At 43.7% G+C, this 72,089-nt stretch overlaps 2 protein-coding genes across 2 annotated transcripts in view; both read left to right on the top strand.

Annotated features, from left to right (window-relative positions):
• The first annotated feature begins 10,138 nt into the window (after window positions 1-10,138).
• On the top strand, window positions 10,139-35,299 carry RAB39A (RAB39A, member RAS oncogene family). The gene is made up of 2 exons (XM_035008852.1): window positions 10,139-10,489; window positions 34,808-35,299. The coding sequence occupies exons 1-2, from the start codon at window positions 10,263-10,265 to the stop codon at window positions 35,232-35,234; spliced, it is 654 nt and encodes a 217-aa protein (XP_034864743.1). The 5' UTR covers window positions 10,139-10,262; the 3' UTR covers window positions 35,235-35,299.
• A 24,639-nt stretch (window positions 35,300-59,938) lies between these two features.
• The window catches only part of CUL5 (cullin 5), an 88,952-nt gene continuing 76,801 nt past the window's right edge, over window positions 59,939-72,089 (top strand). The window contains exon 1 of the mRNA XM_035008851.1: window positions 59,939-60,302. Within this exon, the coding sequence (XP_034864742.1) occupies window positions 60,279-60,302 (24 nt within the window). The 5' untranslated portion in view covers window positions 59,939-60,278. The remainder of the gene's footprint in view (window positions 60,303-72,089) is intronic.

Raw genomic sequence — 72,089 nt, forward strand, 5'->3', positions numbered from 1 at the left:
CATTAAGAACAGCTGTCTATCAACACCACCACCAGCACCATTTCAATCTATCCTCCCAAGTTTTCTTGTCTTCGCATTCTTCCTTATCCACCTTAGGTACCATGGCCTAAATTTATGATCACACATGTAATTTATTTTTTTTTAAGATTTTACTTATTTATTTGACAGAGAGAGCGAGAGAACACAAGGAGGGCGAGCAGTAGAAGGAGAGGGAGAAGCAGGCCTCCTGCAGAGCAGGGATCCCGATGCAGGGCTCGATCCCAGGACCCCGGGATCATGCACTGAGCCGATGGCAGATGCTTAACCATCTGAGCCACCCAGGCGCCCCTACACATGTAATTTAAAAATGCAAGGGCATGGGTGTCTGTGTGGCTCAGTCGGTTAAGCGTCTGACTCTTGATTTCAGCCCAGGTCATGATCTCAGGGTCCTAGAAACCAGCGCTGTATCTGGCTCTACACCCAGTGGGGAGTCTGCTTGAGCATTTCTCTCTCTCCCTCTGCCCCTTCCCCGCTCATGTGCATGTGCTCTCTCTCTCTCTGAAATAAATAAATCATAAAAAAATAAAAATAGGGCGCCTGGATGGCTCAGATGGTTAAGCGTCTGCCTTCGGCTCAGGTCATGATCCCAGGGTCCTGGGATCAAGTCCCACATCGGGCTCCCTGCTCCTTGGGAGCCTGCTTCTCCCTCTGCCTCTCTCTCTCTCTCTGTCTCTCATGCATAAATAAATAAAATCTTTTAAAAAAATAAAAAATAAAAATAAAAATCCAAGGGTATCTCTTGCTTTAGCTACAGCTTGATGCTGGGGAGCAGACGAGGTCAAAAGAACTCAGTTTCTTTTCTGGGTTTAAGAGCTGTGCTTCCTCTATGTGGGTTCCACCCTCAGGCAGGCAGTCTCCTCGTGAGAGCAAGGAGGTTGTATTCACTGGCCTCAAAACTCTAAATCCAACTGAAAGAGAGTTTCTCTCTTTAAGCAACTTTCACTAGAGTTTTGAGATTCACTAAGAATCACTGGGAGGAGGAGCCTTTCACACCTCCTTCTTCCAGCTTGCGATAATGTGAATATGATGCTGGTGCTTTCGTGGTGGTTTTAGAGGTAAAAACCATACGCGGAGCACGGCAGAAAGACAGTATAGTTTCCGTCTGGGTCTCTACCTTCGTAAAGCTGCCCTGTTGGTCCATGGCATTTCAGGAGCTCCCTATAGTATAATAATGTAAAAGCAAATAGAAAGTAGAAGGTGAAGGAAAATCCAACTGTAACAAAGCATATTTTTTTGCCATCCTCCTAGGTTTCAATGTTATTCTTTAAGCACTGTGTACATGTATAGACATGGGGTATTTGAAATAGTTTGAGCTGGGGTAATATGATTAGATTTTTCTATATGTTAGAAAGATTCTTGAAGATCTTTTGGAGTTAGACAAAACCAGAGGAATTGAGCTTGTAACAACTTTGGTAAGAGAGGAGGAGGGTTGAAATCAGGGTAACAGTGTTGGGGAAGGCAAAGCGTAGACAGATTTGAAAGATCTATACAACCTGAATGACTTCTGAAGCAATAAAACAAATAGGCACTGTTACAAGACTACAACCAACTGGGGTACCTGGGTGGCACAGTCAGGTGAGGGGCGGACTTCTGTTTAGGCTCAGGTCATGATCTCAGGGTCCTGGGATCCAGTGCACATTGGGCTCCTTGCCTGGCGGAAAGCCTGCTTCTCCCTCTGCTCCCCGCCTCTTGCTTGCTCCCTCAAGCTCTCTCTCTCTCGCAAAAATAAATAAAATCTTAAAAAAAAAAAATCACTCTTACATACAGTTATCATTTGGGTCAGTCCTTCCTCTTTTAGCAGGCAAGATTATCTTCAGTCTAGCTTCAGGCATGCATATGAACTGTTAATTCTTCTTTCTACAATTCAGCTTTGTCTTTATTTTGAGTCTCCATTCCACTTAATGACATAATGTAGTAATTTAGGATTCCCCACTCCCACCCCCTGGCCATTGCAGGTTTAAACTCTGTCCATTCAGGATTTTTTTTCTCCCTCCCCATATTTCTTCAGGTCATTTAAAGTCCCGGATGTTTATAGGAGCTCACTGTATTGAGGACTGAGAATAGAATTGCGCATTGGTCCAACTGAAAAATGGCAAAAGCCTTTACTGATGCAATGGCCGCAGAATCATGTCTTTTAAGTACAGAGGAGTAAATAGAGGAAATTCTACCATTCACATGTCCCTCGCAGGGCAAATATAACAAAATAAAAATAATGCCTATACACGTTAGAAAATTATTATTATATTTTTAAAGCATAAATTGACTTCTGATTCACTTTGGATTGAACTGCCCTATTCAGAAAAGAATTGTGACGATTGTACTTTTTTAGAGTATTGAGAATGGCATGAACACACACTTCAAACTGACTTCTATTTTTATGCAATTATTTCAGTCCGCCCTATTCATAAACTTGGAAAAATTCGATTTGTCTCAAGCAGTCTCAGTAGACAGTTCAATGAGACTACCTAACAAGTTCAAATCACAACGTTGGTTCCAGTATAATCAGCCCCTGATTTTGAGGAGCAGGGATTGAGGGTACTGAGGATGTTGATCACTCCATACAGAGCCCTCAGTCATCTGCATCATGACTCCCTGGTAGAACCACTAGGAAAATAGCTAGCTTTGACATCAAATTTATTATCAAAATTAATTCTTGGTAGGAAAAGATTATGCAACACTCAATTTATAAACACAAAATTGTAACTGATAACACCCTGTGTCTATTCTCCATACCCAGAAATATTTTTCTTTAATTCCCATCCAAAGTCTTCAGTCTTCATGTCTGAAATCAAATGTCACTATCTTTTCAATTTAAAGATCCCTTACCAGGGGCTCCTGGCTGGCTCAGTCAGTAGAGCAGGCAACTCTTGATCTCAGGGTTGTAAGTTCGAGCCCCATGTTGGGTGTAGAGATTACTTAAAAATACAATCTTGAAAAAGAAAATAAAGATCCTTTATAAGTTCCTTTGATTTTGTCTTCTAGAGGGAAACTTATGGGACCATTAATTTTATTTATTTATTTATTTGACACAGAGAGAGAGACAGAGAGAGAGGGAACACAAGCGGGGAGAGTAGGAGAGGGAAAAGCAGGCCTCCCGCCGAGCAGGGAGCCCAATGTGGGGCTCGATCCCAGGACCCTGAGATCATGACCTGAGCCGAAGGCAGATGCTTAACCAACTGAGCCACCCAGGTGCCCCGGGACCGTTAAATTTATCCAACAAATATTTATCGACTGTGTATTATAATCCAAGTACTGTGCTAAGCACTGGGATGTAACCGGCACTGTGAATAAAACAGTCCAAAACAAAAATCCCTACCCTTATGGAGCTTACATTCTCTTGGGGGAGGCAGACAATAAACAAAATAAATAAGCAAAATGCATATCATGCTATGTGGTGATAAGTGCTATGGAGAAGGGGGTTGGGGTTCAGTTTTGCATATAATAGAGAAGGAAAACCTCATGAAGACATTCAGGTGGAGCTTGGATGAGGTGAGAGAACAGCCCGTGCAAAGACAAAAGGAAAGAGCCCTCCCGGAGAGAATGGCAGGTACAAAGACGCTGAGGTGGCAGCCTGCCTCTCATGTTTGAGAAACATCAAGGAAGCCAGTATTGCTGAGAAGGTATTGAAGGGAAGGTAGAAGATGAAGCCCAGGAGGTAATGAGAGACCCAGGAATGTGACTTTCCCTGTGAGATAAGAAGCCAGTAGCAGTTCCTGATCATGGAAGCGACAAGATCTGACTTACATCTTTCAGGATCATTGTAGCTGCTGGGTGGAACATAGTAATGGTACTAGCCGGGCAAGACCTAACTAGAGACAATTAAAGTAATCCAGACCAGAGGTGATGGCAACTCAGATCATGGTGGCAGAGGGGGAAGTGGGGAGAAATGTTTAGAATCAATATATTTTGAATATACAGCCTGTGGAATTTGCTGATGGAATACTTATGGGGGAAATGACAAAGAGTGGAATCAAGAATAAGATGTTTGTCCCAAGAAGACATCCAGATGGCCAATGGACACATGAAAAGATGCTCAACATCACTCACCAGTGAAATGCAAATCAAAACCACAATGAGATTCTACACCTGTCAGAATGGTTAAAAATTAACAACACAGGAAACGATGGGTGTTGGCAAGGATGCGGAGAAAGGGAAACCCTCCTACACTGTTGGGAATGCAAGCTGGTGCAGCCACTTGGAAAACAGTATGGAGGTTCCTCAGGAAGTTAAAAATAGAGCTACCCTATGACCCAGCAATCGCACTACTAGGTATTTACCCAAAGGTTACAAAAATACTGATTCGAAGGGGCACATGCACCCCAATGTTTATAGCAGCATTATCAACAATAGCCAAACGATGAGAGAGCCCAAATGCCCATTGATTGATGAGTGGATAAAGATGAGGTATACACACACACACACATACACACACACACACTGACTTACATACACATATATTACTGAAAAGTCTCATGAAACAAACATCTTTTTTTTAAGATTTTATTTATCTGAGAGAGAGAGCATGGGGTGGGGGACAGAGGAAGAGGGAGAAGCGGGCTCCCCACTGAGCAGGAAGCCCCATGTGGGGCTCAATCCCAGGACCCTGAGATCATGACCTGAGCTAAAGGCAGGCGCTTAACTGACTGAGCCACCCAGGCGCCCAAAACAAACATCTTTATTACGTGTGATGTTCTCTGATGTTTTGTTTTGTTTTTAATTCTGGCAGTTACCCACGAAATTGATTTTATAACCCCCGGTTTGAAAAACACTGATGTAGATCAGCTTTTTTAGTTTTCAGATGAGGAAACAGGGAACCAGAGAGTAATTTTAAAAAGTCCCTAAAGTTAGTGACAACACAAGGAGCTGAACACAGTTCTCTTTACTCCTGATCAATAAACAACAGAAAGAGGCTAGATCCTCCTTTCTGGCACTTCCCATATTTTCACTTTGTTTTAAAATATATACATATTAAAGCCGAATGTCCTGAGTAACAGGTTAAGTAGCTTTCTTAAATTAAATATGCCCTACCTATGTGCCTTATTTTCTAAGCTAAAACCTATATAAACACTTCTCATTAAAATATTATTTGCACTCAGCATAATCCAAATATGCTTAAAATTGTAATTGTTCATGGGTTATTCAAAGGCAAATCTTAGGGGTCATAAAATTATTTAATTTTTGTTCATCATGAAGCTCGTCGGGTTATGTGCAGACTACACATATATAGAAGTTCGGGGTCGTAGAGAAATATGGTTATCAGTTCACTTCCACTCAGTGAGCATTTACAGAGCACCACTATTATGGTGTGTGCTGGGGAAATAACAATGAATTAATAATTGCCGTGAGGAACTTACAATCTAGCCAGACCGTCAAACCAAGAGCAATAATTCAATATGAGATATATTATAGAAGATAGGAGATATCATAGACGTGCAGAGTACTCTTTGCTTAACTGCTGTAGGAACACAGATGAGTGAACAATCCATTCTCCTTGGGGATATAAGTGGTTTAGAAAGATTACAAAGGGGAGATAATATTTGTTCTGGGCCTTGAAAGATGAATAGAAATTTGCTGACCAGATGAAGGTTGAAAAGGACAGAAGGACAGGACACAATAGCATGGGGGAAAAAAGTCTAGCATGCATAGAGGGGTCACTGACTAGATCACAGAGGCCACATTAGGCTTGGACATGTATTACACGATTAGGTATTCAGACCTTATCCTAGGGTGAATGAGTCATCAAAGGTGCTCAGTATCATAATTCTAGAAGCAATGTCGAACTAAATGGGAGGCTGTCAGATTGAATTATATCCCTCAAAAAAGATACAAAGAAGTCCTAACCTCTAGAACTTCAGAACGTGCCTTATTTGGAATCAGTCTTCACAGATGCTCAAGCTAAAATGAGGTCATTATGATGGGCCCTAACCCAATATGACTGGTGTCCTCATAGAAAGGGGGAAATTTGGACACAGACATGCACAGACAGAAGACTTTGTGAAGAGACAGGAAAAATGCCATGTCACAGTGGAGGACTGGAATGGTACACCTACACGCCGAGGAAGGCCAAAGATTGCCCAGGAAGCCACCAGGAGCTGGGAAAGGGCCGGGAACAGATTCTCCCTCACAGCCCAGAGAAGGAATCAAGTCTGGAACACCTTGGACTTCTAGCCTCTGAGACAGTACATTTCTGTTCCTCTAAGCCATTCCGCTAGCAATACTTTGTTTCAACAGCCCTGGGAAACTAATACAGAGGTTATTGAGCAATAAGGTCTGAAGTGGGTAAGAGACAATGGGCAAGTGGGCAAGAGACAACAAAGACAATGACAGTGGGAAGTTCAGGAAAGGTCCTAAATCTGAAAGATATTGCTGAGGTAATAGTACTCAGATCTAATGATTGGCTGAATATGCCAAAGGAGAGAGAGGAGATAGATGAAGCTCTTATTCCATCATAATCAACCGAATGTAGTGTCTAAACTACCTTAGACCTTAGATCCTTGTTAGATCTCTCCTGAGGCCAGGGACCTTACAGAAAGCCCCCATGCCTCTTCCTCTGGCTAATGGTATCTAACTATGCTTCTGACCTCCCACTCTGGTTTCCCCAGTTTCCATTCAGTTGACTTGAAGCTATGGTCTGCTCTATCCACCTAGTCCCTGTAAACGAAGCTTCATTTGACCTGCTATTTTCCTTTCCATTTTAGTTTTGTCCAGGATACTACATATTAGATTATCCTTAGCTCTACATTCTGCTGCCTTTAGACCAATTCCATCCCTCCCTTATCCACAGCACTAACCCCTGGCCCCTAGATTCAGCACCACAAGCTCTCACTTGTCTAGGGAGCTAGAATGGCCACTAAAGACATCGACCCACCTGTGAAGTATAGGAAAAGAAAACATAGCAAGAAATATGATTTCAGGGGCGCCTGGGAGGCTTAAGCATCTGCCTTCGGCTCAAGTCATGATCCCAGGGTCCTGCAATGGGCTCCCTGCTCGGCGGGGAGCCTGCTTCTCCCTCTCCCTCTGCCTGCAGCTCCCCCTGCTTGTCTCTGTCAAATAAATAAATAAAATATTTTTTAAAAAAAGAAATATGATTTCACTTTTGGACATTATAGAGAATATATTTTTGGCACAAAGGGAAGCCACTGACCAATCCTTTCTCCAGAACCGCTAATACCCCATAGACCCCATCCAAAGGGATTGGCGTTGTACATGCTCCTGTGTCCCTGGCCGTATATCTTGGTATAAACACCTGTTCCAAAGCGGGCTAACTAGATTATCTCTGGAGAAAAATGGAAATCGGTCTCTGTATGTGTCTAGGTATCTAACATGGAACTTGCAGCAACTATAGCTTTCCATATGGACTAAGCAGGAGACAGAGCTGGTTTGCAGAGAGGTAAGAAGAAAGCAGATGTTAGAAGGAAGTAAATTGGAGAGAGACAGAGACCCACGCTGCCTGTGTTCCTTACAGCTTTCCCTTTCCTTGTTCCAATCCCTTTATGACACCATCTGCATTCCTGCCCGTGGATTCTGTAAAAATACCTCTGTATCCTTATAAGTCCATTTGTCTTTTTATATTACCCAAACTGGAGTTTGTTTCAAAGAATCCTAACCAACACAGATGTGTTGAGTCTGAAATGTGTATCCAACACCTAAGGGGAGAGATTGTTGGAAGACAGAGCAGAGGTTGAGGGGAGGACACATGGTTTGGATAAGGGAGTTACTGAAGTCACTGGAGTTCACGAGGTCATCAGAAACAGCTCAAAGTAATGGAAAAAAAGGAGGAGAGGGTAAAGAGAAGAAAAATGGGTCTCTTAAGAACATTAATATTTAAGAAACGAATGACAGAAAGAGGTCAGTAAGTAAGGTTTAAAAATACAGGAGACTAGGAGAGAATGCTTTTGTAAAAGGCAAGAAATAAAAGTATCCAGATTATCCTTACAGAAAATCCAACCATCAGGGGCTTTAACAGGGATTGACTTATTTGTCTCAAACAAGATGTTCAGAGCTCATACAACAGATCCACGATTCCATGAAGGACTCAAGCTCTTGCTCTCTCTCTCCTACCACCATCTTTAGCATCTAGCCTTCATCTTGATGGTCACAAGATGGTTGTTAAACCTTCCAGGTAGGAAGGAAAAGCAAAAGAGAAAGAGAGAAGAGAGTATGGCTGCTGGACCCTTATCAGAAAAGCAAAAGCTTTACCAAAAGCCCTACTTAAGCCTCATTGGTCAGAACTCTGTCACCTGGCCATCCTTACCTGGAGGACTAGAGGAGGACTCTGGGTAGGAGCTGGGTCACCCAATCAGCTTTTTTTTTTTTTTTTTAATTTTAGATTTTATTTACTTATTTGTCAGAGAGAGAGCACAAGCAGGGGGAGTGGCAGGCAGAGGGAGAAGCAGGCTCCCCATTGAGCAAGGAGCCCGATGGGGGGACTCGATCCCAGGACCCTAGGACATGACCTGAGCCAAATGCAGACACTTAACGGACTGAGCCACTCAGGCATTCCCCCAAGCAGCTTTTTACAAAATATTATAATCAACAAAAGCTACAAGGAGGTGAAGAAGAATGACAACTAAAGATAGATGGGGGAAGCAGAGATTTGATAGAAAGTCCCTGACAACCTATCAAAAGCAGTTTCAGAGGGGCACCTGGCTGGCTCAGTCAGTGGAACATGGGACTCTTGATCTCCAGGCTGTGAGTTCAAGCCTCAGGTTGGATGTAGAGATTACTTAAAAATAAAATCTTTTTTTTAAAAAGCAATTTCATTAGGTATGGCGAAGGCTGCTGAAGACTAACTGGGTTGGTGGGAAATAAGTTCTTTCCCAATGTTTGAAAAGGAGAAAAATGGAGGGAGCAAAAATCTAAAGCATAAGGTAGAGAGGCTTTGTCTGGCTTTAGGATTGTGACTACTTGAGCATGTTTATAGGCTGAGGAGTCCAAGCAATTGGAAAGGAGATCAGAGCTATAAATAGCATGACCAAAAGATCAACTATCGGAAAAAAAAGTGCAAAATTCTTCTGGTGACAGGGGATTAAATGAGATATGGGAAGAGATACCTTTGTCTCCAAAACAAGAAAGGAAGTTATTGGATGAATAACAATAGTGCAGGTTTGATGTGGGCATGAACAAAGTGGAATTGTCGACTACTCTTATTTTTGCAAAAATACACTTTAAAACTGTTGGAAGTTTTAAAAGCCAGACCTTGAATTCACTATTGCCCAATTCTAAGAGAGGGCAGTAAGATCGCATCAGAATTCAGGTGTGCTTTATTCATATTTGGCTCCCCGACCTGACTCGGCGAGATAGGGACCCCGTTAGGATTTTTCCGATTTACAGAACGGAGACCCAGGAGACTGCGAGCTTCCGCGAGCATCTCAACATTTCGCTCTTCCCCCCTCCTCTCCTCCGGGTTGGAAGGCCCCCAGAGGATGGCGTAATCCCCGGCATTCTTCTCACTCTTCTGCGGCACTGAAAGCAGTGAGGAAGATACCCGGTGGCGGCAGGAGCAATGGCCAAAGCGCTTGCTAGAAGCATCCAGAACTTGCTCTGCAAATTTACTTCGATTCTGTTCTTCGCTCCTTCACCTTGAGCGCGTCGGAGGCGGCGCTGGGCAAGGCTAGACAGCAGGACGCCGTCAGCTGCAACCTGCAGCAGTCCGGGAAGGGGCAGAGCCCCCAGAGCCGCTCCCGTCCACGGAGGAACACGCAACAGCACCGACCCCCGTTACGGCCTCCGCGACTCGCAGGATCCCACCCAGACTCCGACGAGCCCGCCCTCACGCCTGCAAGAAAACGATTCTCACTTTTCATTGGCTGACCCTGGCGGAGTGAGCCCTTGCTTCGCTTTCATTGGCTGCCGCGGCCGTCACGTCCTCTCGCCACACCCACCCGCCCGGCGGCGCCCAGTGAGCGCTGGGGGGGAGAGATTTACTGAGGGCGGGGGCCGCAGTCGCGCCGTACCCCCTCCCCACCCACCCCGAGCCGCGGCCCCGCCCCGCCCCGCCCCCGAGGCCCCGCCCCCGGCCCGAGGCCCCGCCCCCGGCCCTGCCGGGCCCCGCCCCTCCCGCCAGAGAGGGCGGGGACCAGGCGGCGGCCGCAGTCGCAGGAATATGCTGGAAGCCGGCGGGCGGATGCCCGGGCGGTGCTGAAGGGACAGTTCCCGCCGCCAAACTTGCCCCGCGGCGGGAGGGCGGGCGGAGGGCCCCCGAGCCCGCGGGCACGTGAGCGATGGAGACCATCTGGATCTACCAGTTCCGCCTCATCGTGATCGGGGACTCCACGGTGGGCAAGTCGTGCCTCCTGCACCGCTTCACCCAGGGCCGCTTCCCCGGGCTGCGCTCCCCCGCCTGCGACCCCACGGTCGGCGTGGACTTCTTCTCCCGCCTGCTGGAGATCGAGCCGGGCAAGCGGATCAAGCTGCAGCTGTGGGACACGGCGGGGCAGGAGCGCTTCAGGTAGGGCCGCCGGGGCCCCGGGGCACCCTGGGGGCCGCCCCCTCCCCCGCGGCCGGCCGCCCCGCCCGGCTCGGAGGAGGCTCCGGCCCTTCCCTCTCGAAAGTGCGAACACTCCATCCTCGCGTCCCTTCGCCCCTCCTCTTCCAGGGACGACTTCCTCCTCCGCAATTTCTCAGTTGCTGCTTTGGCGCCCATTTCCTGCGCCTTTCCTTTCCCGCCTGAACCCGGGCCCCCCAGTCGCGGACCCCTCTTGCCCCGCGCTCTCTGCCCCTGCGGGTGTTGGGATCCCCAACCCTCCGGCACCCCTCGCCCTGCTCCCCCCCAAACTCGGCGCCCCTCACTGCGCACACCCTGACCTGGCCCCCCTCCAACGAGCTCCCTTCCTGCACCCCACTGCGTGCGGCCCGGGAGAACTGCAAAGTGGGGTTCCCTCCGGCTTGAGGGCGAGCGCCGCTCCGGCCCGGCCTGCTGCATGAGCTCACTGGGCACCGTTCAGAGAGGGAGGGGGATGCGGTAATGGTTGGAACACCTCACAGCACCGAATGTGGTCCTCAGAAATGCTGGGCCGTGTGACCCTTGGGAACGTGTCTTAGGGAGCAGACACAGGCACAGCGGGCGGGGGTGGGGTCCTCGCTTTGTTTAGTAAGGGCTGAGTTGTCTTTAGAAGTTTGTCCTCATTGGTGGTTTGGAAGAGAGAGACACACTGAGATTTTGTCACGAACTTTTTCCTTTATGGTATTTATAATGGGTGCTTAACGTTCCAGGGTGCTAATACATCAGAAAGTGCGTTCTGAATGGAGAAGGAGGGATCCAAATGAAGAGTCTCGTTCTAAATGTTCACTGAGACCAGGAAGGATTTTGCAAAGACAGCTCATGTTATGCAAATAAAAATTAAATGTAATTTGTACGCATTTCCTGGATGTTTTAAGACTGAACCGCATAATAAAGCATATTTTAAAGTTGTAGGATTTGAGGACACTTTTTTTTAGAGGAAGGTAGGAAATCTGATACACTGTAATGTTTTGGGTTGTGGGTTTTTGTTTTTGTTCTTGGGGTTTTTTTTTTTTTTTGAGATTGCATTGTCACCTGAAACTCACTTAAGCAAGCATTTTGCAATCTTCATCAAGTACTCTGCTTGTGAAACGCAGTAGTCCATGAGGGGGACTTCCCAAACATGGCTTCCCCTCACCAGCTCTAGCCAGCTTCCCTTCCCAATGAGATCAGCCTCCTCCTGTGAGTGAGGATTTTCCAACTTTTAAAGTTTTGGCTTCCATTCCCAGCTACACCCGGATTCAGACAGATGATAAGTGAACTGCTTAGCTTGCTCATACCTTAGTTTTCAACTATGTATGAAGTGGAAAGATAAGGCCAGCCCCTCAGAGATAAAGCTTTCCTGTTAACGTTTTGAGTTGTACAAGACCTAGAATTCCATGAAGAATTTTGTTTTTCCATTTCGAGAAGCCTCTTTTAGTTAAAATAGGGTTTCAAACTTCTGATTCCTCATCTATAAAACGGGGTCATTATGATCTCTTAAGATTCCTTCTAGTTTTACCATTGTAAGATTGATTTCAAATTCCTTCCCTTGTCATCTCAGTCAGAGTTGAATCTTTAGGTATTTTGTGGTCCAAAAAGAAAAGCATTTACTAGTAGCTCTTGCTCTACCCCCTGAAATGAACACAATAAAAACATATTCTTTATGCCTTAAACTTCTAAAAACTAGCGAATTGCAACTACAAGAAACATAAGTAGTAAAATTTTATTGTATCTAATTATTTCCCAAAAAGTTGCCTCTGAACTTATTGACAAGATAGTTAAGGATAATTAATTTGTTAGATTTTAAAGTCCTTTCTGCTAAATAGATCATTGTGTTTTGTTTTGTTTTGTTTTGTTTTAAAGATTTATTTATTTATTTGAGAGAGCGTACATGAGAGGGGGGAGGGTCAGAGGGAGAAGCAGGCTCCTCGCTGAGCAGGGAGCCCGATGCGGGACTCGATCCCCGGACTCCAGGATCATGACCTGAGCCGAAGGCAGTCGCTTAACCAACTGAGCCACCCAGGCGCCCTAGATCATTGTTTTTTAATGCCTTTGAGCACATGTAAATAATAATTCGTTGTATATACATTATTAAAGCCAGACAGTACCTCTCCCATAATAATACAAGGACATTTAGGGAATGTTTACTGACAATGAGTCATGCTTTATTTTGTCTGGCTCTTTACCAAAGATATATTCATAAATACATACATATTTCAGTAGCTACCTCCAAATACTTGCTTTTCTGTTTAGCAGAATTTTTCACCATAAAATTGGATTTGAAAGTCATTGTTAAATCATTCTGTATCTTTAAGAAAATAGATACAATTTAAGTAATAGATATCCTTACACATTTTATTTCATAGAAAGGTACTGTAGTTCATGAAGAGAATAGCCATATAATATCATTAGGAATTCATGGGAAATTTTATATTTCAAGGTTTAATATTGATTGGATATAAATTAGCAAAAAGGAATCTACTTTAGATAACTCAGGGTGTAGCTTGAAAGTATTAAGAAAACAGAACAAAATAATGAGCTGATAATTATGACCATACTTAACCTTAGTTTTCTGCCCCCCCTGCCCGAGCTTGAGATATAATTGACACATAAGTCCTTAATTTTCAGTGTTCAGATTAACAAATGCTAGAAGACAATAATTACTTGCAAAAAGTAAGAAGGAACACAAACTGAAAAGGCTTACAAAAATAGTGTATATGTGAGCATACCATAAATTGGAATGTTTTTATTAACACTGTGTTAATGAGGATGTCAAATTACTGTATTAAAGAGTCAAAATTACAGTCCCTTCGTTAAAGATGAAAATTTATTTCTCTGTGTGTAATAGTCTCAAGGTAATTGGTCTGAGTTGGTGGAGGGACTCTGCTCTGAGCCATCATTCGGGTACCTTCCTTTTTAATTTTCTGCCATCCCTAAGATATTATCATCATCTTTGTGAACACTGTGTTCCTGCACAGGAGAAGGAAAAAGAAAAGCTCTAAATCAAGCAATGTTCCTTTTTTTTTTTTTTTAAAGTAGGCTCCATGCCTAATATGGGGCTTGAATTCACAACCCCAAGATCAAGAGTTGCATGCTCCACCGACTGGGCCAGCCACCCAGGCGTCCCAGCAATGTTCCTTTTAAGCAAGTGAGACCACTGTGGTACAGATCACTTCAGCTCTAAGTTCACTGAGAAGAAATTAGCTACAAGGCCACAGTTAGGCTGGGCTACCATGTGCCCATGAAGAAGGGAAGGTGGATCTGGCATTGTGAGTTTTGCAGGGAAACCAGCAAACACCACTTTCAAATTTTAATCATCACAGTGGACAAAGTTCAGCAGAAATGGAAGCAAGAATATTGTATAACACAGCGTTAATAAGGATAAATATTAGAAGGTTCTAGAAGTATGGAGAGCATCAAATATAGGAATATAAATTTTGAACTTCCTACAGAAAGCGCTTGAAGCAATATGAAGATAAAACGAGATAAAGAAATAGCAGTGTTGGCTGTAGGGATAGGTAAATTCAAGGCTTCAAACCAGATTTTGCCTTTTATTTCTGGTTGTCTGATCTTTGGGGTGTTATAGTTACAGCGAGTGATTATAAAGCTCAGCTATAAAGAGAATAGGATCCTCCTGGTACAGTGTTTCTCAGAGTGTGTCCTGTGTAACAGTTATACCCCTTGTGATTCTTTTTAAAAATGAATTCTGTGACCGGGTAAATTTGGGAATCCCTATACTCCATGTACCACTCTCTTAGAAATTGATATCAAAGGCTCTCAGAAGTCTTGCAGCAAGGAAGCCTGTTTAACTTTGATTAAACCATCATGTCTCAAATTTTATTTTTAAAATGTAAAAATCTGGGCTAACTCATGTTTGAAGGAATATAACCTGAGAGAAGTTCCACTGATAGAGTTGTTCTAGTCACATCCTCGGAGCAGAATCCCTGAACTTTTGAGGTGTAGAGCAGTGCAAGACCTTCTAAAGCTCCTTACAAAGGGCAGTTAATATTAATATAATTAATATTATATTAATAGTATAATATTATTATATTAACCCCAACATCTGAAGGTGGCCTCTAACACACTGAACATTCTGGGCCTCTCCCTAACCCTCCATCTGCCTTGTCATCTCTTTTTCTTTAGCATCTCTTCTACTGTGACTCTTTCTCTTCCTCTTGTGTCCTGCGTCTCCTTCAGCTGCTTATTTTTATTTTTCCGGTACCCCTCTCCTTTGTCTGTCCCTCTTCCGTTTCCTCCCACCCTCCATCTTTTTCCGCTCCTTCCTTCTCATCTCAGTGTGTCTCTTACTCTCTCATTTGGTTTTATCTATCCCCTGGCTCCCTTGTGTCTCTGCTTCCTCCTGGCCCTTCAAAACATTCATATGAAGTTAATGTTTAAAAGTGGCTTAATTTGCCTCTGAAGCCGATAATACACCATATGTTAATTAATTGAATTTAAATTTTAAAAAGATGGAACAAAATAAAAGTGGCTTAACTTATGTTCTTTGTTTTTAATTTTAAAAGCAAATAAGATGAACATTCTCTATTTCTCCTTAAGAGAACGTTTTATTTATTTATTTTGAAGATTTATTTATTTATTTTAGAGAGAGAGAGAGAGAGCATGCCCCGGAGTGGGGGGAGGGGCAGAGGAAGAGGGAGAGAGGGAGTCCTCAAGCAGACTCCCTGCTGAGTGAGGAGCCTGATACGGGGCTTGATCCCATGATCAATGAGATCATGACCTGAGCCAAAACCAAGAGTCAGATGCTTAACCGACTGAGCCACCCCAGGTGCCCCTTAAGAGAATGTTTTAAATGCCTAAACTAAATTGTTTTTTTGTGTGTGTTTTTTATTCCTACCCTTTGACTGCAGTTCATAGTCTTCAATAGAAAAAGATTTTCTGATCCTGGATCAGTGGGTTCATAACTGCATACATCACAGAGTGGAAATTGTCCGCAATTAAGTGCCATAATCATCGCAGTCTCCTGTGGTTCCAGGTTTTTAGAAACAGTAAAAGTGATGCTCTGTTTGTGTTGAGTCATCAGATAAAATAATGTTTTGGTTAAAATTATTTGTGTTGTAGGGGGCGCCTAGTGGCTCAGTGGGTTAAGTGTCTGCCTTCATCTCAGGTCATGATCCCAGGGTACTGGGATCGAGCCCCACGTCGGGCTCCCTGCTCAGGGGGAAGCCTGCTTCTCCCTCTGCCCCTCCCCCTGCTTGTGTGCATTCTCTCTCTTTCTCTCTCTTTGTCAAATAAATAAATAAAATCTTTAAAAAAATTATTTGTGTTGTAAGTAACAGAAATCTAACCAAATTAGTTTAGGTATTAGGGGATAAATTATAAAGGATCCAGATCTCATGAGTGGCAGAAGCTCATGGCACATGCAGGTATCTGGAAGTATGCAAACCCCAGCGAGAGTCTGTGGGTTTGCCCTGTGGTGCTTCTCCAACTCTGTCAGCTCCCAGTTCTCTTGGGGGTCTCAGCCTCTTACTCAGATTCTGGGAAGTAAATAATCTCCTGGACTATTTGACAATTTCATCTGCTGCTCATGGACTACCAGTGAATCAGCTTCCCCACAGTCAAATTGCAAGATACATATACATATAATACAGATATAAATACATATATATCAGATATATGTATACATATAATATATAATATATATTATACATGTAATACAGATACAAATACACAAGGTATGTATTTATGGGTCACACAACCCAAATGTATCTGTAAGGGTCTACTTTTTGGAAAAGAGAAAGTCACAGAAGGAAGTGAGCAGTCATCCCCCAAAGTATCTATTTCGTGGTATTTCAGGGTAACATAGTATGTAAAAATGAGCCAGCATCATTTCTCCCAAGTGTAGCAGGATGTGAAGAGATGACACATGTAGCCAGACATATTTTTATTCTGTAAGGATTATTGTCCTTGTCCCCTCAGGGCATTCAGCCCATTTTGAGTGACTGTGTAGTCAACACAGTCAAGAAACTAGCTAGTAATTTGAAAAATCTGTAATTGTCTTTCTTAATTTCTTTTTTCTTCAATAATTCAACTGATTCGGCCACAACCTCAACGCCCTGTTGGTATAAGAAGGTGATTATACCTCCTAAAGTAAACTAAATATTGTTCCCCAAATGTCTCAGGGCCCTGGGCCAAATTACAAATAGGCAAAGCTCATTCTTGGGGACTCTTTGGGGCTTTCCCAGTTTTCTTTCCTTCTGTGTTTTAGCCACCGAGACCTTGACCTATTCTCTTCCGTTCTCCCTCACATCCCTTAATAGTCCATCTTCACTTCAGAGACCAACACACAATTATTAATGGTTGAAAACAACTTAATAAGGGTCTTGCTAGGAGTATTTAGATTCTAAAAGAGGATGACCACTTAGCGAGGGAATGCTGCCTCATCCTGATGCCTCCCTGGAGGATAGATAGATAGAAAATGTGGCTGTTGGTGGTGGAATGTCCTCGTGTTGCTACACTGAGGACCAGCTTTTCCGACACAGTGGCCCCACATTTAGCTTTCAAAGCAAGGTTAGGGAAAAAAAAGTTAGAGATGACATTGTGAGTACATAGATTACCACAGTAAAGTTTTCGCTTGAAGGAAGGTGCTGTGCTCAGTCTGTGAGAGAGAGAGAGGAAATTTCTAGCCATCGTTAGTCGGTTTGACTGGCGGATAAAGATTTCTGATTTACCTTTCACAGCCATGTTACTTAAAAGTTTAAAGAGGACTTCTTGGAATGGCCAAAGACTGTTTACTATGTTGGTTATCCTTATCCTGGCTGACTTAGAGGGAATCTTTTGTCTTCCAATCTGGTCTATCGGGACGTGGAAAAGGTGAGCCACCCAAGTGACCAGGGAACATCAGATACTGCTTTAATAAGATACTTTAATTCGGGCGCCTGGGTGGCTTAGTTTGTTGGGCGACTGCCTTCGGCTCAGGTCATGATCCCAGGGTCCTGGGATCAAGCCCCCCATCGGGCTCCCGGCTCGGCAGGAAGCCTGCTTCTCCCTCTCCCACTCCCCCTGCTTGTGTTCCTGCTCTTGCTATCTCTCTCTCTGTCAAATAAATAAATAAAATCTTTAAAAAATAAAAAATAAAAAAAAAAGATACTTTAATTCTTTCTGAAGCCAAGTACCTGCAAAGCCTCTACTTTATGATTTTAATAAATCTCTAAATGTCGGTAAGTTTTCATCAATTCTGATAGTACATAATTCCGGAAAGCTCACTTTAAAAATTGCTACCCCAGGGGCGTCTGGGTGGCTCAGTCCGTTGAGCATCTGCCTTAGGCTCAGGTCGTGATCTCAGCGGGGAGTCTATGTCTCCCTCTCCCTCTGCCCCTCCCCCTGTTTGTGCTCTTTCTCTCTCTCTCAAATAAATAAATAAATAAAATCTTTTAAAAATTAAAAAATAAAAATTGCTACCCCACACACTCCACCTGGCTTATCACGAAACATCTTATTAGGGTAAAAACCATTGTTTTTTGACAGGAATCTATGTAATAAAGTATTGGTCTGACCTTCAAAAGTTCCAGAAAAACATGGAACAAAGGTCAAAGTATGTTCTAAATTTACAAGTATATTTCTAGTTTAAGCTGTGAAAGAGTTTCAAAATACAAGTAAGCAGTTCTGTATATAAGCGTGACTAAGTAAACGTTAATGGCTAGCTGCCGTAATATTTTAGTTTGGCTTAAAATCTTAACAGCATACTCTTAAATGTTCTTGAAATGTAGTGAAGTTTTTCTGTTTTCCTTCCTATGGTAGTGATTCATTTTTAATTTAGGAACAACTTGCTAAGTCAAATTACTATTACTGGCAGCAAGTGTTTAAGACCATCAGTTGGTATCAATAGCAAGGATATAAAGGAGCTCTTGATATAAAGAAGCCATCAAAAATATCTCAGTGCCAAAAAATACTGAGGTAAGGGAGCAGAGATTTTATTTAATTTATTTTATTTTATTTTTTATTATTAACATATACTGCATTATTTGTTTCAGAGGTACAGATCTGTGATTCAACAGTCTTGCACAATTCACAGTGCTCACCATAGCACATACCCTCCCCCATGTCCATCACCCAGCCACCCCACCCCTCCAACCCCCACCACTCCAGCAACCCTCAGTTTGTTTCCTGAGATAAAGAATTCCTCATATCAGTGAGGTCATATGATACATGTCTTTCTCTGATTGAGTTATTTTGCTTAGCATAATACCCTCTAGTTCCATCCATGTTGTTGCAAATGGTGAGATTTCAATTTTTGACGGCTGCATAATATTCCATTGTGTGTGTGTGTATATATATATATATCACATCTTCTTTATCCATTCATCTGTCGATGGACATCCTAGCTCTTTCCACAGTTTGGCTATTGTGGACATTGCTGCTATAAACATTGGGGTGCATGTGCCCCTTCGAATCAGTATTTTTGTATCCTTTGGGATAAATACCCAGTAGTGCAACTGCTGGATCATAGGGTAGCTCTATTTTCAACTTTCTGAGGAAACTTCATACTGTTTTCCAGAGTGGCTGCACCAGGTAGGGAGCAGAGACTCCTCTTAGGCTTGTTTCTACTTCACTAATGTGGTGAGTGCATTGGAAGTCACTTGTGAAAGGTCTTTGTCAAGCCATGCTCAAAAGGTCATCAGTGACTTTTCTTGGCAAAATGTGATCTTTCTCTATGCCTATTTTTTTTAAGTTTATTTATTTTTTTTAGTTAACTCTACACCCAATGTGGGGCTCGAACTCACAGCCCCTGACATCAAGAGTTGCATGCTCTTTCAACGCGGCCAGCCAGGCGCCCTATGCTTTTTTTTTTTTTTTCTAATTTTTGTATGATTGGTCATAGTTTCTTTTTAAATTATCTTGCTGTACTAAGAATGTTAAAAGTGGTTTTTCTTCTGATTTTTAAGTCTTTCTAAATATATTTCCTTTTTGTAGGACTTAGTGGGCTGTGGGTTAGGGACATCCTTAATAACAGATTCCTGCCTCAGAAATACAAAAGAATGGTGTGGGGCCCAAACTGCACCCTCTCTGAGAAAAGATTAGGAAAGAATACTCCAAACAGGAGTTAGATAGATATTAAGAACTTCCTGGCATGATGAAGAAAAGATTATAATTTCTTAAATTCTAGGCATTGCCTCTCATTTTTCTTCAATGTAGTGTTTTTCAGAGTGATGTTAATAGGTGTACTTTGAGAAGAGGTTTCCTTGACTAAATAGTTTGGGAAATGTTGGGCTGTTGCAGGATTTCTCAGAGTCTCTAATATAAGGATATAGTAATACACGTTGTGAATCCTCAAGGTAGATACGGTGTTTCCCTAACCCAGAGTCCTTCTTTTTTTTTTTTAAAGATTTTATTTATTTATATGAGAGAGAGAGAGCAGGAGAGGGGGGAGTGGGAGAGGGAGAAGCAGGCTTCCCGCTGAGCAGGGAGCCCGATGCGGGACTCGATCCCGGGACTCCAGGCTCATGACCTGAGCCGAAGGCAGTCGCCCAACCAACTGAGCCACCCAGGCGCCCTAACCCTTCTGGGTAAAAGGCGCCCTTTTACCCAGAACATTTTATTTTTTTAAAGATTTTATTTATTTGTCAGAGAGAGAGAGAAAGCGAGCACAAGCAGGGGGAGTGGCAAGCAGAGGGAGAAGTAGGCTCCCCACTGAGCAGGGAGCCTGATGCGGGGCTTGATCCCAGGACCCCGAGATCATGACCTGAGCTGAAGGCAGACGCTTAACCAACTGAGCTTAACCAGAGCATTTTAGAAACTGGTAGGTATGTAGGTAGGTGGAGCACTTTAGGAAACAATACTTCAAAAAAAAAAATAAGTATTTTTTTAAGTAAGCAATTCCTTAAATTTTAGGAATATATTTGAGAATCTCTTCAAAAGAAAAAATCTACGGTTTTTTCTTTCTTTTTTTTTTTTAAGATTTTATTTATTTATTTTTGAGAGAGAGAGAGAGAACAAATGGGAGGGGCAGAGGGAGAAGCAGGCTCCCCGCTGAGCAGGGAGCCCGACGCGGGGCTCGATCCCAGGACCCTGGGACCATGACCTGAGCCGCAGGCAGACGCTTAACTGACTGAGCCACCCAGGTGTCCTCACGGTTTTTTCTTTCATGTGATTCTCCATGTCCCTTTTGCTGCTGCTCCCAGGTATGATTTCATCAGATTTCCCCTTTAAAACTCTTAATGTTTTAGGAAAAGATCCAGTAGCCCTTGAGAGTCCCTTGACTTCTGTCCCCTCAGTCAAAATTAAGAGGTTGATCTTCTTCCTGACTTCTAGCCCCTTGTCACACGTTTACTCAGATCACACAGGACCTTCAACACTTGTTTTAAGCGCAAAACCTCCCAGTTAGAATCAGTAGAGAAACTGGAAGAAAGGTAAAGGAGCAAATGGATGAAACTTCTTAATTTCGGATTTTTTAGATATGAAAGGCTATGGGAAAGCAAATGTTAATGAAGCAAATAGGTGAAATTTAAGACCAATTTGATAGAATAGATGGGTAGACTGAAAAGAGAATTACAAGTCAAAGAGAAGATACAGTTAGTTGTACAGCAGACGATCATTAGTGGCAAAGAAAATTAGTGAGAAAATGGGGGGGGCAGATACGTGAACGACGCTGCAGAGGGGCGCCTGGGTGGCTCAGTCGTTAAGCGTCTGCCTTCCGCCCAGGTCATGATCCCAGGGTCCTGGGATCGAGTCCCGCATCGGGCTCCCTGCTCAGCGGGGAGTCTGCGTCTCCTTCTGCTCCCCCTGCTCATGTTCTCTCTCTCTCAAATAAATAAAATCTTAAAAAAAAAAAGCTGCAGGGGTCAGCCTACACTGTGGTCAACATACTGGCCATTTTAGTCTATAAATAACTGTAGCCACAGGACCAGGAAAAGAACAGACAGGTGGTCTGATAACAGCAGTCTCGGTTGTTAATAATACAGTTAATGTCCAGAACGGCTTTAACTTGTCCCAGAGGTTACAGCTCCTCGGTGGTTTGCTCAAGGACCCTGTTCTCTTAACTCTGTGGTCAGTGCTCTTTCTGCTGCACTAGGCCTCCCGACATAATTGAAAAGAGTTTTACTGACACACCGTGCAGTTTCTGTCCTGAAAGTACTCTGTTTGCACACGGCTACCTCGCCCATCTTCTATCCACCCACGTCAGTGACCCTCTCCACCCAAACCAGTATTTTACTGCTGGGTTCAGAAAACAAGGTGGAGATAGCTTTACACGCAGTAACAGTACTGATCACTGGCAGCAAACGGCTGTGGTTGCCTAGACCCTTCCCCGCCTCCATGCAGTACTCCGGGACTGCACTGCTATACTCAGTGGCAGGAGTGAGCCCAGCTGCTGCGGTGGACAAGCTTGTATGATGTATCCTGCCTTGTTAGACAAGGAGAGGCGTCGGGTCCTGCCCCAAGCTACCAGCAAATACTGGCTCTGGTGTCCACAAAGTAGCTTCCCAGTCCTTAAGCTCTGTCCCCTTTTTTTCTGGAGAAGTTGACATCAACCAGGATGATTTACTTGTGGAAATCCAGGCACTGATTTAGCTTAGCTGTTTGTCAAGCACTAGATGTAATAATAGATGTAAATAAAAGTAAGATAGAGGGGCGCCCGGGTGGCTCAGTCAGTTAAGCGTCGACTCTTGGTTCCAGCTCAGGTCATGATCTTGGGGTTGTGGGATCGAGCCCTGCGTAGGGCTCTGTGCTCAGCGGGGGTCTGCTAGAGATTCTCTCCCTCTCTCTCTGCCCCTCCCCCTTGTTCTCACTCTCTCTCTCTCTAAAGTGAATAAATAGAATTTTTTTAAAAAGTCAGTAAGATGTCTCACTTTCAAGGTCCATGCTGTCCGTCTCCTGGGTACAGACTATGCTGCTGTAATACGGAGAGACCACCCAAATACGGCTCCTTAAGGAAAACAGGACTTTGTTGCTCCTCCAGTAACAGAGCGAACGATTCCAGGCTGTCCGGGTGGCTCTGCCTCGGGATCAGCTTCCAGGATTCTTCAGAATTTGCCATTTCCCAGCAAGCAGGAAGGAGGAGGAGGAAACCATTTCTGAAGAATCTGACCAGCCCAAAAGGAGAAACTTAAGATACCAATATGAGAGTCCCTCAACGAAGTGATCCAGCCTGATTTTCTGGCAGTGGGGCTTTTGGTCTTAATGCAAGATTGCAAGAAATATTGGGGGGGTGGGGCGCCTGGGTGGCTCAGTCGATTGTCTGCCTTCAGCTCAGGTCATGATCTCAGGGTCCTGGGATCGAGCCTTGCATCGCTCTGTGGAGAGCCTGCTTCTCCCTTTCCCTCTGCCCTGCCCTGCTCATGCTCTCTCTCTCAAATAAATAAATAAAATCTTAAAAAAAAAAAAGAAATATCAGGAAATCTGTAATATAAAACCTAGAGACCAAAGCAACTAGAGAAACAAATTTAATAAGGGGGAAGGGAATGTTAAAATAAAACTGTCTTTAATTTCCTCAGAGAGATAATGGGAAAATAACCATCAAAAGAAGAACAGGATACTGTTTTTTTAGAGGAATATTTTGAGAACAAAAGAGCTTTTAGAAACACAGTAGGAAAAAAACAAAGCATTCAAAAAGAGAAAGAAAATAGGAAAAGATTTTATTAAAAATTAAAGAAGATAATCCAGAAGATTCAATACACAAGTAACAGGCGTTCCAGAGAGAACAGAAAAAATAGAGGGGAGAAATCCTCAGTGAAGCAATTCAAGAAAATCTTCCAAGACTTAGGGCCCGGAGTTTTCAGATGGGAAGGGCCTAACACAATGGATGAAGGGAGACAGATTCGAAGGGACATCGTCATGAGATTCCAGAACACTGACACCACAGAGAAGTTCCTACAGACAGACAGACGTTCTGAGGGGAGGAAAAATCAGGAATCATGTTGGTTTCAGACTTCTGAAAACAGCAGTGGAAGCCAGAAGGTGATGGAGAGACTGCAAAATTCTGGAAGAACTCTATGTCTGACTCGACTGTCATTCACCTGGGAGAGTAGAATAAATCACACTTGCAAGATTTCGAAATCTCACACCCTGTGTCTTTGTAAGGAGAGCATGTGCGCTGAGCACACGCATGTGAGGGAGGAAACCAGGAGTGATGAACATGGATACAGGGGACGGGAAACTCCCTCTGAAGATGGGCAGAGGCCGTGGCCAGGAAGATGGTGAGGGGGGACCGCAGCGTGGCCCCTCTCTGAAGGACAGCCGGGCCAGCCTATAGTGGGAGATCTGCTCAGGAAGACGAAAAAGACTAATGAGAGCTCCTTGAAAGAACACAACTGGCAGAGCGTTTGGAATGGGATTATTGAGTTTAGTACAGAAAAAGATGTGGTGGAGACTTTCGTGCTCACTCTTACCAGATGCTGCTTTTCTTCAGGACAGGTGGGAGGCATACATTCCCCTTTCTCCTACAGAGACAGAATCATGTGACTAATTGTGGCCAGTGGATTTGAGCAGAAGCAGTATATGGTGGTTTTAAAGTTATGGTGTGTGGTGTAAGGGAAAAAGAAAAAAAATCAGCCCAGATTCTTTATCATTCCTCCCATCCACAGGTGGGGGGGTCTGTTACTACAGCAAGCCTGGCCTATCTTTATGAATACACAAGACAATTATGAATCCTAGAAAAGATTGTGCAGGAAAGGAGAAGTCACAGTTTACTTCAGGGCGTCCGTGATCAGAATGACAGGTGCCAAGACATGATCTGCCTAAAGTTACGACGTGATGATACCGGCAGTTGGGGAATGGGGGAAAGTAAGGATGTGTGGAAAGTGTGCATGTCACTTTGATAAAAACGTGAACTTAGAAAAAGAAGGAGGGACACCTGGGTGGCTCAGTCGATGGAGAGACTGGCTCTTGGTTTCAGCTCAGGTCATGATCTCAGGACTCTGCTTCTCTCCCTCTCCCTCGCTCTTCCCCCCGATCCACGTGCGCTCTCTTGCTCTCTATCTCAAATAAGTAAAATATTCTTTAAAGGAAGAAAAAGAAGGAAAAGAACATGAGCATAATCTGTTCAAATGACTTGAAAATAAAAGCTGCATAACTTCAGAGATAGAATGAAATGAGAAAAGGCTACACACCCACTATAAATTCCACGATGTGGAGAGGTGTACAAAAGCACGCGAAACAGAGCAGTGCAGAGAAAGTCGTGTGGGAACAGACATAAGTCACAAAAATGGTGGGAGAATTATAACCCAAGATGGCCATCGTCTTATTTTTATTTGGCAGAAGGATGCCGGAAACCCTTGGAGTGAGTGCTGAAGTCTTTCATACATTTTCTGGTAACATACCACTTAGAAAATAAGCATCCTTTCATTATCACTTGCAGACAATTAGCGAAGCTAGAAACTGTTCCCATTAATTTCCAAATGAATGGTTTCTTTTTTTTTTTTTTTTAAGATTTTATTTATTTATTTGACAGAGACATAGCGAGAGAGGGAACACAAGCAGGGGGAGTGAGAGAGGGAGAAGCAGGCTTCCCGTGGAGCAGGGAGCCCGATGTGGGGCTCGATCCCAGGACCCCTGGATCACGACCTGAGCCGAAGACAGATGCTTAACGACTGAGCCACCCAGCCGCCCCCAAATAAACTGTTTCGGTTTTCACACATAACTTGTTCTACCTGCCAGCATCCACTGCAAAGTACAGTTTGAATTACTACCAACCTTAAAACAGCAGTTCTTTAGAAAATGTGGATGATTTCACCTATATGCTTATAAGTATGTGCAGTTATTCAGCCCATTTCTCTCCTTTTGGCTTCACAAATCCCTCCTGTATAAATATCAAAAGGAGAAAAGCTTTTTGGTATTTCTCGGTTATTCTCCCATTTGCTCAGCATTTACATGCTGCCTGGGCACGGTCTGACAGTGTGAACTTACTCAGCTGCTGATGTATTCCTTTACAAATATTTCTAGGACTCATCATGTCCAGTTCTGTAGTAGACACTGGAGATAAAGCATTCCAGAAAAACTGACAACAATCCTTGCTTTTGTGGAGTTTACCAGCTAATGGGAGGAGTCAGGCTATAACCAGATAAGCTGGAAAAACTATGTAGGATATCAGCGTTAAGTGCTGTGGAGGAAAATAGAGGGTAAGAGATGAATAGAGCATGCTAGGAGGTGGGAAGACCTCACTATCATCAAGTGATGATCTGTCAAAGAAGGAAAATGGAAGGTGGTCATGGGAATTAAGTACAGTCCAAGAGAGAATATGGCCTGTCATGTCTTGTCAGTGATGTAGAAAGCCTCTGCAACCACAGACTTGACTTTTTAGGCAAAGACCCTGGGATTACACAAAGAAAAAGACTTTTAATGTTTGTATGTATAAAGAAAGATATCCTAAGTCATGAGCTCCAAGTTTCAGAATCTCAGGGCCGAGAGGGCCTGTTAGAGTCAGTAATAATAAAAAGAGAGGAGAAGCTTGTGTTTTCGTCTCTTGAAAGCAGTCCTAAGGGCTGGATGACAAGGCCAGTGAAGCAGGTAAATAAAGCATCGACACAATGACTCTTCCCAGAAGGGCAGTCGGAATGGCAGGTCGCGGTGGAAGGCACTCACGAGGCTAATGCATTCGTAAACCGCTTGCTGCCCACAGCCTTTGGCACCAAAGTACTTCTGTCCTCTAAATGCCTACTTTACAGTTGGCAAAGCCACAAGAAGGGCATTTCCAGGATGGAACATCTGGTTTGTTTTACCTAAGTCAGTCAGCAGGGGCTCTATATCTTGCTGCTTTTTTAAGAGGTCTGTGCACATCCAACAAAATCCATAGTAATAGCATATAAGAGTTGGATAATCTGGCCACTTTCAGATAACATTTTACATTAAGTAAATATAATATAAATAATCGTGTGCATTCCAGGGCCTGTGGACTTTTGTCCTTCATGTGACAACAGCATCTTGTTTTCAGTTTCCTCCAGGAAACTAGATGACTGTTTAATTTGAGATATTTACATTTTTTAGAATCTCAGTAGTCATGTCACTTGGGTGAAAAAAATTCCAAATTCCCCAAGGCTTATCATTCACACTTGGTTGCATTGCTCCTATATTAAGTAGTTCCTTGTAAATGTAAGCAAACCCCAGTGCTCTCAATATCACTTGTCTACATATTGTTTCAGGAAAAAGAAAATTAAGAGGAAAATTAACATAAATTAGTTGGCCGTTTTTCTTTTCTAAAGCAAAAATACTGTAAGAATCAACTTTGCAGGGGCACCTGGCTGTCTCAGTCGGTTAAGCATCTGCCTTTGGCTCGGGTCATGGTCTCGGGGTCCTGGAGTCGAGCCCCATGTCGGGCTCCCTGCTCCATGGGGAGTCTGCTTCTCCCTCTCCCGCTCCCCCTGCTTGTGCTCTCTCGTGCGCGCGCGCTCTCTCTCTCTCTCTCTCTAATGGATAGTTAAAATCTTAAAAAAAAAAATCAACTTTGCAGATGAATGTTTGAAAGGAAATGTGGCATATACATACAATTGAATAGTATTCAGTCATTAAGAAAAGAAGGAAATTCTGTCACATGAAATAACATGGGTGAATCTTGAGGACGTTATGCTAAGTGAAAACAGCCAGTTACAGAAGGACAAGTACTGCGTGATTCTATGTATATGAGGAGTCTAAAATGATCAGACGCATAGAATCAGAAAGAAGGGCAGTTGCCAGGGCTGGGAGCAGGGAGAAGGGAGTGAGTTGCGGTTCACTGGCTATGAAGTTTCGGTCATGCAAGATGAGAAAGTTCTAGAGATCTGGTGTACAGCATTGTGCTTACACTTCAAAAATAAGAGGTGGATCTCGTGTATTTTTACCAGTTCCAAAAAAGAATGAGTTTTGGCCTTGTTAAACGACGTTGAAGGTTATAAAACGTTTGTGACTTTGTTTTGTCCTTCTTCTCTCGCAAAATATATGTGGACTCTATCTGGTCTTCCAGTTGCCAGAACCAAAACCAGCTTGAGGAAATCTAAATCGACACAAAACGAAAGTTTCTGGAAGCACGTCTGAGGCACAGAGCCTTGACTGGAGGGACCAGGCTTGGAATGAATCAGAAGATGCCAGGAGTTCTGGAGCAATAAGAACCACAGGAGGCCAATGTGGTCCTCACCCTATTGTTGCCCCTTTGTCATCTGTCAGCTCACTGACATAAGAAGCCCCAGATGACCAACTAGCAGTCTCAGCTAATTCAGTAGAAGCATCCCAGGGTTCTCTTGTGAAAGCATTTCTCCCTTGGAACTAAAACCTTGACGTCAGCAGAGTTCAGAGTCATGGGGATTAGAAGCAACAAAAAATTGTAGTGACTCATTAAGGGTGATTGTGAGAGGCACCATCACCCCACTTCCACCCTTTGTCTCCCAAACCACAGCATCTGTTTGTGAGGAAAACCACCTCCTAGTCTGTCCCTCACTAGTTTAAAACGTACATTCTGAATCGTGCCAAAACCTTCCGAGCTGTTTCCTCCTGGATGTAGGTATCACTGAATCTGAACCCATTCCACAGTTTTCTAGGGCCAGATGCCTCCGGATGGTAGTGACATGGTAGATCAACGAATCCCATGGCATCAGCCCATTTCCCTGTCTCTGCCTCTGCTAAGTGAAATCTTTGGTCTGTAGTGAAGTGTGGGATGCCACATCTATAGATAAGGGATTCCATAAGTTTATGGATGGTGGTGCTACATGGTGTGAGTCCAGATTCAATGTCTGTTACACTGGGGACACGTCAGTGTCCCCTCCATGATGGTCCCCCCAGAGAAAGATACCATATCCGAAGTGTCAGTAGCTGCTGGAAAATCGACTATTGAACAGGGAAGGGGAAGTCTTTGTTGAGCCCAGTCACAGCCTCCGTCTCTCTGCTGTGATCACTTTGAGTCCAACCCAGGGTAAAATACGGACTGATAATTACATGACAGGATATTTTGTTTCAGCAGTTATCAGCAACTCCTCGACAGAGTTGGGGTGAGGATTCACATAGAATACAAGTATTCACACGCTCCAAACCCATCTGCATACCTCTCCCCAGACCTTATGATCAGTCCTCCGATCTTGCTTTTTCCACCCTGCCAAACCCTTAGCCTCTGCTTATGAATTGGTGTAGATCCTTACCTACATCTTTCCGTCTCTGTCTCTGGAAAAAGGACCCCTATCGTCCACAAATGGGAGGGGCTCTCTTTTCCACGAACCTTCGAGTCTGCTACTGAGTGGGGCTGACCGGGGCCGGCTGTATGGCAGAGCTGAGTTTTCTCCTCTTTATTTATAGGGGAATCCCGATGAGCTTGAGAGGGTCCCACAAAAGTCGCCGTGCTGGGTGCGTGAGCCTTGTTACTCTAGGTCCCCTCAGGTCCCACCCCAGTCCTGCCCACAGATTTGGCTTCTGCTTGGTGACAAAGTTCCAGCCTAGTGAAACAGAGAACACCTAGCTCTTGATGAGCACTCAGATTACACCCTCGCTTGGTGTTCCAGGCATTTAGTCTCTATCAAAGCCAGGTTTAAGCCAAGAACTAGCTCTCAAAAGCATAATAGCTCTTCACAAAGAGAGCATACCTTTATTCCAAAATGTCACTCCTGTAATTGTCCAGTGGAACCTTCTCCAAGCTTGACAGAGCATGCCAGTCTGCTGTGGATACTTCTGGCAGGCGCCATTAGATCTGATGGACCATGGGCCAAATGGCCAAGCTGCTTGCATTGTAGCTTGGGCCACCTGAAGGGACTTCTCTTGCTTTCAGCCCTATTAAGCTAGTAGCCTCTTGGGTCTCCCACTTAATGGGTCAGAGAAGTACATTCAAATACTATACAAGTGTCCTCCACGATCCAAAAAAGCCCAAGTGTTATGCTTTTTTCTTCTTGGAAGGGGGCATAAGATACCACAACTTACCTTTGGAGAGGTTTTTTTTTTTTAAGATTTTTTATTTATTTATTCATGAGAGACAGAGAGAGAGGCAGAGGGAGAAGGAGCAAGGAGCCTGGTGCAGGACTCAATCCCAGGACACTGGGATCATGACCTGAGCCGAAGGCAGACGCTTAACGACTGAGCCACCCAGGCGCCCCCTTTGGAGAGGTTTTAACAGCATGCTTGGATTAAGGGACCACCCTCCCCTAAGAAACTTCACAGAAATTACTGACTACTGTATCTTCATGGGATACATATTTAGGATGATATCTATCTATCTATATTTAATTTATCCACTCTTCTCTAGCCACTGACATGCTCATAGAATCTCAGTGACCTCGGTGTGAGAATAGAACACACTGCTAATAGGTCTTAATATTGGGCACTTTCTTTTTTTGCACTGCGAGTATCTCTTCCCTCAAACTTCCTCATTCTCTGCCACTTCTCCTATTTCCCCAGTGGCTGTGTTCATGGCTTTACCAAATCAACCACTTATTCCCTCACCAAGAATGTCTTGAGTGCCCACCGTGTGCCAGGCCCTTGAGAACCACTGGATATTCAGTGACGAGCACAGACATGGCACCTACCTACCTTTCACAATTAGCAACCCAGCAAACCAATATCCTGAATTCAGAAAGTGGAAAGAGGTGGAGAAGGATGGTGTGCAAGAGTTACTAACCTGAGAAACAGACTCTAACCGAACGACTGCCATTTTCCCTTCAATAGAGGTGTCCAATAAGAGGAGAGGAGTCCTCTTTTGTGAGGAGAAAAAGGTTGAAAGGGAAATCCTATTTCTTCCTATAGTAGAAGTCTAAGTGTGAGGGAAGGGGGAGAAGAGTTTCTCCTGATACGAGCAGTATTCCTTGGCAGTGTTGAGTGTCTACTTGGGATGGGTTATAATTAATTCATGGGGACACCAGCCTGCCACCTGAGTGATTATCCCCAGAAACATTTAGTGGCATGCCGGACTGATCCAGAGATAGAGTTTTCCCCGATGAGTGTAGCAGTGGGGGAGGACCTTGGGAATTTAGATATTTCCAAGAGACCAATTATAGTGATGTCTCACAGAACAAGGAGGTAAAAATAGGAGGGTATTAATGTACTGGGTAGAAAGTAATAGAATTACTCAGTAGATTACAAATGTGGATACAATTTTAAAATTGTCACTAAAAATAGGCTGCAGGCTGTGAGATTTTGATCAAAAAAAAGTAGGTTGTAAATCTGAAGGTTTGGAAGTAGTGAATTTCTGATGATGAAAAGGAAGTAGAGGAGAAAGGCAGAATGGAGGGGATAGTTCATTAGCAATGAGGAAGTCAAGTAACAGAATTGACAGCAGACAGCCCATCCAAACGAGTGAGCAGAATGACAGGAATTGAGATGGAAAAAAAAACAAAGCAAAGTGCTAACGTCTTCAGCACACAGAGAATGACCAAGCACTTGGCAGATGACAACAGATGATAGAGCCAGATGGCAAAAGCCTCAAAGAAGTAGGGAAGTTTGGGGCGGGGGGAGGGGGAGGGATATGGGTTTTTTGGGTTTTTTTGTTTTGTTTTCTTATGACAGGGGTTGGGAGAGAATTATCTGGAAGTGGCACTGGGGAAGCAGAAGCCACCTCCTCCTGATCCTATAGAATGAGCAGCTTGAGCATGCTGCAGGGGAAGCCGTGTGGTCAGGAAATGAAATTACATACAGCAGGTGTCAAAAAGGCAAGAGGAGGGGAAAACATTCTGCCAGGAGACTAGTCTTTGAATGTGGGATAGGAGTTGCTAATAGTGTAGCGGTCAAAGCATAAAAGACCCAGTAGGTTTCTTTATACTCAAAGCCAGATTGGGGTGCCGGCTGGCTCCGTCGGTAGAGTGTGCAACTCTTGATCTTGGGGTTGTGACTTTGAGCCCTATGTTGGATGTAGAGACTACTCAAAAGTAAAATCTTTTTTCTTTAAAAGATTTTATTTAGGGCGCCTGGGTGGCTCAGATGTTTAAGCGTCTGCCTTCGGCTCAGGTCATGATCCCAGCGTCCTGGGATCGAGTCCCGCATCAGGCTCCCTGCTCCTTGGGAGCCTGCTTCTCCCTCTGCCTCTCTTCTCTCTCTCTCTCTGTCTCTCATGAATAAATAAATAAAATCTTTAAAAAAAAAGATTTTATTTATTTGTTTGAGCAAGAGAGAGAGCATGAGCAGGGGGAGAGGCACAGGGAGAGGTAGAGCAGGGGAGCCTGATGTGGGGACTTGATCCCAGGACACTAGGATCATGACCTGAGCTGAAGGCAGACGCTCAACCGACTGAGCCACCCAGGAGCCCCAAAAATAAAATCTTAAAAAAAAAAACACACAAAAATCAGATCTTCCACTTGGGAGGGACAAGGGTCTGCTGAGAACTGGTATCCCTCAAGCTGTCCCCCATGATTCACCTTCCCTATTGTACCAGCATCATGCTGGATTTAGCGGGTGCTGTATCCGCTTTCCAATCTTGCCAGAGGGTAGCCTCATAACTCTTAGTTTTCCCATAACACCCCCCCTGAGACCAGGTTGAAATCCATTCATTTCTCTCTCCCTTCCTTCTCTCCTTCCTTCCATTTCCCCCTCCCCTAATTTTTTTCCCCTTTAAATCATCCATTCATTCAATGAGACTTTCAAAGCCCAGGAGGAAATAGTTAAAGTAACCTGCAGCACGATGTTGTTGCTTATAAAGAACTGTTACTCATCCTTAACTCTGGAATTCCCTATAGGGAGGCTGACCTACATAGTTCTTTTAGGATCTGTACCCAATTCTTGTAACCCTTCCAGAACTTCTGGAGACCTCAGTGTTCCCCAAGAGAGCAAGTCCAGAGAAAGACAGATGTTCCTCATCCCCTTCTGTAAGACCTGCCTTTCAAGGCCCAGTTTTCAGTCTGTAGCCCTGGATTTTCCCCTAAATAATTGACAGCAGGGATGCCCAGTTGTTGTAAGGGAAACTTTCCCCCGCCCCGGGCCAACCATACCTGAATCTGAAACCTAACCGTATCAGAATTCTAAACCTCATATCCATACCCACACATAGAGACTGAAGATCAAGTTACTATATAGAAAATGACAGATGTCATATTGAGACCATTTATTCCAACTAATCGTTAGTAAGGGCTTTTTATAGTGTACATGGCGTATACTTGGCTATCATTTCATTCTATAGAATAATTTGCCAATTGTATTCCCAGTGTCTTTGCAAAACTAAATACAAAGGGCTAGAAAACAAGGCATTTTCTACGGAGTAAAATATACCTCTGCTTAATGTACAAGCATTTCGTCATTGAGTGTTCAACCACAAAAATGTGTCTTTGTAAATTAAACTAATGGTAGATTAAATAGGAGGGAGGATAAAAGTAATGCAGACTTGGTGCTGAGTAAATTAAAGCTTTCAGTCTAATAACATAGCCTTAATTACGTTTCTTTTAAGGCACTGCACATCTGCCTAAATTCACATATATAAAGATAAATCACAAAACAATAACAAATTATCCCTCAATTTTTTAAAAAAAGCAGCAACTTAAATGAACTGCATTGTTTGAAGCCTGCCAAAGATACTGGGAGATTTTTCTTACTGTTGGTGGCTATGTAATACAATAGTCCTTGAGAAAATATTCCTAAGTCACTTGAGAATCTTTCTACTAAGAATTCTGAAGAGGGGGCGCCTGAATGGCCCAGTCGGTTAAGCATCCGATTCTTGGTTTTGGCTCAGGTCGTGATCTCAGGGTCATGAGATCGAGCCCCGTGTCAGGGGAGTCTGCTGGGGATTCTCTCCCTCTCACTCTGCCTCTCTCCCTGGTCTCTCACACACTCTCTAAAGTAAACAAATCTTTAAAAAAAAAAGAATTCTGGGGCACCTGGGTGGCTCAGTCGGTGAAGCGTCTGCCTTCAGCTCAGGTCATGATCCCAGGGTCCTGGGATCCCCCTGCTTAGCAGGGAGCCTGCTTCTCCCTCTCCCTCTGCTGCTCCCCCTGCTTGTGCGTGCTCTGTCAAATAAATAGATAAAATCTTAAAAAAAAAAAAATTCTGAGGAGAAGCAGGGAAGCAAACGAAAGGGAAAGAAAAAAGAGGTGAAGTACTTTCTTCACATGCCCACACAAATGGTGTTGCGATATTGGGTCACTGAACTGAGCTGTGATTTCAGCAGTAAGGGTAATGAAGGTATACAAGAAGCGGAGAGAGTACCAGGTGCCCTACTGACCCCCCACAAAGGTCTTTGGGGGTCAGATGAGCTTAGTTAAGGATCATTTCAATGCTCAAGATCATTGACAGCTTAAAAACTGAGGCACATGCCATCCCACATACAACACTGAGCACTTTCCCTCTCCAATAAGATCAATCAATCCTGTATAACAAATATTAAGTGACATCTGTCATTTGCCAGGCAGTATGATTGTTAGGTACTTAAGGGAAACACGACCTTCAAGGAGACTTGAATTGAGTGGGAGACGTACCCACGAATCCAATCAGCACGCTGTGAAAACGGAAATACTCACAATGGCAGTATGCCAACAGCTCAGTGGGATTGTAAGAGGATTGCCTAAGAGGGGCGGAGAACAAGAGGCCAGTGGCAGGGAAGGCTTCTCATATATATGATTTTTAAACTGATTCTTGAAGGAGAAATAGGAGGTAGCTAGGCAGAAAAGGGTAGAAGACATTCTAGGTAGAAAAAATATCATGTAAAGGCACGAAATATAAAAGAGTATGGCCTTGCCACCTTGCCTCATGATTCAATCAGGAAACAAACAGCACACTTGAAGAGTTAACTAAAAGTTTAATGAGGTGGGAAGTGAGCATTTCTGGAAATGTGGGCAAGGTGAAGGGCATCAACAAAGGATGGTGAGGCATTCGGAGTTAGCAATGATGAGAAGCCATTCACCACCTGGCCAAAAGAGGAGAGAGAATGGGACACCCGAACCCAGTGGAACCCATTAGAAAGGCGCTACCCAACGGGAACCATGACCAGAAACAAGAACACAGCTGCTCCTCACCCACGGTCAGGCCGAGACAAAGAGAAGGGTAGATACCCGACCTCTTTCCTCTGGTCCCCAGCTGGTGCTTCCATGCGCTGGACCTCACGGCAACTGGGCAACCTCTGCCCTTCACCAAAACCTTCTATATTCCTATTTTTAATCCCAGTAATGTAATAATTACTCTATCAGATACTTGAAAATAAAAACAAATCATCGTAAGTGCGAGATGACATACGACGTAAGTCCTTTAGTCTATCTAAGAATAACTACACTTTAATGTTCTGTCGGATGAAACTGGCTCGCCGGTTAGTTTCATAATATTTTTGTCCACTTAAGACACTTCGTATTTGATCTATAAATTCGGGTTAAGTCACGTCAGGTTAGCTTCACATTTTATTACGGTGCTGCATTGCTTGGAAGAGGAGAAGCAGAACAATGTGTCCTTTGACAACCTGTTTTTCTACTTATTTTTCAGATCAATAACTCGATCTTATTACCGCAACTCAGTTGGTGGGTTTTTAGTGTTTGACATCACCAACCGACGCTCTTTCGAACATGTGAAGGATTGGCTAGAAGAGGCAAAAATGCACGTGCAGCCGTTTCGGATTGTGTTTCTGCTGGTGGGACACAAGTGTGACTTGGCTTCACAGCGACAGGTGACTAGGGAAGAAGCCGAAAACCTGTCCGCAGACTGTGGTATGAAGTATATAGAAACCTCCGCAAAAGATGCCACAAACGTCGAGGAGTCCTTTACGATCTTGACAAGAGACATTTATGAACTTATTAAAAGGGGGGACATTTGTATTCAAGATGGCTGGGAAGGGGTTAGGAGTGGTTTTGTTCCAAATACTGTGCATTCTTCCGAAGAGGCAGTGAAGCCCAGAAAAGAGTGCTTCTGCTGATTTCAAACAGGCCAAAGAACTAACGGGAACAGATTGGGTGTCATCTCAGGATAAATAGCAACATGGATGGCAGAACGATGCAACGCAAACGTTGGAGAAAGAGTTACAAGCCCACGCTAACGCTGTTTTGTAAGGTATTTAATTCAGAGCACTATGCTTACTCGCTACGCTACCAGATCGGGTATTTTGCTAAATTATCAGGCAAAGCAGACAACTTTTTCTTGAAACTCAAGTGTCTACAGAATTACTCCCTTTCTCACTTTGTTAGCGTGTAGCTGACCTTCATGTCCACGTATATCAATAGGACTCATTTTTCTTGACAGTTTAAAATGGGTTTTTTGTGCCTGTGTAGTCTGACTGAAAAGATTTTATCAGGCATTATGTTCTCATGAGTTAATTTGTTAATACTGAATAGTAAAGTGGATTTAAAAGTGCACTGTTCGTTTACAAATAAACAATCTCAGACATATCATCGGCTAGGACTAAAATAACAACAATTCCTTGTATAAGGTACCACGTTTTTAACCATTCTTTGAAATATTTATCCTCCCGGGCGCCTGGGTGGCTCAGTCGTTGGGCGTCTGCCTTCGGCTCAGGTCATGATCCCAGGGCCCTGGGATCGAGCCCCGCATCGGGCTCCCTGCCTGGCGGGAAGCCTGCTTCTCCCTCTCCCACTCCCCCTGCTTGTGTTCCTGCTCTTGCTATCTCTCTCTCTGTCAAATAAATAAATAAAATCTGTAAAAAAAAAATAATAATATTTATCCTCCCTTAATTTACCTAAACATAGTATTATATTTACAACGGATGAGAATTTTGTTTTCTCATATTCTTTCCCCTCGCCCCCACATTCTGCAGAGGGAGCAAAAGAAGGTGCATGCTTGGGGCGCCTGGGTGGCTCAGCTGGTTAAGCGTTTGCCTTCGGCTCAGGTCATGATCCCAGGGTCCCGGGATCGAGCCCCACATCGGGCTCCCTGCTCAGCGGGGAGCCTGCTTCTCCCTCTCCCTCTGCCTGTCTCTCTGCCTACTTGTTCTCTCTCTCTGTCAGATAAATAAATAAAATCTTAAAAAAAAAAAAAGAAGGTGCATGCTTTTGTGGACCTGGGGGTTCGTGTATGCCCTCTGCCCTCTTGCTCTGAAACACCACTCCTCCAAGGTGGAAATGATAGGGAGGGAAATCCCAGGAGACTTAATTCAATCAGAAGTCCTGTTTGAATGTGGTTTTTGTGCATCTTTGAAGTAGATATTTAATTATATTTTAAATACTTGTACATTTTCTAGGTTCATGGAAGTATTTTTAATAGTGCTTATGGAGAGAAGAATATAAATTATAACATCACTGTAAGATTGTGACTAGTTCTATTGTCAACATTTTCTTGATATCCTTGTATTAATTTCACTCGAGTGAGTTCAAACTGTAATTGATCAGATGAGAATAGCTGTCCCCCCAAATGTAAAGTCATCTATTTTTACTGCTACAATTTTAAATCTTGTATTACAGTTTTCCATCAGTCCAGAATGGCACCAACTCAGAAACTGAGTATCTAACAACAATTTAAAGTACGGTCCCCTGGGCCTAATTGTAAAGTTAAACAGCTAAACTATAAAATACGATTTAAGTTTCAGTGGACACCCTTTATAATACTAACGTTGGGGTAAAACTAATATTTGGCCTGGAGGGTATGATGTGTTCCAAGATTTAGAATAGAACTAAAGAGTCAGGCGAAACAAATGGAAACGCAGGGCCCCCCAGAAGTTGATACTTCACCGAGGTCACACAAAAGCAGAAGCAAGCCTAGAACTCTGCCTAGTCAGGGTTCTTTCCATTACTCTGCTGTGTCAGGGGTGTGTGCGTGTGTGGTAAAGCAAGGGAAAATATGATCCAGCTGAGTCCACAAAATACTAAAACTGGGCCGTAGCATTTTGAGGTTATAGAAGAGTTGTTTGTGGTACAACAACACTAAAATGAACAATAACTACAAAGCTCTGAGTTCTTATGCAAGATTGCCAAACATCTATATAACCTTAGCCAGATATTTTTATCCATATATATACATATGTATAAAATAACTATTTTCTTACACATAATTATGGAGAATATGGATAATGGATAATGACGCCAAAACAGTAAAAATACTTGCTCCAGGCAAAACATTTTGACTAAGTGTCTTACAAGTCAGATATTCTTGAATCAGATATAATTGAAATTATTTAATTTAAAATTTACTTAATTTAAATTTAAACCTTTTAAATTTAAAATTCAAAATGAATGGATGATGTAGCTAATTACTAAGTATTTTAAATAAACATGATAAAGAAGAAATGAAAAACTATCTGATCACATAATACACTTGTCCCTGACAAACACTTCTCATCTTGAGTCGCGTTAGCGCTTTCAGTACATGTGGTAAATGTGAGAGTTCATTAAATGGTAAGCTTAAGCCAAAATGATTTTGTAAACAGGATGCTTTTAAATGTGGCCTTTATAGACATAATAGTAGCGATCAGGATTTCTTTGAAAGTTTATACTAGGTTTCCAAAAGCCTCCAAGTCCTCCATGATTTTTTTTTAGTGGCAACCAAAGCAGCCTTTTTTATTGTTAAGATAACTTTACCAATCTGTTTATCCAACTTTACAGCATTCAAAAACTGAATCTATGGATTAATAAAATCCTTTTAAGAGTGCTTTTGATTTTATATTGCCTTTGGTTCAATCAAGTACAAAGCTTCCACTGACTTTAAAGAGTGCACTGTGTTTAAATAATTTCCTTAGGTCTGGCAGAGTGATAAGGATTTGAAAGACTAAAGACCCATTTCGGAAGCTAATTCATTTGTTACCCCCGTAACTGCCTGGAGAGATTTAGTTGGAAATGCAAAGGAAACATGTAATCTTTAAGAAAAAAAAAAAGAAGAAGAAGAAGAAGAAAGAATATAAAGGCTTTAAAGTTAGATCCTTTGGGGCGCCTGGGTGGCTCAGTCGTGTCTGCCTTCGGCGCAGGTCATAATCCCAGGGTCCTGGGATCGAGCCCCGCATCGGGCTCCCTGCTCTGCGGGAAGCCTGCTTCTCCCTCTCCCACTCCTTCTGCTTGCGTTCCCTCTCTTGCTGTGTCTCTCTCTGTCAAATAAATAAAATCTTTAAAGTTAGATCCTTTTGTATTTTAAAATAGAATACATTCCGAACAAGAGCTAGCTCTTGGAAATTCCACAGCTGATAAATAGCCATCTCTGCTTCAAAATCTTTCTAAATCCCCATGTTTTCACTAAACTTTCCTGAGTGACCAGTCTTCACCCCAATAACAAACTTTTCTCCTGAACTTGGATGAACTGCTACATGACTTGGTGTTTCTATAATCCTAATCACTGATAAAAGTAGACACGTGAGTGTTGAGCTGTGACAATCTATAGCAATCATTACAGACTCTGATTCGCTTCCTACACATCATCATGGCATAGAATAAATGAAGAGAAAAGAAAAATTTTAAAGATTATATTTTAAATTAGTGCTCCTTGTTATATCTCTCTGGAAAATTTCTTTGTCTTTTTTTAAATAGTGCCTAAAACATTGTCTTATCGATGTAATTCATGATTATTATGTTGAATTAATCCTATTAAATGTGGATTCCATATATATGGTTTTAATTTCTACTTTCCATGGAGAAACAAACATGTTTTGCTACAGTCATCTCTTGCCGGTTTCTTTTCGAGTGACAGCCAATGGAAGAAAGACATGGTATACATTTTTTGAAGTACGTTATTAGTGTTACTTGATTTTAAGTAATGAATAAAAAGAATGAGAATGAGAACTATGGTTGTCACAAGATTGTTACATTATCCATCTTTACTGGTGCTTTCAAAACAGAAGCAACGGTTTCTTGCAATTAAATGTATCCGTGTGTGTGTGTGTATTTACAAATGAAATGCAAATAAGAATCAGATCTGAAATCCCATATGTTACATAATACCCTGGTGGAGTGTGGGGCAGATCCCCATAATCAAACATTTATATATGTACAGCAAAATGTATGAATATTTACACTAAAAAAATGTCTATAACCTGTCATCAATTGAGGTCAGATTTTTTTTTTTTTTTTGGCTGCCAAATGAGTTATCAAGAGAATTATAGATTTTCAGAGCCTTTTGGGTTTCAGAATTATGAAAAAGGATCATGGTCTTTTATTATACCTTAACAGATAATTCAGAATGTGTGACTTTTCTCTAGTTAGTTCTTTGTCATACTTCAGCCTTGCACATAGCAAGGGCTCATTAAATTTTGAATCGAGTTGTTCAGTCACACAGAAAAAGACTTCTTAGCTTCTGCACAGATGACCAGTTACACACGTAAAATACTTACAACACTTGGCACATAGTAAGTACTCAATAAATGTCACCTTTTATTTTTGTTTTTAGTAGTAGTCTTTTTTTTTTTAAGATTTTTTTTATTTATTTTTATTTGAGAGAGAATGAGAGAGAGCACACGAGAGGGGGGAGGGTCAGAGGGAGAAGCAGACTCCCTGCCGAGCAGGGACCCCGATGCGGGACTCGATCCAGGGACTCCAGGATCACGACCCAAGCCGAAGGCAGCCGCTCAACCAACTGAGCCACCCAGGCGCCCATGTTTTTAGTAGTATTCTTACAACCACCGAATTACCAACAAGCCAGTTTTAATCCCCATGATGTGCCAGAAACTAATTGTTGATAATTGCAATCTTATAGATCATTGCAAAGGGTCATGACTCTCTGAAATGGTCTGATTCTTAGAACGAGGGGAGAACACTTTAGCAGGACAAACAGAAGATGGTACCGTTCTTGGGGATGGCTGGCATTCCCCGACAGCATCTGACCAAAGGGACAGGTGCTCAAATGAGTGTAGCCATCATGTCTCCACCTCTGAGCTAGAAACAGTCATCAGCAGAAGAGTTAGTGAGTGTGTATGGTGTAGTAAGGACCCTCGGCCAAAGGACTGGGCTTCTTAGTTATGTATAAAATGATTATCGGTAGCACTGGTTTTTAAAAGATTTTTTGGAAATAGCTTCAATGACATAGAATCCATGCACCATACAATTCACCCATTTAAGATGTATCATTAGATGGTTTTTCAGATTTCACATACTCCGAAATGTGCAACCATCACCACAATCTTAGAGCATTTTTGTCGCCTCGAAAAGAAATCCCCACACCCTTTAGCTATCACTCCCAACACCCCTCCCACTTCACACCACCTGAGTCTTAAACAACACTGAATCTACTTTGTGTCTCTATTTGCTTGTACTGGATATTTTATATAAATGGAATCAAATAATATGTGGTCTTTTGTGACTGGCTTCCTTCAGTTGGCATGTTTTTAAGGTAGTACCATTATTTATTTATTTTTATAGTAAGCTCTATACCCAATGTGGGGCTTGAATCCACGACCCTGAGATCAAGAATTGAATGCTCTACCAACTGAGCCAGCCAGACACCCAGTACCGTTATTTTACTAAAAGAATCCCCACTATGTAAAAAATATTAGCTCATTGTACAAAATTTGGAAAATATAGAAAAATAGAAAGAAGAGGGGCGCCTGGGTGGCTCAGTCGGTTAAACGTCCGATCTTGGTTTCAGCTCAGGTCCTGATCTCAGGGTTGTGGGATAGAGCCCCATGTCAAGCTCCGTGCTCAGCAGAGTCTGCTTGTCCCTCTCCCTCTGTTCCTCCCCGCCTGCTCACGCTCTCTCTCTCTCTCTCCTCTAAAATAAATTAATAAAATCTTTAAAAAAGAAAGAGAAATAGAAAAAGAAGGGAAAATTGCCATTAGACTCATCACCTGAAAAATGACTATTTCAATATTTAATGTGTTTCCTCTTTGTAATAATACAGCCATGTTGTAAAAAGAAAAAATCTAACAATAGAGATATAAAGTGGAAAGTGAAAACTTCCTTTTACCCTCTCCAACTCCCATTTCCCTGTAAGAGACAATCACTGTTCACAATTCTATGTTTATCTTTCATGTCTTTTCCCTATGTATTTATGCATAAAATACACACGTAATAGATGAGGGACCACACAAATGAGATCAGTTATAACACTCTTCTGTAATTTGCTTTTTGCACATAATAGGGTCTTGGAAATCTCTTCCATTTTGACGCACATTGATTTTGACAGCTTCATAGAGTGCCATATATAGTGGGAAATAATGATTTATTTAACTGCTCTCAATAATAAATGCTTAGATTGTTTCCAATTTTTTGCTACTATAAATAATGTTGCAATAAACATATTAGTGAACGTATTTTTTGGGAAAATGTGTGAGTAATTTTGTCTGATGTATTCCCAGAAGTGTGCTGGGTCAGAGGTCATTGCACATATTTTTAGTAGATCTTGCCAAATTTCCTTTAAAAAGAGTAGGCCAGTGATATTTTCAAAAAGAGTTTATACGAATATTTGTTTCCTCAGATCCTTCATTAATACCAAATAATGGCAAAATTTTGACATATTGACAAATGATGGGCAAAAATATTCTCATTTTATTTATTTTATTTATTTTAAATATTCTTTTTAATTTGCATTTTTCTGTTCTGGGTCTGAGCCACATTCATAAATTAATTGATCATTTGTATTTCCTTGGTGAACTATCTACTAGTATCCTATTCCCATTTTCAACTGGATTATTAGAATTTTTCTTACTGATTTTTTTAAAGACCATTTTCTATCATATGGACAGAAATGCTTTGTTTTGTATGTTGAGATTATTCTCTTGCAACCAGTAATAGCTTGTGTATGTTATCTTTTGTTGTAAAGTTCTCATTTTTCTTCATATCTTCTAGGATTTATGTCTTGATTAGGAACTTCTTCCCTAGCCCAAAATTACAAAGCACTATCGTACATTTTGCTTTTTATGTTTACACTTTTATATGTCAGAATTTATTTGGACATAGGGATTTTTTTCTGAATAGTCCATTGTTCCAACGTCATGCATTCCTTTCTCCAAACATTTGAATTAACATCTTTATCACAAAAGATTTACTTATCTATAGTTTAGCTCTCTCTGTGGCTGTACAGAATCTGTTTCCAGACTTCAGTTCTACTGATTGTCTATTACTGAGCTAATGCCACACTTTAATTTATTGACTTTTTTATTAGTTTAGTTTTTTAAGTTGGCTCCATGCCCAGCACAGAGTCCAACGTGGAGCTCAAACTCACAACCCTGAGATCAAGACCTGAGCTGAGATCAAAAGTCAGATGCTTAACCGACTGAGCCAGCCAAGACCCCCCAAAGTTTTTTTATTTTTAAGATTTTAAGTAATCTCTGTACCCCACATGGGGCTCGAACTCAAGATTCCCAGGTCAAGAGTAACATGCTAGGCGCGCCTGGGTGACTCCGTCAGTTGAGCATCTGCCTTCTGCTCGGGTGGTGATCCTGGGTCCGGGAAACGAGCCCCACATCGGGCTCCCTGCTCAATGGAGAGTCTGCTTGTCCCTCTCCCTCTGTCCCTCCCCACTGGGCTTGTGCTCTCTCGCTCTCTCTCCATCACTCTCTCTCAAATAAATAAATAAAATCTTTAAAAAAAAAAAAAAAAGTCGCATGCTGCACCGACTAAGCCAGCCAGGCACCCTGAATCATTTACTGAAGTTTTAAAATACCGTGCCAGAATGACTAACCCAACTGCTTTAAGCTTCTCCCATGCCCATCAGCACCCAGACTGTGGTCTCTAAATACTCTTTCCCTTTCAAAATAAAAAGCACCAGGGCTCTTTGGTGAAATGGCTACTTCTTGGTCTGGGGCAAGAAATGAACCCAATGAGCCTGGACATCTTGTCACACCAGAAGGTAAGGAAGCGATCCAAGAATACAATGGACATACCAAAAGAACAGAGAAGCAAACCTGGAAAGGCCAAAGCTGGGACAATATGAACATCAAAATGAAAAGTAGTGGAGTAAAATAGCATTGAATATTTTTAAATCTCTGAGTTCAAATGACAGTAAGAAAAACTCGTATTTCTCAGCGCCTGGGTGGCTCAGTCAGTTAAGCATCTGACTTGGTTTCAGTTCAGGTCATGATCTCAGGGTCCTGGGATCAAGCCCCGCATCTGGCTCCCTGCTCCGCGGGAAGCCTGCTTCTCTCTCTCCCACTCCCCCTGCTTGTGTTCCCTCTCTCGCTGTGTCTCTCTCTGTCAAATAAATAAATAAAATCTTAAAAAAAAAAAAGAAAATATTCATTATGAGAAATTAGCTCATAAGACTGTGCGGTCTTATGACTCCACAGTCCAGAATCTGCAGGGTGGGCTGACGAGAACCTGAATGCCAGCTTGAGTTTGAAGGCCACCTACTGTAAAATCAAGAAGAGTCAATGTTGCAGATGAAATCCAAAGTCAGTCTGCTGGACAATTCTCTTGCTAGGACAGGTGGGTCTTTTTGTTCTATTCAGGCCTTCAGCTGACTGGATGAGTCCCACTCATCTCGTGGAGTACAATCTGCTTTACTCAAAGTCGACTGATTTAAATGTCAATCTCATCCAAAAATTACTCTCACAGAAACACCAAGAAAAATATTTGACCAACTATCTGGGCACCCGGTGGCTCAGCCAAGTTGACACATAAACCATCAAGGGCACCATATTCTATCCACCATCTCAATAACTCTCTGCGGATCAGGCACTGCTGACCTTAAGGTACATTATGATAATTGTGTCCACATAATTTCTGATGGTTAAGCCTTGCCACCTAGTGACTTGTTTTAGAGTCTTGTCAGCCCGGATCCCATCAGGAAGCCAGTTCTGTAGGACTTCTCCCACCACCAGCCCTAGGCTCTAGAGGAGAGCCACACCTGAACATCATAGTGAGTCGCACCGGTGATCCTCTGACCAGGACATTCCTTCACATTCCTTCTTGCCTTGCTACGTGATGTATCCTCCAGGCCGTCCTGGGCAACACTAGCACCAGGAGAATTTTCCGCTCTACCTACTACATCCACTTTGGCAAGCTCACTTCTCTGAGCGTTTTAACCCTTCTACGATCGGTCATGGCAGTTCTAGCATTCCAACTTCCTTGAGTGTGACATGACTTCTCCGTTCCTGGAGGGCATCCTAGGAGCAAACTGGCACCATTTCCTGGGGTTCTTGCCAGAGCATGAAATCCAAGATCCTGGGAAAATGCTCCCAAATCAGTAAAATTTCCCTTATCCAACTCTATGTCCTGGCCTGTTGATAAAGCATGTTCAGAAGCCAGCAGTAACCTACACAGCCCCCCAGCCCCTACCCCCCACCTATGGGCCGTCTCGCAATTCCTTTTGGGATGTAGTCTCTTTTCTCCCTTATCTGGCCCAACCCAGTCTTGACTGGGTTATATTGTGACTTAACCCTGGTTCAGGTCTGGAGAGGATGCACATATTGCCTTGTGTGAAGAAAAAAAAAAATCTCTGCATCATCAACAAGCCAAGGGAGAAGAGCTGGTTCTTAATGGTAAGGGGTGGGCTCTCGGGCTCAGAGGTTTCAGAGAAATCTGATGATTCAAGACTCTGTAGGTCATCATATCTGAGGACTAGATGTCCTCAGTCCATGTGTCAGGTTCCTCTTCCTTTTCAATCAAGGCTCTGACCTTGGCATAGAAGACCTGCCTTGTAGGGCATTGAACTCTCTCTGGAGCTCAGCTACTCTGAAGAGTGAGCCCTGGGCCTGGTGTTGGCCTACTGTCAGAGATGACAGCCTCTGTGTAAGCTATCAGGGACACCTCCTGAATTTCACAGATAGTCTGCAGTTGGCAATTCATGCTCTCAGATTTTCATCATCGCTTTCTTGTACTTTGGGATAGCCACCCAACACCATTGTACGTGTGGTTACCATCGTCGCCGTCTTATAGTTAGCCTATTTTACTCAGACACCTGATGTAGTCCACCAGCTAATGGCTTTCCTTCCAGCATATATCAAATAATTCACCACTGGACAAAGTTTGAACAATCTGTGATGGTGTCCTCATCATAATAGTAGGAAGTGATTCAGTTCTAAAACCCCATTTTAGCTGCTTCTCTATGGAAACCCTCCTTCCTGGTAACCACTGTCATAGGACAGATTTTCCAGGAAGCTGACTCTGAGACAGTTAGGTGGAGATGGCCGGGCCTTTTATTCTTTTTGTTGAGAAGTTGTAGGAGGCAGGCCTCCCAGAAGAGGTGTGGCCTCGGGTGAAGTGGCAGTCCCTGTGGGGACCGAACAGAGTGTTACCAGCGGACAGCTGAGCTGGGACAATGTGCCTTTCATGGAAGGAGGATCAGGGTGGGGAATCTCAGAAGCTTACAAGTTAGAACATCAACCCTGTGGGTTGTGTTGATTCAGCTGTAAGAGAGAAGTAACCATCAGGAAAAATTGAATATTAAATAATACCAAGATATCGTGTTGATTTTTTGGTGCGTTGTTGGTTTATTGTCGTGTTTTTAGATGGAACCCCTACCTTTTACAGATGCATACTGAAATGTTGATGACAGGCTATCCGGGACTTGCTTCAAAATAAATTAGAAGTATACGTGGGACAAAAAATAAAAATAAAAAAAATTTTTTTTAATTAAAAAAAAAGTATACGTGGGACAAGGGTGACTATGATTTGCTGGTATGGATGGAAGACAAAACAACAGGCTGCCCCCCAAAGGATGTCCATGTTCTGATCTCCAGGACAAAAAAGGATGTTGCAGGTGTGATTACTTGATTAGCGGGAAGATGATCCTGGATTTTCCAGGTGAGCCGCATGTAATCACAAGAGTCCTTGTAAGAGGGAGGCAAGAGGGTCAAAGCCAAAAAAGAAGACGACCATGTGGCAGTAGAAGCAAGCAGAATCAAAGAGAGAGAAGATGCTGTGCTGCTGGTCAGCTAGACGGAGGAGGGAGCCACCCGCCCCAGAAGGCAGGCAGCCGCTAGAAGGCAGGAAAGGCAAGGAACAGAGTCCTTTCCAGAACCTTCAGAAGAAATGCAGCCCTGCCAACACCTTGATTTTGGACTTTCAACCTCCAGAACGGTAAGGGAATAAATCTGTATTGTTTTAAGCAACTACATTTACGGTAATTTGTTAAAGCAGCTGTATGAGTCTAGTACTGTAGGCGTATGGAGTTCCATTGTGATGTTTTTCTACTTCTGTGAAATTCCTTTTTTAAAAAAGACTTTATTTATTTATTATTTGGGAGAGAGAGATTGAGAGAACGGGTGGGAGGAGGGGCAAAGGCAGAGGGAGAAGCAGACTCCCCACCGAGCAGGGAGCCTGATGCGGGACTCGATCCCGGGACTCCAGGATCATGACCTGAGCCGAAGGCAAATGCTTCACCAACTGAGCCACCCAGGTGCCCCTACTTCTGTGAAATTTCTTATGATAAAAAAGTGTTCTGAGAATTAAAAGAAAGCCCCCATTGAAAAAGTAAAGCACCTGGGTGGCTCAGTCAGTTGAGCATCTGCCTTTGGCTCAGGTCATGATCTCAGGGTCCTGGGATCAAGTCCTGCATCCTTGCTTATCGGGGGGCCTGCTTCTCCCTCTGCCCCTCACCCTGCTCTCATGCTCTCTCTCTCAAATAAATAAATAAAATCTTTAAAAAGAAAAAGGAAATGTAATATGGGTTGATATGTAGTTGGGCAAGTCCTCCTTTGCTTTTTTATTTTTTGTTTTTCTTTCTCTTTTGTTTTTTATTTATTTTTTGCTGTTCTTCCACATGTTTCTTCCAAATACATTTTCAATCGGCTTGTCAAGTTTCTGTAAACGAACAAACAAAATCATGTTTTTATCAGAATTTTATTGAATATACAAATTAATTTAGGGGAAACCATATCAAAGGTAATGTAACCGGGTGTCCCTGCTAGTCTGAGCTGATTCTTGCGTATGTCCGGTGGATGGACCCCAGCTCTGAAACCTTGTGAGCTGCACCGGTCGAAGGAGGGCTGTTGTATTCCAGCCTCCGCCTCGACAACTGAGTGGGTGAGTTTTTGGTTTTTGTTTTTCCTAAAGATTTTATTTATTTATTTGAAAGAGAGAGAATGAGAGACAGAGAGCATGAGAGGGAGGAGGGTCAGAGGGAGAAGCAGACTCCCTCCCTGCCGAGCAGGGAGCCCGATGCAGGACTTGATCCAGGGACTCCAGGATCATGAGCTGAGCCGAAGGCAGTCGCTTAACCAACTGAGCCACCCAGGCGCCCCTGAGTGGGTGAGTTCTATTCAGAGAGAAGAGAGGAAAAAATAGACACTTGGCCTCCCTTTCAAGACAGATTCTCCAGCACAGCTTTACTACCATACTGTAAATATTTTATGCCCTACTCGTCCCCTTATGTTTATTGTCCATTGGCTCATCATTAGTTTCTAGCTGTCTTATCTGAAATCATCAACACATTGTAAATGATGGAGCTAAGTGAAGCTGAATCCAAGCAGCATTGATCCTGAGCATTTTGAAGGATGCCCTGGAGACTAACAAAATAAAACAAAACAAAAAGAGTGAAGGTGAGAAGCGGAGGTTGGTGGACGAAGTGGCAAAATTGTGGTTTTGATATTGATGTGACGCCAGGGGACCTGGCTGGCTCAGTCAGAAGAGCCTGTGACTCTTGATCTTGGGGTTGTGAGTTCGAGCCCCACGTTGGGTGTAGAGATTACTAAAATAAATAAACTTAAAAAATATATTGATGTGATTTCGTTGCCTGGGGATGTTTTAATTTTGTAAGTCATAAGTAATTTATTGAGCAAAATAAAGCAGACACATCCTCTGTGCTACAACGACTGGATTGTTTTGGCACCAAAAAATACTCTGACAATTTACTTCGGGTTTAATTCAATTAGGAAGTTGAGTTTCATGTAGAAAGTCTGTAAATTCTATTACTAAGATATTATTTTCATAATTCATCCTTATCTTGTAAACTGTCTAAACAGAGAATTTAAAAATAAATTGGATAAGGCTTTTGAATGATAGTAGCTTGAGTAGAATTACTATTATAGGATTTAAAAAAAAATTCTAATTAGACGAGGTCTCCAAGTGATAGCATGAATAAAAATGTTATAATTGGCCAACAGCTGCTAATTTCTGTTTCTTCCACTTAGCACTAATTAGGCAAGATAAAGTTGCTTGTTTTTTCTGGTACTGAGAAAGTGAATAAATGTCTGTGTAATTATAGATAATGAAACAAGTATTAGAAGTATTAGCGTGTCTGTGTATGTGTGTGTTTCCCAGGTTCTTTGAAATCCCCCTTAAGCCCCAAATCAAGTCGTCTCAGACGGCAGCTCCTGCCCCTGTAGTTAACTGATGTACCACGAGGGGGAGCGCGTGAGACGGAGCTCTGAACGCTCCCCATCCCAGCGGCTGCAAATCCAACAGTGGTCGCTGGAGGGCAGCAGAATGCAAAGCTCAGGAGCCCAGACTTAAAACCTCTGACTTGCCTTTTTCCAAGAAGGGAAAGTTTCCACCTGCTGGGCAACTATTCAGTGGGAGAGGAAGGGAAAAAGGATGAGGTTGACCTGGGCACTGGAGCACACAAGTCCAGCAGAAACGTCAGAAAACTTGAGTGGGTTTAACCACTCCTCTCCTCCGTGAAGAAGAGTTCGGGTATATTGTGAGAGTGAGGAGACCGCCACAGATGTGACAGGAGCAAAGATGTAGAGGCTGAGTCTTTGGGGAGGCAGCCTCAGAGAAGATAAGAAGAATCAGGTCTAGAAGTGAAGATTCAACCCCCCAGTTCAAGCAAAACATGCCTTGAGCATATTTCTGTTGATATTTTTCTGTGAAACCAGCCTTCAGACGAGAGGAGCGTTAAATCCCAAATCTGAAGACTTGGATCTGGTTTCAATCACCAACACGAGCTGATATGGTGGAAGATAATTTGACTTTCATAGGATACAAGTTGGTCAAGCCAACAAGTTGGTTAAAATATCTATTTGTTCCAGAAATCATATACCCAATCAATGGTTTTTCAAGAATTGACAATTCTGGGGACTCACGGTGTTGTTTTGCAATATTTTTCATCTTTAGACACTTTTCCTATTTTTCGGGATTTGGGGGTTGTTTTCCATTACATAAATAGAATATCATAAGCTCCATATTATTTAATTCATCCTTGTCTAGATAATACGATTAAAGCATAAGCTTCAGGTGTTGGTTAACAATTGTTAATGAAGAAGCTGGAAAGAACATGTGACAATTCATCAGTTGCTTTCAGAACACTAGCCTCAAACTAGTTATTAAAATTTGTTCCCCAGAATTCTCAGGACTTCGGTTAAGCCCGTGTTTCTCCCTGGGTTCCCTGCTCCTTCTACTAAGGATCAAGAGAGGACACTAGAACTCTGTATGCTTCCGGCAAGATCCCAACCCAGCCCTATTGCCGCACACGCACACGCACACGCACACCCCGTACCTGCTCTTACACTATTATGACCAATCTCATTATGCCTTTAGCCTTGTGTTGTCTGTATCCACAAGAAGTCCCGATACCTAGGTTACCCTCAGTACTGACCCCCTTCTGATTCCATCTCCCATTTCCCCAACTGCCACGCCTCTGGACAGGCAGTAAAATCCTCTGTTTCCTCAAACTCTTCTCTTTACTTTCTTATTCTCGGTGAAGCTTGATTCACCCCTGAAGTCATTGCTTCTCCTGCATTTCTCTTGCAAGTGGTTGATGTCCCACTGGGCCTGGAGCTCGGGTGCTGGTCTTCTTTGCTTCCCACCGCCACTTCCAAACCATCCTCTCCCCTCTTGCCTAGAAGCAGTTTTGAGTCAGATGTCAGTGGACTATCCATCCACTAACCCTCCTTGTCACCATCACGTGCCGACCCCCAAGGTCATACTCGCTCATTCTTTAATTAGTTTAAGTCCTGGGGCGCCTGGGTGGCTCAGTCGTTAATTAGTTTAAGTCCTCACTCACTATCATTCTCTCCAACATGACCTCTGTCATAATTCTTAGTGATTTCAATATTAACATGGAAGATTATTAATACTCTGGTGTTTTAGTAAGGTTTCTCCTGAAACAAGGATTTGACATACCAATGGCTTATTTGGGAGATAATCCAGGAATCGGGAACTAGGGAGCAAGAAGAATAAGAGGGAAGGTGGAAAAGCCTCTGCAAAGGTGTGATATCAAGGTCACGGCCATGAACACGGGAGACTCAAGTCCACTGAGACCTCTTGGAGGCATCCTGAGTGCCCGCGACATTGTCTACCAAAGGACCCGAGACTGGGTCATTTATTCCCTGGCTTCTGGCCCTACAGGGTTGAGGGCTGTTCCTTGAAGTATCATCTTCCCCATACTCGCTACATTTGCCTGTGAACCTAGTAGGCTCCTGGGGTCTTGGAGAAGACCCTGAAGTGAAAGCAGAGAAGGTGGGAAGCTCTCCGGGGGAGACTGGAATGCTGTCCACCACAGCTGCTGCTGAAATCAGAAGTGGGTTAAGGGATGTGACTAGGACCCCAAAAGCATTGGGAATGCCTGGCTCCTCGGTTCCCTCAGTTCCTCTTTCCCAGGGATCCTGTCCTCCACCCTACCTCAACTACCCTCTCCCCTGCAACCGTTAACAGCCTGAGCTCCATTTCACCCTCCAACCACCTCCTCATATCTTTCCTATCAACTCAGTCCCCGACTGTGTCTTGACTCCAACAATCCTTAGACTCTCACCCAGTACTTTGGTCCTATCTTTTCACTGTTCTTCACTGTCCGATTCAGCTTTAATCCCACGGTCAATCATCACACTTACTCTTTCACACGTATCCAACTTCCTCCATCATCCTCCCTCAGCACAACCCCAGCCTTGGTCCCATCCCGTTCTATACCTATTCACTGCCTGCATCGGGGCCCCTGAAAGTGGCTCACAAGCTGTGAGACCTTGGGCACATCACCTAGCCCTGCCGAGTCTCAGTTTCCTTAGCTATGCTGAGCAGTCTCAACTAAGATTCAGGACCAGTAGTCTCAAGGGTGTCCTTGGGGCTGCCTAGGAATCAGAGTGCACTTCCCCGGTCCCTTCACTCTCCCTCCACTGTAAGTCCTAATCTCCCATCTTCTTTTCTCACGATGTCCTCACTGTCAGGCTTCCAACATGGGCGGCGGAGCGCTCAGAAGAGAACGTTCCCTGCCAACAGCCCATCTGTGCATCGTGCCCCTGCTGCTATATGTGACCGTCCCGGCCCCTGGCCAAGGCCGTCCCGCTCCTCATCAGGACAACAGTTCTGGCAGTCCCCCGCCCCCCCCATCTTCTGCATCATCGTTTTTTCCCTCTTACCGGATCATTCACATCAACCAGATGTGAAGTTTAAATGATACTTAAGTTCTCCACGAGGAGGGGAGAATTCCAGCATCACAAGTATTCATCTTTGTAAAGTGCACGGTGCCCGACACAGAGTATTATATGTATTAGCTCTCATTGTTCCATGTATGGAGTGCTTACGTGTGTAATACATTATGCTTTACATGCGTTATCATATTTAATCTTTATTTTTTAATTTTTCTTAAAGATTTTATTCATCCAAGAGAGACTGTGTGTGCTCACACACGCGTGAGCACGGGAGGGGCAGAGGGAGAGGGACAGGCAGATTCTGCTGAGCAGGGAGCCCACCGAGGGCTCGAGCCCACAACTCTGAGATCACGACCTGAGCCAAAACCCAGAGTTGGAGGCTTAACCGACTGAGCCACCCAGGCGCCCCCATATTTAATCTTTAAAATAACTCCATGAAAAAGAAAAAAACCTCTATGATGCAGATGCTATTTTTTTAAAAGATTTTGTTTATTTATTTGAGAGTGAGAAAGAGAGCATGGGGTGGGGAGGGTCAGAGGGAGAAGCAAACTCCCTTCCCGCTGAGCAGGGAGCCCAACCCGGGAGTTGATTCTGGGACTCGGGGTTCATGACCCCAGCCGAAGGCAGACGCTTAACTGACTGAGCCATGCAGGCGCCTGCAGATGCTATTTTTATCCCAACTTTACAGATAAGTAAACAGAGCCTCAGCTGGGTTCATTAGAACACACAGGGTCTCACCGTTCATAAATGGCCGGACATGCTCTTAAGCACTATCCAGGGGTTCTCAATGATTAGGACGTGTAAAAATCACCCCCAAGTGCATGCTTGGGGGAAGAAGCCGATTTGGGGCCTATCTACTGATCTATGGAATCAGGATCTTCCCAGGGTGAAGCCTGGATCTCTGCCTTTTTAATAGGCACTCCAGGGTTTTCTGATGTAAGGGATACAACCACCACACTTGAGAAACTCCTTTGTGCATCCTTTTCTTTTTTTTTTTTAAGATTTTATTTATTTATTTATTTGACAGAGAGAGACACAGCGAGAGAGGGAACACAAGCAGGGGGAGTGGGAGAGGGAGAAGCAGGCCTCCCACAGAGCAGGGAGCCCGATGCGGGGCTCGGTCCCAGGACCCTGGGATCATGACCTGAGCCAAAGGCAGACGCTTAACGACTGAGCCACCCAGGCGCCCCCTTTGTGCATCCTTTAATGGAGACACAGAAAACCGTGAGGAGAACAAAGCAAATCCAAAACAGTGGATTTCTTAGAAGGTGGGAGAGAGGAGATTATAGAGAACTTCCACTTCCTAGTGTATGTTTAAAGATGGTGTTTAATTTTCCTTAAATGAGCAGGTGATTTAAAGAATAGTTTAAATGAAAGGCCCCTGGGTGTCTCAGTCCGGTAAGTGCCTGACTCTTGATATCAGCTCAGGTCTTGATCTCAGGGTCGTAGGATCGAGCCCCACATAGGGCTCCATGCTCAGCAGAGAGTCTGCTTGAGATGCTCTCTCCTCTCTGCCCCTCCTCCTGCTAAAATCAATCAATCAATCTTCATTTTAAAAAATAAAAATAAAAGCCCCCAAATAGATGTTCGTGAATTTCTTTTCTCTGCTGAATTAAAATGGATTTCAGTGAGGATAAAAATACTTAAATGAGCAAAATGCTAACTGATTTATATGCTCTACAAAGGAGATAGTTATGACAGTAACAATGAACATTTTTCTCACAAGGAATATATAGAATGTTATTCTTAAATGATAGAGACATTTTTAAAAAAAGACTTTATTTATTGATTTGAGCAAGAGAGCACGAATGGGATGAGGCAGAGGGAGAAACAGACTCCCTGCTGAGCAGGGAGCCCGACTCGGCATTCAACCCAGGACCCTGGGATCATGACCTGAGCTGAAGGCAGACGCTTAACGACTGAGCCACCCAGGCGCCCCAATAGAGCCATTATTGAAAAGTCTAATCCTTCAGCACTCCAAATTGGGTCCAGGCTCTCTAATGTATCATCTGGTAGCCTTGCAACGTAGCCAATGGTGACTGATTCTTCCACCTGCTCTAACCCACAACATCTGTAGAGAGCATGGATTCAAGAAGTGCGGTTAGGGATCTGCTGAAGTCATAGGGTGGCTTGTCATAAGGAGACTGCAGTGGATGTGGAGTGGAATGAACAGATTCAGATTATGTTGGGAGCCAGACTTAAGAAGATATGCTGAAACATTGATTGTAGGGGGCAGGGGAAAAGGAGGAAGGAAGAAGGATGCCCAGATTTTTGACCGTAGCAACTGGGTGGAGGACAGTGCTTTAAACGGAGAGGGTGAAGCCTTGGGGAGGTGAGAGAGGAACAGGTGTGGGCCAGGTAAAGGTATGGGAATGGCAGTTAAAGAGCAGTGACGAGAATCAGAAGTTCTGTTTTGCGTGTTGGCAAAGGTAAAGACATCAGACAAATAAGGAAACTGACCTTATTCAGGCTATCGCGATGGGGAGAGCACGCCAGATCCAAAGACCAGAGTGCCTTAACAGGATGGTTTTGCCTGGAAGAGTAGATAAGTGGGGTGATTTGACAGTTTGGGTTGCTTTTATAAACGGGGGGGGGGGGGGGAGTCTCAGCCAGTCAGCTGAGCAAGAAACGTTTGTCTCTATGTTTAGTTAGTTGCAGGGGTATAAACAGTTCAGCTTATCATTATGAGACAAAGAATAAGAATTTGGTGGGTCTGTGTCTGGCCTTGTCACAGGTAAATGAGGGCATCATCTGTGAGTTTTATGAGAATCATTAGAAAGAATGGACAGTTTAAAGTATATGGAGAAGGATAGTTCTTTGTAGGAAGCCACCTCTGGAAAACATAATGCTGGGGGGATTAATCATCACTATGTTCTGGGGGTGTAGGCCTCAGGTAAAGTTCAACCTATCAACATGTTACATGTAAGGTGTTTATGAGATCCAAAGTAGAGATGACCAAAAGGTGGTTGGATGTATGAGTTGGGAATCCAAGAGAGAGTTTCAAAGCTGGAAAGATATATATATATTTTTTAATTAAATTCAATTAATTAACATATATTACTAGCTTCAGAGGCAAAAGTCAGTGATTCATCAGTCTTATGTAATACCCAGTGCTCATTACAACACATACCCTCCCCAATGCCCATCACCCAGTTACCCCATCCCCCCATCTCCCTCCACTCCAGCAACACTGTTTGTTTCCTAGGATTAAGAGTCTCTCACGGTTTGTCTCCCTCTCTGATTTCGTCTTGTTTTGTTTTTTCCTCCCTTCCCCTATGATCCTCTGTTTTGTTTCTTGAATTCCACACATGAGGGAGATCGTATGATAATTGCTGGAAAGATATATTCAAAACTTCTCAGCATTATAGGTGATATTTAACACCAGGGGACTTGATGAGATCACTAAAGGAGATGTATATAGAGAAGAGCCCAGAAGAACGACACCCATGCAGGTGAAGTGGAGAGGAAGGGGCTAGCCTTCCCCAACCCGTGGGGTTGGAAACAAATAGGAGGATTTGGTGTCATGGAGGCCTAGTGAGGAAAGAGCTTCAAGACGGGGAGGGTGGAGGACGGGGCTGAAAGGGGCTGAGCAGTAAGATCAGGGCAGTGACCATCCAAGTTGGCAAGAGAGTCAAAGGAGGGATTCTTTTAAGGTGACAGGTGCTGACGAGCAGGGTTTTTTATGGGATTAGGGATGATATAGGAGAGAGGGGGACACCAGAAGATACAAGAGAGGTGAAAGTCTGCTGGAAGAAGGGAGTTCTTGGGGTGGGATGCAGATCACAAGCAGAAGCAATGGTACTGAGCTGGAGCAGGGGCCTGGCCAATATAGGGCAATCAGGGACAAGAACTACAAATGGAGGGACGGAGTTTTGAAGATGGGGTGGGGGAAGAATGCACTGAGGAGGTCTGAAATGAATGGGTGTACTAGGAAATGGGGTGGAAGAGCGAGCCCACTAGAGATCACACGCCAGCATTATCGGGTAGTGTTCAATGCTCATTCGAGGTCTAAGTGTGAGTTTAGAGAGAAACCACTGAACTTGGTTTCGGGCTCTTCTCTGGTGATGTTTCGCTCCTTGGGTGTAGGCGTGAGAAAGATGGCAGGGTTTACTCAAGGTTGTGACTAGATTACTTACGTTTCTGGACGGGGAAAGGGACGAGGTTGTTGAAGACATTTGCAAGGAAAGTGATTATGTGACAGGTAGACAGTGGGCTGTGGAGGTTTCACTCCTGACCTGGTCCCCTGGGTGGAAATCTCAGGATGGTTCTCCTTGGTTTCACAAAGCTGCGAGTGGGGTTTTCATTTCCTTCTCTCCCCCCGCCCTCCCCAGCCACCCATCTTGTCCAGGGCCCCACTTTCTGGAGGTGGGCATGGGGCTTACAAGTGTCTGGGGCCATGGAAGAGGGAATCACCCATATAAAGTGGGCTGAGCGCAGATTAAGGTATGGACAACTGTCTTACAAGCAATATGGAGAAGGCGGCTCCCTCTTACCTAGCTTTCCTAAGAAAGACAGTGAACAGATGGCTCAGCACTGGTAATGTGTGACATTCCCTGGCAGAGCAAAGAAAGATCTTCTGGCTTAGGGATAAGAATAGAAATTGATTTAGGGCTATGGTTAGATTCGAGTTTGGGTTAGGCTCAGGGTTGGCTCCCGTGGGTCCTCCTGGTGCTGGGCGGTGGGGCAGTCTTTCTCCAGGTGCTGTACAGAGATCCAGGAAGCCGGATCCCCCACCTCTTGGGTCTGTTTCTCTCCTCTCTCTCCTGCTCTAAAATCTTGTAAACCCTTGGTGTCCCTTTGGGTTTTCACCAATTCTCTTATCACTGTATTGATTAAACTTTATATACTATCTTTTTTATGTACAGAAATTTGTTTTTTGATTCTTACTGATCAAAAGCTTTGACTTTATAGCTATTATGTTTAAAAGGGACTTCAAGAGCCTATTTTTGAAGGAATAATCCTAAACACTCTGGGGGCAATGGATGCATTAGGGCCTGCCAATAATTGTTTGAATGTCTGTCAAGAAGTATGAAAAAAAGGGACACCTGAGTGGCTCAGTCGGTTCAGAGTCTGCCTACAGCTCAGGTCATGATCCCAGGGTCCTGGGATCGAGTCCCGCATCGGGCTCCCTGCTCAGTGGCGAGCCTGCTTCTCTCCCTGCCTGCCGCACCCCCTGCTTGTGCGTGCTTGCTTGCTTTCACGCGATCTCCCTCTCTCACAAATAAATAATCTTAAAAAAAATTTAAAAAAAGGAAGTGTGAAAAAAATAAGCAGGAACATATTTTTCAATAATTGATATCATAAGTAGTATAAGAGTATGAGTGGTACGCCATCATTTGTGGGGAGAGAAAAAAGAATACATACATGACTGCTTGCGTAGGCACAGAATGTCCTAGATGCCCACAAGAAATTGGTAACTGTGGTTGTCTCTGCGTGAGGGATGATGGGTTGGCTGGGGGACTGTGGAGGAAGGGAGGCTTATTAAAAAAAATTTTTTTCCTCCAACATTTAATTATGAAAACTTTCAAACATACAGACAAGCTGAAATATTTTGCACATTGAACACCAGTACACCCATCACCTAGATTCTGTTATTAACATTTTACTATACTTGCTTGGTCAACCTTTCCATGCAACCATCAATCCATGTTATATATATTTTTTAAGATTTTATTTATTTATTTGAGAGAGCTTGCACGAGAGAGAGCACGAATGGAGGGGAGGGGCAGAGGCAGAGGGAGAAGCAGACTTCTTGCTGAGCAGGGGGCCCAACGTGGGGTTTGATCCCAGGACCCTGGGATCATGACCTGAGCTGAAGGCAGACGCTTAACTGACTGAGCCACCCAGGCGCCCCAAACCATGTTATTTTTGATACATCTCAAAGTAAACTGTAGACATAACTTCACTTACTCCTAAAGTCTTCAGCATGAATGTCATTAACTAAATTTCAAACTGTTTACAATTTTTTTCTTTTGAAGGCAATGCAAAAACTTTAAGGGCACACAGCTGAGTTTTGACAAATGCATCCACTTGAATAACCCAAATCTCTACCACAATATACAACATGACTCCAGAAGGGGGAAGGAGGCTTACTTTTAGCTGTGTTCCTTTTAGCACATTCTGAATTCTGTACCATGTGCTTGTGATCTCTATTTTAAAATAAATGAAATATTTAAGCATTTAAAATATTTGAACATTTCTCTAATAATGGGCTATCGATCGAAATGGGAAGAGGAAGACAGTGAAAACAGGAGGGAATGCTAGGTAACAAGGAGGTGGTGGAGCCCATGGTAAGGAGATCTCGTGGGAAAATGGGGACAGCTTGTCACAGTGTTGCTGGGACAAGTGAGGGGAGGACAAAACATCCAGTTAGACAGCGGGATGTTTGCAGCTGAGTTTTCAAGAGTAGTCACAGAGTGCATGCTGTGGCCATGAGAATAATGGCAGTTACGATATTAGTCTCCCTCCCTACCATATGCTCTGAAGTGCACAGTGTATTTTTCCTTTGCGCTATTTATCACAGCTGCAATTAAGCAATTTTTTAAAAGATTTTTTTTTGCAAGTTTTTTTTTTTTAAGATTGTATTTATTTATTTGACAGAGAGAGACACAGCGAGAGAGGGAGCACAAGCAGGGGGAGTGGGAGAGGGAGAAGCGGGCTTCCCGCGGAGCAGGGAGCCCGATGTGGGGCTCGATCCCAGGACCCTGGGATCATGACCTGAGCTGAAGGCAGACGCTTAACGACTGAGCCACCCAGGCGCCCCGCAAGTTTTTTTTAAGTAACCTCTACACCCAAAGTGGGGCTCGAACTCACAACCCCGAGATCAAGAGTCACACACTCCACGGACTGAGCCAGCCAGACGCCCCCAATTAAGTAACATCTGATTTGTGTAACTACACAATATCAGCTCCTTTATGAGACGATAAGCTTCAAGATGGCACGAGTCTTCTCTGCCTTATCTAATCCTATATTTCTGGGGCCTAGTACATGATAAATAGCACTCAAACAAGTACAAAATACTAAATTGGATTCTTAAGCAGCGTCAGCCATTAATTAATGCAATTACTTTATCAGTTTGTCATCTTACTTTTTTAAAGATACATCAGGTTGACGATAATGTAATCAATTTACACCTTAAACTAAGCAGTGGAGTTGGCCTGGGGTTGAAGAGAAAACCCAGTTTCCCTGGAAAAGGGAACCGTAATTACATCAAGTTTGTCCTGGACGAGGTCTTTTCTCCCACCGAGTGGAGAGATGTTGGCCAGATCACTCCACAGGTCAGGTAACCTCAGATAACGGAGAGTCGGCCCTGGGCTAACACTCCGCCGGGACCCCCCAGGCCCAGTGGCTCTGAGTCCTTGGTCTATGACCCAGTCACCGTTTAATCGTGCCTCGATCCCTCTTAAAAATCATTTGTAAAGCAGGGACGCCTCGGTTGCATGGTTGTCAGGTCAATTTAAGGAGCTATTAGGGAAGCTTCCTACATCACCCTTCTGCTTCTATCTGCTATTTACACAGGAAAGGGAGCATGTGAAGAGCAGAGTTTGATCACGCCTCTGTTCAGAAGCCCGCAGTGATTGCCCATCTCCTCCGGAAGGAAAGCCCGTCCTTAATTACAGGGGTCCACAGGCCCCGCAGGATCTGAGGCTCTCCAGAGTTGCAAACTTCATGCCCCTTCCCGGCTGCATTTTCCTCCGGAGATCTTATTATTTTTTCCCCCTAAAATATGAATGTAGGGCGCCTGGGTGGCTCAGTCGGTTAAGCGTCTGCCTTCAGCTCAGGTCATGATCCCAGGGTCCTGGGATCGAGCCCTGCATCGGGCTCCCTGCTCAGCGGGGACCCTCCCGCCTGCTTATGCTCTCTCTCAAATAAAAAAACTTTAAAAAGGTATTATGAATGTCGGAACGAATACTGTTTGTACGCACGCATCACAGAATACCAGGTACGCTGTAGGTCCTACGGTGAGTTATATTCTCTTCCCCCGGCCAGGGGTCAGTGGCCTGAAGGGCTAAAGCTTGGGGGTTTACGGTGAGTACCTTCTGGGATCACGTGCCTTCGGGAAATCCAAGATTGATATTCATTGCCTGAACAACCCTGTATGGATTATTTCAGCGTCAGGCACTCCGGGCTGGAAGTACTAATAGTTAACACTTTGGCGCCTCCACTGATTCACGCAGTCACTCAACAAACATTCACTGGACGCCTCCGAGGTGCCAGTTCTTACTGACTGAGCTGCCGGACCCCAAGCCGAGCGGGCACGAGCGTCTCCTTCGGGATCGCGGCGCTCCTCGCACGCCCGCTCCCCGCAGTTGGGGTGGGGGCGGGGCAGGGGAAAGACCCGGTCCCGCCAGCAGAGGGCGCGCTCCCGGCCTCTCCGCAGGCTCCGACCCGCCGAGGCGGCCCGGCTCCCACGCTCGCTCCCGAGCGCGCCCCCGCCCGCCGCGTCACGTGACGCGGCCGCGGACCCGGAGCTGCCGGGCCCGAGCCCAGCTAAATTCGTGGCCGTGGTCGCCGCGGGCGCAACCCCAAAGGCTACTCCGGAAGAGTGCGGCGGCTCGCGGAGTCGATGCTTCCTCTTCCGACTCAGGTCGGCTCCCGCTGCCTCCTCCCCGGCCGCCGCTGCCGCCTCCCCGGGCGTGTGCATAAGCTCTCCGGTGTGGGGACGCTCCGGTGACCATGTAGCGGCGCAGAGCGAGGAAGCCCCAGTGCCCGGGACGCGTCGGCGCCGTCGGCACGCCCCCGCGGCGCCCGGCACTCCCCGGTGCGGGCCGGCCGGGCCTCCGCCTGCGGCCTGGCCCCGAGCGCCGCGAAGTCTCGCGCCGTCTCGCGAGAGGCGAAGTTGGAGGAACATGGCGACGTCTAATCTGTTAAAGGTAAGACGCTCCGTCCGGCCCGGCTTGGGCTCCGCGCCCGCCGCCCTCGGCGCTCCGGGAGACGCCGGCTCGGGTTCGGCGGCCGAGTGGGAGAGTGCTCGGGGGCTGTCCGGCGCGGGGGGCGGGGGCGGCGGCCGCAAGGCGCGTGTGGGGCCCGGGGGTCGGGAGGCTCCGGCTGGCCGTCGCGCCGGCCGGCCCGCGGCGCGCAGGGCCCGGGCGAGCGCGGCTCGCGGGGGGCCGCCGGGGCCCGGGGCGGCGGGCGCGGTGCTCTCGGGGTCTCCGCGGCGGCGGGAGTGCAAGGCGCGTGAACGGGAGGCCGAGAAAATGCTGCCCGCCCGGCCCCCGCCTTCTCGATCTCGGGCGGCCTCGTCCTGGGCGCGCGACTCGGTCGGCCGGCCGGCCGCGCCCTCCACCCCCTGCCCGGAGCCCCGGGGGACTCCCCGGTAGCCCCAGGGCGGCGCTCGGCGCGGGGCGGGCCGCGGCCGCGCTGCGCCCAGTTAGCGGGTCCGAGACGCGGGCTGAGGTCGGTTTCGCGTCCGCGGCCTGGCGAGGGAGCCGGAGGCCCGGGGGGCGCCTTCCCCGCGCTCGGAGGGCTGGGCGACGAGGAGCACGTGGCCGGGGCTTGACGGAGCGCGGAGGGGCGCCCTGGACCCGCTCGCGTCGCCCCGGCACCACCCACCTGCCGGGCGCGCGGGCCTGCCTCGGAAGGCAGGCGGGAGTCCACGAGTTGGCGGCGCCGCGGAGCGCCTCTCAGCGGGGGCGGGGCCGGGAACGAAGCTCGGCCGGCGCCTGAGAAGCCGGGGGACGTCGCGAGCTTCCTAACCTCTCGGTGCCCAGGTTTCCAGTCAACGCTGCGGCGTCGGTCGCGGAGGAGCGCGAAGGTCGAGCCGCTGTATGTAAAATGCCTAGAACGGCGACCGGCACTGGGTCGGCACACGACACACGACTGGGAACCAGAATTACCGCCGTGCTGTCTCTCAGAAAGCGAATTCGTGGCGGTGGAGGGAGCCGTCCTGCTCCTGCCTCAGCAGGATGGCCGAGTCCCCACGGACTCGAAGGAGAGCCGTTGGCCTTCTGGAGACCCCTGTTAGTGCGTCCCGCGTGTTCACAGAAGCAGTGGCTGGTGTTACTCACTGAAGCGCGTCCAAGAAGTAATTGGGCTGCGGGCGCCTGGGCGGCTCAGTCGGTTGGGCGACTGCCTTCGGCTCGGGTCGTGATCCCGGGGTCCCGGGATCGAGTCCCGCGTCGGGCTCCCTGCTCGGCGGGAGGCCTGCTTCTCCCTCTGACCCTCCCCCCTCTCATGTGCTCTCTCTTATTCTCTCTCTCAAATAAATAAATAAAATCTTTAAAAAAATAAAAATAGGGCGCCTGGGTGGCTCAGTTGGTTGGGCGACTGCCTTCGGCTCAGGTCGTGATCCCGGAGTCCCGGGATCGAGTCCCGCGTCGGGCTCCCTGCTCGGCGGGAGGCCTGCTTCTCCCTCTCCCACTCCCCCTGCTTGTGTTCCCTCTCTCGCTGTGTCTCTGTCAAATAAATAAATAAAATCTTTAAAAAAAAAAAAAGAAAGAATTGGGTTCCTGGTTCTTTGTGGGGTTTTTGTTTTTTTACTTGATTACTCGGATGTAAAGCAAGGTCTTACTCCCCCAAGAATTCTCTCTCAGAAAAGAGCAAACCACTTTATTCCACTCCCTGCGAAGCCTTACAAAGGATTGTTTGGGGAGGGTGCACGTCTCAAGCTACTTCGGTAAATCCTAGCTGTGCCTACTTGGTGGAGATTATGAATCTGCATACCCAACACACACCTGTAGATGGAGAAAACTGCTTGAATGTATAGGAAATAGGCATTTAGGACTTAGGTTAAAAAGTTCACAAGGAGTCAAAAAGTTCTGTAACTCAGACAACTTTTATAAATTAAAGGAAGGTGATAATGCTTTGAAAAACCGGGTAAAATGACTTATTCACTCTAGTGAACATGAAGACAGATGCCAAAGATACACTGGAAAATTTTCAATGAAATTGTTTTGTGAAGTGTTGGAAAGGGGGAGAAAGAATTTGTGAATGTTGTTTTACATAGTATGTGATTTTAAATACACATAACTAACATCATATAATGGGCATTATAAATAGACATTTGATTCTTCTGTCTGTAGCTTCAAAAGTTTACATGTTCAAGTTGGCCAGAAAAATCTTTTTTTTTTTTTTTTTCTTTCCATATTGGGAGTAGGGAGGGCGCTTGTCTCATGTTCATACTTAAACAAGTAACTAATTAAAAAGTGAAAAGTTTGTCCTCTTGGAGAAATGTAGTGAGACCCTGCCAGGATAGACCCATAAAATAATTCATAGGATCACCTAAATTCAGGTCTGGTGGTGCCTTGAATAAAGATAGAGCCGAGTGGGATGTGGCCAGGTTGGCCTCGTTTGCTCTTTTGACAGGACTAACAGACTGGTTCATAAGATACATGCCTTAGACATTGTGCAAATAGGTTTCACCAGACTATATTTGACAGAATTATCATGTCCTGCGGTCAAAATGGAGAAACGTGGGCTAGATGAAAATACAGTTAGAACTGCATTCATGATCATAAATAGCTGTACCTGAAGAAGGATAAGTGATAAAGGGAGGCCTGTAGTGTCCTGCTGAAAAAATAAGTTTTCTTCCTATTCGCCAGTAACTTGGGTGGAGTTTAGTTTATTGAGTTTGTGGATGACAGTTTGGAGGGACAGCTAATACGTTCCGAAGGATAAGATTCAGAACTTTGATAGGAAACTTAAAGTCAAAGGGCAAAGCAGTAAAAACCACCTACGTTTTTAATATTGGCATTTGATATAATAATGATTATATTGTCTATTGAAAGCAAGTGGACTATGGCTGGATTTTGGAAATCTAACATGCAAAGATTTGTGTTGTGTATTTTGTCGTAAACAGTTACCAGTGTCTTGGGGGGTTTATATCTCCCAAAACCTTTCAGTATTACTACTTTAAGTTTGTTTTTTTTTTAACATGTAATTCTGGTTCCTTTGCTTTGGAAGTATCTAGGCCCCGAGTGCTATTTTATTCAGAAAGTTGAGTATCCTACCCCAAATAGCAGTTGTTTAAATCTTATTTTGCCAAGTCTCAACCCCATTTAATTCTTAGCCTATTACTGTATGCAGTTAACTCCTGTGGTCAGTACCACACCTTTTTCCAGTTTCCCCTATATTCTGTTTTTCGAGGCACCTGCGGTGTTGCTTCCTGGCTTGTTCTTCAGCCTTCATTTCCCCTCCAGGACCTGCCAGCACATTTCAGGCCCCTTATTCTGGCTTCTATGGAGTAAAAAAGTTCATGTATTTCCTCATGTAAAACTTTGGCCCTTTTTCCTCTTGCCATTCATTCCCGAGGTTATTTGAAAAGCAGCCCCCACTTGCTGCCTTTATAGTTCTTCACCTTCTTGCTTAACTTACTGTAACTCCACTCCCTTTACCCCCACCTATTGACAGAGAAGCTGCCGGTCTCCAGAGCAATGGCGACCTCCTGATTGCCAAATGAGATTTTTCTCCAATATTATTGATGACTATCTCTGCTTCTCTCTTGATTTTTATGCGATTCTCTCCATAGTGTCCTCTGTCTCAGATCACTGGTGTTTTTCACTGACCTCCCTCCTCTCCTCCCTAGTATGATTATTTCTCAGGAGTTAATCTTCAGCCCTATTCTATCTTTGTACTTCTGTTTCTGGGGCAGTCCTAACTCGCATGATTTCACTATTTTTATCTCTTAACTCTGATCTGAGCTCTGGACCAAAACACAGTTCTGACCATATCACTTTCCTGCTCAGATACCTTTGATGGTTCAAATTCTTTGATATCTTTCCAGTTGGGTCTTCTCCCTAATATCTCTCTGTCTGCCTCCCCTGTCCCCTCCTGCTCTCTTCCCTCTCTGTCCCCCTCTCCCTCTTTCTCTCTCTCTCTCATACCCCTACCTCTACCTGGCTGGTTCCTTGTTGGTTCACTAGTATACCACTATTTCAGTATTGGCCTCTTAAAATCCGTTTTTTATTAAGACCCAGCCCAGCAGCGGCTCTTTCTGCCCACGGGTCCTGTACCCGTAAATTCCTCCCCTCTTCTTAGTGCTCCGGAGCACTGCAGCACTTTGTTTTAGCACTTGCTTTATGCCTTACATATTAGTTGCACAGTCTGTTTGCGTATCTGACTCCCTTTCAGGATTGTAAGCTCCACTGTTGCAGCGTCTAGTGCATGATCTGTGCATTGTAGATGCTCACTAAATGAGTGTTGATTGGTTAAAAGGAGGAATTTCTGGTTCTGTTCCCTTCTAATTAGATTTAGAGAGAGGGAGAGAGAAGGAGGTAGAAGTATAAAAACCAATTCATTAGAGAGTCCAAACTTGAAACTGAAATAGGAGGCGCGCTACTGTTCTCAGTGGAAACTTTATTTTTTGAGAGGAAAGAAAATGGAAATAATAAAGGGGTGATTCAGAGTGTCTATAGAATTCATTATTAAAATGATTTCATTAGACACCTGTGTACTAGGCACCACGAATGATACAAGGATGTAAGACATCTGTCCTCTTTGGGAATTCACCATATGCTACGGGAGGGTAAAAGGTACTACTGATCTTCTCCCTAAGGCGAGAACTTAAGTAGTGTTACCAAAGTCTGTGTGGCCCCTCACAGACTGAGGACATCATTTCTGGTGGATTGATCAGGCATTGGAGTTGGATTTTGAAGGGTGGGTAGACTTTTTATAGGTGGTGATTAAGGTAGAATGTGGTGGGAGTGGAGAGGAGATTGGTCGGCTGCCCTGGAAGCAGGACTGCCCGCTTCTTGCACGCTAGTGATTCTTTAATTTCTCTTTGAACGTAAGTGAAAGCCTTACTTGGAACCTGCCTTGTCAGTTTTCATTGAGTTGGGAACTGCCCTTCCAGATGGGCATGTGAGAGGCACATGATCCTTAGGGCCGCCTGCCCTCCCTCCAGTGTCCCATCCTTGAGACACGGTTACATTTGACACAGCCTAGGGAGAAAGGAACTCGGGGTTATGTATGTTTGTGGACTAAATCAGTTACTACAAGTCTGTGATAAATGGCAGTGTGAGCATTGTTCACGTTCTATGAAAATAAATGGGCAATTACCATAATCTGGAGGTGATATATATTAATGCTACTGACAGGAAGTGACAGTTTAGGATAAACTTTGAGAGATCAGTCATTTATCAGTGGATTAGAAAAGGGAAATTTTAGACTGCAGGAGGGTATCAAGAGGACGCTAGAGATCCATCTAGGGGGCAGAGAAGAAGGGTGGAGAAGAGAGACAAAGACAGGTGTTTCTTTTTTTCTTTTTTAAAGATTTTATTTATTTGACAGAGAGAGCGAGCGAGAGCGGGAACACAGGCAGGGGGAGTGGGGAGAGGGAGGAGAAGCAGGCTTCGCGATGTGCAGGGAGCCCGATGCGGGGCTCGATCCCAGGACCCTGGGGTCATGACCTGAGCCGAAGGCAGACGCTTAATGGCTGAGCCACCCAGGCGCCCCAAGACAGTGGTTTCTTATTGGATGTTTTGCTAGGTGTCCTGGTGAACCCAGTTGTGTCACAGAAGGCCATCTGACTCGTGCCTTGGTATAGTGGGTGTAGAGTGAATTGGTGCCTGATGGACTCTGTACACAAGTAAACAAGTGACAGCTCCGGTTAAAACACTGGTCATGAAACATGTAGTACAGGCGGTATCAGGGATATTTGGTCTTTGTAATGGGGTTTGTTCCCCAAAATGTAGGCATTTACTCTGTGCTGGATACTATTCTAAGTGTGATACAGTAGTGAATATGACAGACAAGTCCCTAGTCTTTGGGGCTTACATTCAAACGTGTGAATACTGACACCAAAGAAGTAACACATTGGGTAGTTTTTGTAGAAACGAGAGCTATGATGGAAACAGTGTTCAGAAGATGGGGGCACTCTTTTACTTATTTACAACAAAATAATTATATCTTTTCCCCCTAAATACTGCTTTCAACTATGTTCTGTTGAATTTTCCTTCCTTGCCACTTGATGACATTTCAATCCCATCTCCTAGCTTTCTGTTTTTTTTTAAAAAGTCCTGTTAGTCTAAATTAAAAATTTCGATCTCAAAGCCAAATTAAATCTATATGCTTAAACCCTTGGCTTCAGATGTGCAGAGAGGAATGGGGGAAAGGCAGTTTTCTTAGGTTGGTTTAGAAAGGCCTCTGGGAGGTGACATTGACGCTAGACTTGAATGATCTGCATTCTATTCTAGGCAAAGGTCTTGAGGTGCTGTGGTGAGCTTGGCTTATTTGAGGAACACATTTAAAAGGGTGGTATGGCTGGAACATAGTGAGAATTGCCAGGATTCAAATATATACTGGAGTTTTGTGGTTCTTTTGGTTAATGGGGATTGCAGATGTGGTTTTAAAATCACATAACTGGGAGTGCTGGTGGCTCATAGACCGTACAGGAACCCACACATTCAAATAGCCTCATGATTTACACAGAAGACCTGAAATACACAAATTGAATTCCTTTTGTAAAGTAAATAGCATGCCATCATTGGATATAATTCAGAATCAATAGGATAGGAACTTCACAGAGGGAACAAATACAAATCTTAAATCAAATAACCTCCCTGTGTCATAGTCAGAATGTTACGGGCATGAAAGTGTGCAGGGGAAGTAATTGCTACTGTTGGTGTCCATGTCATTATTTCTGGTATTCCCTCAACTTGTCCTTTAACTTTTCTTGCACCTTTGTCATCACGAGGATATTACAAGAACAACAAAGAGAAACAAGCATGCATTAGGAAGAAAGCAAATTACAGAAGAAGAGTTTAATTTTTTGTCATGTGTTTGGGGTGAGGGAGATGTTCTAGGGCAGTAATAATAACTAAATTCTGTTTTCTTCCAAATGCAACTTTTTTTTTAGGATTGTCTGTTTTTTTTTTGTTTTTTTTTTTTTGTCCTCTCTACACCCACTGTGGGGCTCGAACTCACAACCCCGAGATCAAGAGTCACACGCTCCATTGACTGAGCCAGCCAGGCGCCCCCAAATGCAACATTTGATATCATTATAAATTGTGGTCATAGGATTGCTTCTACAGTTTGATGGCACTTGTATGTAGGGATTTCTGGACATTTCAGGGCAAACCAGTTGTGTTATTTTGTTGTAAAGTGAGTAATTTAAAAATGATTCTGAGTACATTTTGCAAGCTAGTGGACTTTTCTGTTTTTGTTCACTCTCCTGTGTTAAGCATTACTATTTTTTTTTTAAAGATTTTATTTATTTATTTGAGAGAGAGAGAATAAGAGAGAACACATGAGAGGGGGGAGGGTCAGAGGGAGAAGCAGACTCCCTGCCGAGCAGGGAGCCCGATGCGGGACTCGATCCCAGGACTCCAGGATCATGACCTGAGCCGAAGGCAATCGCTTAACCAACGGAGCCACCCAGGCGCCCCAAGCATTACTACTTTTTTAGTATGTTTTATATGTGCACACAAGGAATTATGTACCTACCTTTTTCTTGGGATTAAATAAAATGGAATTGTTGCAGATGAATTCATTGTTTGAAAAACTGCTCTTGAATTTCAGTAGGAAGTGTGCAGAACTTTTTAAATAACATATTCTAGAAAGATCTATATGGCATTTTTCATTACTGCCCTATAACAAACTTTTCTTCTGTAGTTTGCTTTCCTCCTAATGCATGCTTGTTTTTCTTTGAAATAGTCTCCATGGCTATAGATAAGAGATTGTAGGATTTGACTGTCAGTTTGTTTTAGAACTGATTATTCCATTAGGGGATACTTTTTTAGATATAGCTGAATGTACTTTATTGGTTCTGGGTAACCAACATATTATATTAAGAGATCCTGATTTCTTTATATTGATTAGAGTAAGAAAGGGAGCTAAGCCTTTGTTCACCTATTTTTCTTTCTTTGATCTTTTTTTTCTTACTGTTTTCATCCTATCTCTCCTCTCTTTCTGAGAAACTTGACACTGATTTTTTTTTTTTCCTCAGCCTTGTGGGGGAGACATTAAGTAAAGAACAATTTAGTAGTAAGTATACTTTTATCTTATTTAAAGAGGAATAGTGAACACAGGAAAAAAGAGAGGCCAAGAGTTAGAACTTCAGCATTTGCTTTTATTGGACAGTACATCCCAAACTGAACTTACCACTTCTTCCAAATCTTTCAGCTCAAATGTACTCCTCCCCTGGCGTTTCTTCTATGGTTGGCGCTCTGTCAGTTACTCAGGTCAGAAGTCTGAGAGCCGTGTTGCATTATCCAATAGGCAAAACAAACACATATTTAAGGTATCCTACTCCCGTTAAAAAAAATGAGAAAAAAATGTGTGGGTTATGTTTTTTTTTTTTTTTTTAAAGAAAATGTTTTGGACCTCTAATATATATTTTAGAACTTAGTATCCTTTGTATTTTGAATTATATTGGGGAGTACCAGTGAGGGAGCTACTCATCAGTCATTTGAGAGCTTAGGGCCTTAATACTGCTTTTGTTGAGTCATTTTCAGCTTTCTCTCATTCCTACGTCTAACTACCACCAAATCCTGTCACTGTAGGAGAATTAGAAGCAATAGTACTTACAGTAGGAGTCCCTAATATAATAAATAGCCAGCACTTTATTTCATCCACGTTTAATTATTTCATCCACGTCTCTCAACATTTTACATGTCTTATTAAATCCTGTAACAACCCTTGCACATAGATAACTTTGTTAAATCCATTTTGCTTAGATGAAACTGAAGCACAGAGAGTTTAAGTAACATACTCAAGGTCACACAGTTGGTAAATGGCTAAGTCATAATTCTTTCCTCACAAAACCGCTTCATGGACATCGCACCTGTAGCGTCTCCGTGTAGGGCTTCATCCTGTATTGCTTATATGCACTGTTGTGGAGGCTTCCTGTTAGACTGTTCTAGTTTTTCCTTCAGTGAATTTATAGATGATCATTTAGGAGTTAAATGTAACCATGCCAATAGCCAGTGGCTGTGTTTCCCCCCCATCCAAAGAATTTTTATTTAATATGTTGTAACCTGTTACTGTCATTTATTTTGCTTAGATTAAATACTTTCTTACTTTCTGACACAAAAAGGTGTTCCAGGATCGTCTCTGCCCCAACTTTGGAATTAACATTTTTCTCTAAGGAACCTTTTCATGGACTATGGTATTGAGAAATCAGGATCTGGATGCTAGGTATGCTAATTGCTATTGGGATGTTGCTTCTCCCAGGCCCTCCCATTGGGCTGAGCTAGGACACACATGCACCCACGTGCATGCGCACACATACACACCCTGTGCTGATTTCTGTATAGTATTGAAACCAGTGAGTTCACCCCAGTCCTCCCAATTCCAATAAACTCATTTCTATCCTTTTCCCTTTCCATATAATGTGACTTCTTTCTCTGACAGTGAGAAATCTCATTGACACTGGCTTTCGGACTGAGTTATTCAGGAAGGAAGGAAAGAAGGGAGGAAGCTATTGACAACATTTTTAATATGTGTGGATATAAAATTAGCTATAAATTCCTTAAACTCAGAGTTCTTTAACAATTAAAAGATAGTTACCAATTAAATACAAGTCTAAAAACTCAGTAATATTTAAATGAACAACACTAGCATGACAATTTTTAAAGCAAGATTTATTGAAATACGACCTATATACAGAAATGCCTATAAATCATAAATATATAGCTGGATACATTTTTTATAAAGCAAACATACCTGTATAATCAACGCCCATATCTAGAAATAGAATATTAACAGTACCCCTGAAAGCTCCCTCTCTCTTGCCCTGTCCTAGTCTCTAATTTGGAACCCCCGCCCCAGGGTAATCACTATGCTGACTTCTCATAACTGTAGATGTACTTTGTTCATGAACTAGTGTGTACTCTTGGGACTTTTTTTGCTCAACATTATGTCTGTGAGGTTCCTCTATATGTTAAATTTTTGTTGCTGAATAGTATGCCACTATTATGAATATTTCACAGTTTATTCATCCTATTGTTGATGGACATTTGGGTTGTTAATAGTTTTTCACTATTGAGAATAGAGATACGATGTACTTTCTTGTACAGGTCTTTGGTAGATGTATGTATGCAGCTCAATTGGAAGTATGCCCAGAAGTGAAATTGGTGTGTCACATATTATACATATATTTAGCTTTCATGATCCTGCTAAGTAGTTTCCTAAGATAGTAGTACCAGTTTACACTCACCAGAAGGATGAGAGTTCTGGTTTCTCTAAATTTTCTCTAATATTTGGTATTGTCATTCTTTTCTATTTTAGCCTTTTTGGTGGTGTGTAGTGTTATTTCATTGGGGTTTTAATATGTATTTCCCTGATGATTAATGACGAGGGGTGCTTTTTCATATGCTTATTGGCCATTTAGATATTGGCGTTGTAGAGGGTCTGTTCAAGTGTTGTGCCGGGGGATTGGATTTTTTTTCCTCTCTTACTGATTCTTACGAACCTCTGTATGTTTTGGAGAAGAGCCCTTCTTGGATATATGTATTAAAATAACTTTTTCCACTCTGTGGGTAGCTTTTTCACCTCCTTAATGGTATCTCTTAAGGAACAAAAGTTCTTATTTTTAATATTGTACAATTTTTGGCTAGTGATTGGTTGTAAGTCATACAAATGATCCAGACCCTACTTGTGTTAATAGCTTATTTAGCTTTTTAAAACAAAAACAAAATTAAGAATTTATTGTTACACCTTTGAGCCTCAAAAATATATCCTGGGACCCTTCCAGGAGTCTCTTAATCACAATTTAAGAAATACTATATTAGAATGTGAGTTCCTTTGAAGACTTTTCATTTGTAAGTCCAATGATTAGCATAATTCTTCAAGTACATTAGGCACTCAAATTATTTGTTGAATGAATAAATGGAACAAATGAATGATGAAGCCCCCCAAATAAGTTACTTTTACCAGTACTGTTACTTTTGATGTCGTTTTTTTCCCTTAAAATTAGTTGTTTGGGTTTCTAAAAATTTAGGCACTATCAGAATTTGTATAAAATTTTTTTTTCTCTATAAAAGAAACATAAAGGTTTTAAAGGGAAGTGTAGTTTGAAATTTCTCATTTCATTGGAAAAAGATGTTTAGCTTTTTGGAAAAGTGTTTTCTTCTGCACCATGTTTAAAGATAAATACGTCTTTCATGTAGTGGTGCTTCTGCCTTGTGGTTTTTAGATAATTGCCACTGAATTTTTATAATCATAGATTTTTTTTTTCCCTGCAATTTTTTTTTTTAAGTGAAATTAAGTCAGGGGTTGGATTCTGGCCCATAGGTTGCAAGTCCTTCCATTACTCATTCAGGAGAGACCCAGTGAGTAGGTAAGAATAAGGCTCTAACAGGGGAACCTGGCTGGCTCATTCAGAAGAGCATGTGACTCTTGATCCTCAGGGTCATGAGTTCAAGCCCCGTATTGGATGTAGAGATTACTTAAAAAAATAATAAAACCTTAAAAAAAAAAGAAAAAAAGAATGAGGCTCTAACCGAACTAAACTGCTTGGATTTGAACCCCAGCTCTGCATTATTGTCTATAATCTTAGGGAAATAACCTAACCTAATCTCAGGGTATAGTGTACAGTTTTTTTTCATCTATAAAGTGAGAATAATAATATCACCAAACACAGAGGGTAGTTTTAAAGATTAAATGAATTAATACTTGTAAATATTTAAAACCATACCGGACACGTAATTAGTAGTCAGATATTATAAAGTAAAATGATCAAAATTGATGGAATGAGCTACATTGAAGATTATACTGAACTTAAA

Source organism: Mirounga leonina, unplaced genomic scaffold (genome assembly GCF_011800145.1).
Source record: "Mirounga leonina isolate KUSES-001 unplaced genomic scaffold, KU_Mleo_1.0 Mir_153, whole genome shotgun sequence".
NCBI classification, from domain to species: Eukaryota; Metazoa; Chordata; class Mammalia; order Carnivora; family Phocidae; genus Mirounga; species Mirounga leonina.

Coding starts and splice junctions, on each gene's coding strand:
- RAB39A (XM_035008852.1), top strand. CDS start 10,263: ATGGAGACCATCTGGATCTACCAGTTCCGCCTCATCGTGATCGGGGAC. Junction 10,490..34,807: donor GCGGGGCAGGAGCGCTTCAG/GTAGGGCCGCCG, acceptor CTTATTTTTCAG/ATCAATAACTCGATCTTATT.